Genomic DNA, 59,940 nt, shown 5'->3' on the forward strand with positions numbered 1-59,940 from the left:
AGGAACAGCCAGATGGAAGAGATGCATAGGGCAAGCTATGTGGGAAGGGGCTGGAAGCTTCCATGTTCTCTGGGTGCAGCACTCTCCCTGAATCTTCATGCTTTCACCAACCCAGAAACTCCAAACCCTGTCCTTCTGGAGTTTTATGAAGACTTCATTACACAGGCACAATTGATTAAATCATTGGCCATCAGTGACTGATTCAACCTCCACTCCTCTTCCCTCCCCAACGGCAGGCAAGTGGGACTGAAAGTTCCAACCATCTAATTACACGGTTAGTTCTCCTGGCAACCAGCCCCCATACTTATGTGCTTTCCAAAAGTCACCTCATTAACATACACTCAGATGTGGTTGAAAGGGGTTTATTATGAAAATCAAGACACCTTTATGGCTCTTATCACTTAGGAAATTCCAAGGGTTTTAGGAGCTCTGTGCTAGGAATGGGGACAAAAACCAAATATATATTTCTTATTATAAATCACAATGTCACAATACTGGAACTCAATGTTTTGTTAATGTTATACAAGAAAAGTCTAGAAAGAAACAAGAGTGATCCTGGTATGACTCAACCAGTATTATGGATGTCCACACTTTGGAAAATGTAGTATAGATGTTGGACTACAGTAAGATTGTCTTTGTAGGGTCACTGGACAACTCCATAACCCTATGAATTAGAATTTAATAAATTTGAAGTGTAACTTGATATATGCCTGTGTTGAAAATGATTTTTCTCTTAGATGACAGCATCATTAGTTTCTAGGCTTTCTTCCCAAAACTTAGGATAGCATTCTCTCTAGTTTATAAGAAGTTTCACTCCCTAGATGTCATCTGATGAGTGCTCATTTTGATGCAGAAAAGTTTGAATTTAAAAATTAAACCATGCTTCATCTGGAAATTAATCTGGGAATCTGGTACCCAAGAGAGCAGTCATTTTTAACTAAGGATCTATTGTGTCACGCTCAACTGAAGCAAACATTAAGCATCTTGTACAAGATCAATAGTGTAAAGAAATGTGCAAGAATTTTAGGTGAATAGAACACAGCACCACATTTTTATTCTGTGTGAAATGCTTGTAATTAATCTTGCATTTTTATTTTTGAACAATATTTATATCTTTCTCCTTAGGTTTCAACAAGAGACATAGGGTTCAGAAGGCCTCATCTTGGAGGTCTTGGAATTTTCACTTTAGAGAATGATTCTTCTTGTCCTTGGTCATGTTTTGCCTGATCTTAGAAGTTGCTCAGTACCAAATTCATAGGTGATTTAGGAAAAATGCCGACCAAGCTATTGTATCAAAGGGTTGAAGGGAAGCCCCAAGGATCTTTAAACCAAGTAACTCAAAGTTGCAAATTTCTTCTTCCAAAGCAAATTAACTCTTTTTTTAATTAGTTGGGAAAACCATCTGCTAAATAGCTTCTTTCTTTACTATGTACAATTTAAACTGCTGTTCACAGCTGTAATCAGGGTGCCTAGCTCAGTGTCAAGCACAGGGAAGATGCTACATAAATACCTGTAGAAATAACAAAAGTTTAGTTTAATGAATAGATGAATCAATGAATCAATGAATGACCATATTATAAGTCTTATTCTATCACTACCAACTTAGCTGAAATGTCCTGAGAAGTGTTACTGTTAACATTATTTTAACATTCATCATCATCACATTTTCCCTATTCATACTGTCAAAAATATGCAAATGTAGAATTGGACTCTAGATTGCTCTGCAGTTGTAAGAAGCCAGGGAACAGAGCAAATCAAGGTAGGGGAAATTTTCTAACCTCTTAACTTCTCTGGCAAATAAACTATCTTGCATGTTGTTCTGGATTTGAAAAGGTTTTAAAACAAATAACATTTTTCCTCTTAGCCCCTTTAAGAATCAATCTAAATCCCAGTTGTCAAATGTAAAATGTCCTTCAAACATAAAGGGACAAAAAAGGGAGGAGATGAACCGATACATTCAAGGACACAGTTTTAAAGAATTAGATTGCTACATTGCCTCAGAGCAGTCTGGAAATGAAAATTGCTAGGCTTTTTGGTGGTATTAGCAGAGTAGTAAATATAATGTATGTCATTTTTATTCCAGACAGGAAGACTGGAGGTAGTTACTAGTGAATGACAGTAAATTGTACCAGATGCCAAGTAAATTTTAACAGCCTTTTAGCTGCACTTCTCATATTCACATACTCATTAGTATTTTAAATTTTAGGTATATAACTCAAGGTTTCAATACAACCCCATGTAAAAACAAAAATTGCAAAGATGTCTATAGAACATCCTGCTCTTGAGACAAGAATCCACAGATTCTTGATCAAGAAATTATTCTGTATCTACCCAAGAGAAATGAAAACATATATCCACACAAAGACTTATACGTGAATGTTCTTATTATTATTCATAATAACAAAAACACCCATGAACTGGTAAATGGATAAACAAAGTGTGGTCCATCTAGACAACAAAATATTATTCAGCAATAAAAAGGAATGAACTACTGATAAATACTACAACATGGATGAACCTCAAAAAACATGATGTTAAATGAAATAATCCAGGTGCAAAAGACCACTTAACTATATCATTCAAGTTATATGAAATGCCCAGAAAAAAATCTATGGACATAGAGAGCAGATCAGTGATTGCTTGGAACCGGGGATGGGAGCAGTGATTAACTGCACAGGGGCCTGAGAGATCTATTTGGGGTGACAGAAAGATCCCAAAATTTGGATTTTGGTGATAGTTACACAGCTGTATAAATTACATCCTCACTGGTTTCTCATCAATCCTCAGATTACATGATCTCTCAGGAGTGTGCTTTTCCGCCTTAGAGTTGATGCTGTAAAGGACTGAGACTTTGATGAATGTTGGGATGGGTGAATGCATTTGGTACCTTCACCTTTCCAAAGATCCAGACAGTCACTCCCAAGTGCCTACTGCACATTTCTACTTGGATAACACATTGGCAGTGCAGATTCATATACTGTATTTCATCAAATCTAAATCACCATCAGTTACAAAATAAACCATTACTTTACATACTATTAAGAAAAAAAGTCACCAACTTGATTATGATATGCTATTCATTGTAAGAATCACAGCAAATTAAGACACATTAACACGGGGAGAGTTCCCTGGTGGTCCAGTGGTTAGGGTGTGGTGCTTTCACTGCCATGGCCTGCTTTCAATCCCTGGTCAGGGAACTGAGATCCCGAAAGCTGCGTGGCTTGGCCCGAATTTTTAAAAAAAAAAAAAAAAATGGGGAGGGGGACACTGTGCCTTGGGTTCAAAGAATTGTGGGAAGGAGGTGAAGAATTTCCTCAGCTGGGCTTCAGAAAGAAAGCTATTTCAAGCAGCTGGCAGAGCACAAGCAAACGCATGGGTGTCTGAAAATGCCAGGTGTGTTTGGGCAACTATGGCACATGGAAAGACCAAAACTAACTTGAAACAGCCTGTTATCAAAAAGATCTGAGCAACTAAGCAGGCTTTCAACGATCACCCATAATCCCCTACCTCTGAAATGTACTCAGCATCCACATTCAAACTCTCACTGAAGCACAATCTCACTTCAAAAGAAGATGCACCATTCACTTCAGTCTTGAAACCACCCTCTTTTAAATCACCTAGTGAGCAGCTACACATTTTTAAGAATTCTATAACTTAGAAATCAGCAAATTACACTGGTTCTTTAGAATTCTAAATAAACAGAATATACCTTTAAAACATATTCCTTAAAAAATGTGTGTTAAATGTAAAATTAAAAAACATAAATAAGGAAGGATGTCTGGTGCTTACACAGATTTTAACTAACAGCATTGCGTAGGCTGAAGTTCAGAATGTGCTATGGGGAAATGTCAAGGATAACAAACATCATTTAATTGGATCATGGAGACAAGAACTAACAAGAAATGGGCCCCTCTTCTTTACTTCATTTTGGGGAGGTAGTTTCATAACTAAAACAGAAATAAATTAGAAGTACTCAGCTCCTAGTTGCCCCTGCCCCAGCTTGTCTTCACCTGGAAAGGGTAGAAGGAACCAAGCCCAAGAAATATGGGGAATAGTGAGAAAGCATCAGTCTGTTTACTGCGGTCACAGGCTCTAGGCCCAGCTGGACTGTGCACGGAACTCAAGTTCCTCTGGGGAACTGGAAGTGCTTGCAGATGTTCGGAAGGAACAAATGCCAAGGAACTTTAAAGAATTCAAGTTACCTCTAGTCAAGAAAAGCCTCCCACTCTGTAACTGCCACCCTCTTTGTAGGCAACTGCTGCTGCTTTCCAACTTGTCACATCTGAGCTTCTACTCCTCAGGCCGTGTTTCAAGGTTTCTTTTGCCCTGGGTACAGTTGTTCCACTTCACCTCACAAAACCGCAGCTGCCTACAAGGCCACCAACCTCTCTGCACTGCTCAGTTTCAGAAAATAATCTATTGGAGCAAGCATCGTTTTCATGCTGGCATGTAAGTACCTCAGTGTCGCTGATGTTGTCTCGTGATGTAATGCTCTAATAGGTTCTTATGGATGATGATGGAGCCATAAAAGGCATGACTGATGTCTAATCTAAACATACTACACATATACCTTCTTCCTGATTTGCCTCTCCATCTGGGTCTACAGTCTTACTAAAGTTCAGAAGCCTTAGCCTGACTTGGAAGCAAGCTAATCCTACCAGTGGACCAGTGGTTCTCAACAGGAGAGGTTTAGCCCCAAGGGGACATTCAGCAAAGTCTGAAGACACTTTTAATCCTCACAACTCAGAGGGCGTAAGGGGGTTACTACTGGCATCTAATTGGTAGGGTCCAGGGTTACTACTGGCATCTAACTGGTAGGGTCTGCTAAACAGACTAAAATGCACAGGACAACCCCCAAACAAAGAATTACCAGACCAAAATGTCTATAATGTTAAGATTAAGAAACCCTGCAGTAGCCTAACAAAATATCATTAATTCCATGACTTTAAGCTCAGTTCTCATTTGTCATGTATTTTTGGAGTACAGAGTTACAGTACTTGCCTTCAAAGATTGAACTAGAATACGAAACTGTTCTGCATACCTACCATGCATACATTTAAACCATATTCAGAGATCACCAGCATCAGATAAAATAATGCATGCCAAAAACACTGTTGACTCTTTTTTTAATTTCCAAAATACATGAAGCTATTAATATGCATAAATTATTAACAATTCATTTAATAAGTGCATGAAAGAGCGAAGTCTTGACAGTTTCTATGCATAATTTTCACTTATGAACCTGTCTCTAGACTCTTTCTCATCCCCATTAAAGTCTTACCTGCCTTAAACATAATATCCCCTACCATAACCAGGAAGAATATATGGAGTTCATCTTTCATATCAGCAGATTTGAGCCACACACCTGACCCTGCAGGGCAGGAATGTACATTATATTCTGAATCTGCCTGATGCCATTATGATACTCTCACTGAGGTATTAATATATATAAACATTCCATTTGATGGACAAAATGCTAAGCAGAAATAAGCAAATGAATGAGTTTAAAAATGGGTATGAGTTAGAGAGTGAAAAAGAAAGAAGACTGGGAACAGAAAAAGAGAGTGAGAGAAAGAGCTTTTCCAAAAAAGAAATCATCAAGGCTTATGCCAGATATGCTGGGGATAATTACTTCAGCTATGTCCTTCTCTCAGCTTCTGAAGCCCTGCCATTGTCCACAATTTGTGACTTGGTCTTGTATTATTCTTGATCAACTTGTCAGTCTGTCGGTTAGAATTTGTCATCAAACTAAACTTTTACCAGCTGCTACCCTTATGCCCATTGGACTTAAACCAGCCACTCTTTCCCACATTTTATACTCTGAACTAAATTGTGTGTGAAAATTACCTTTTATTGACTTTAGTGAGAGCCTTATACAAACAACTGAGGGCAGATTTCAACTGCCCACTGCCAAAATAGCCCTCTGTCCCATCTGTTGGATGCACATATCATTAAGACTTTTATTAGCCTCGGAAATGGAGAACTCATTTTATGGTGTTAGTTAGCTAAAAATCTACAAAAGTCCTTGAAAAGCAGTTCTTACTGGTCCTGGTAACCACTGCATCTGAGCAAACGTTGTTAAAGAGCCAGACTGGGAACAGATATTGAAAGATAAGAATGCCTCTAAATGATAGCACCAAACTGTAATTTCATGTCTATAAATTCATACTTTACATTAAACTGCTCAGAGAAGATGTACCTATTGTCCTTCCAAAATGGAGACTTTTTAAAATTTAAGTTTTGAAAGAAAATAAGAAAAATTCCTCAGAAACATTTGGAAAAACATAATTTCTTAAAGAAACCACTGTGAAGGAAAGACACGGCATAAGAGTCACCAGCAGAAGAAATCAAGAACTTTCTTGGAAAAGTTATAAAAGGCTTAACCATTAGGGACCCAGGGAGAAGTAATGATCTTTTACCAGAAGAAGAGAATAAAATCATGGAAGCCTAATATGGCTTTTTACAGTTCTGCTTACAATTACACATTAAACAATTTACCCCTTGTGGATGAGTTCCTGAAGCCTGCTGAGATGTAGCACTCAGAGAAAAGAGTACATGCTGCTTTTCTTCTGTTGAGGTTTATTTTTATTAAAACAAGAAACTTAACAACAACTAAAAAAAATTCATTTTTGCTGAATTTTACTCTTTCTAAGAAGAGCGACAGCATGGATGAATATTTATCCAATGTTTGTAGTAAGTCCAACAATAAAAGACAATGGCTTATACATTCATGCCCAGTCAATGTCCTATGGGCTGGAATTCATAAAATAAAGGCAGCAGATGGCATTCCTAAATTTAATTTGCTATTTGACTCATCCTTGTGTTCCCACTCTGAAATGCAGACACTGAATGTTTATTTAACACTGTTAGAAAACACAAGACCATGCTTTGAGCAAGTTTATCATGTAATCTGATGCTGGACCATCAATCCTGAGAAGGAAAACAGTAGCCCATCCACAGAGGCACTCTCTTCAGATTAAGAGGGACCAATATTAAGAGTAATTAAGAGTATTATCAACAGCCAATACGCCATGTATCAGGGATGGCATTGCATACAGTTTGGAATCACTTCTCATGACAGTAAAGCAATACCAGAGACCATCAAAAAGAAGAATGTGCTTTGATTCTGCTGTTCTAATTTGAAATTAAAGAGGATATTTTTGTGTGTTTCGACCTTACCTCCCAATGTTCCATTAATGTGATCGCTTTTCCTTATGGGTTCTTCTCTTGAATTCTGTGCTACTGTCTTTGATTGTCCATTAGTATGTATACATCAGACCAATATTCTAGACCACCACACTCTAAAATGAATACTTTTTGAGACTTACGTTACTGCTTCTGGCAGCTGTCAAAATAATTCCTGCTGACATCATGTTTAACAGACTTGCCTCCCAGTCAGATCAATGTTGGGAAGCAGCATGCAGTGCTACAAAATTAGGTCATTAATTGTGAAGCAAGCTCACCCCTGCTTGCATTTGGAGACCAAAAAACTCTGAAGTTAAAAAAAAAAACTGAACAATCAAAGATTCTGGAATCTTCTTTTAAATCTCAATAAAGGTGTCAATTTAGCTATTTAATTCTCAGAGTTCTTCAGAGTTCTTCGGAAGAATTTTATTATTTAAAAGTATGGTGATATAATACCTAGTCCTCCAAAGGGATCTGAAAACATTCCAACATTAAAACATACACCACTCCTAAAGGGTGAAAATCCAAGTGCTAACACCCATTGTACTGACCATCTTTCTGAGCACTCAAATGTTAATTTTTTCAAATGACTACAGAAGAATCTGTTGTTAACCTGTTACTCTCAAGTGTCAACCTGAGTGGTCATCATAGTATTTGCCTATAAAATTACCTCATAATAATATAAAAGAAACACAAGAGTCTCAATGACTTAGAACCTGGGAAGAGAAAAAACCAATCTGGTAGTTAGAACCAGACTGCCAAATGACAGCATCAGCTGCATTATCTGTGTGCCTGGAGGCTTCCCTTCCAAACTAATTTTAAGAATAAATTGAAATTGAACTGGAGCCATGCAAAGTAGAACACAGACCTTTTTGAAGATTCGTATCAGGTAAAGAGTAAACACGTTGTCAGAGAATATTGACATTTTCTTTTTAGAATTGATTTTATGCTTTTATTTTTCTACCCATATGGCATTTTATATTATTAACATTTATTTATTAAAACCCTGCCCTTTCCTCAAAAGGTTTTAAGGAGTTTGAATGTTCTGTTACAGCATTTTAAGATAAAAATAGCTCCCCATTATCTTACAAACTAGAATAAAACAAATATTTCTATCTGAATTAAAGGTGGAAATGTACACCTTCTTACAAGTTTGTTTCCAAAGCTGTTCAGATGGAAATACAAAAAAGGTCATTTATTAATTTAAAAATTCAAAATACCTGGAATCTTTCCCTAAAATCTATCATCTAATACGCAAATCAAAGATCAAAATATTAAGATGGTCTATAAGAATTAACAAAGATAAATCTTTTGTAGATCCAAAAACAGGTTGATTTATTTGGCATCATTCCAATTTACCTCCCCACTCTTCTGTCCTGATTAATTGCCCTCAGCAAGGAGCTGTAACCTAGTTATTCTGTTTTCTTAATTCCTATTGATGGGGTGTTGATAGAAGGATAAAACAAGAACCAACTGCCTTTTAACTAACCCATTCTTCATGAGTTAATCAATCATAGCTTGTCCATTTTAATTATCTCCCAAATTCCTAATAGAGATACGCTTGCAGTTTCCAAATATTTGCATGATTAAAGATGTTTTCCTTGTTTCAATAAGGAACCTCAAATTGATGAGTCAGGTGGCAAGATTTATGGGGTGAAGTTGTCCTGTTTATCTCCCAGCTTTCAAAAATACTGGTCTGCAACTCAGTAACAAAACAACATTCCCACCAGAGATATGCAGACTATGCCGATTAATGATAATGTACATGTTTAAAAAAATATATGTACCAACAGCAGTAGATGCCAGAGAGAAAAGCCTCCAAGAAAATGTTTACTAGCCTCCCTCTTCAGATCCATAAAAAGGCAGTCTATTTGAATATTAAATATAATTACACAAAGCTAACAGGCCATTGGTACACCTGGATAACATTTTCAGGTCGTTTTTGCCCTCCTTGGAGCCATACCATAGATTGTGTCATCAATCAGTTATACCACTCAAATTACAGGGAAATTCTGGCTGCTTCACAAACTACTGGACAGTTCAGTTATGATAAAAACGTGAGCAGAATTTTCATTGCATTGACTGACAATCAGTTATTCTGATTGGATGCAAACAGAAACAAAAGCTAACTTTTTTCAAAAATAACTTCCCATTTAGGAACTACCCTCTTCTATCACCGAAAATCCTACCATGTTTTAAACATCAGAATTGAAGCAATAATGTTCCTCTTTCATAGTAAATGGTCTAGCAACTGATGATAGAATATGATGGTGATGACGACAACAATGATGATGATACCGGGTTTCTGAGAGAATAATTTTTATATAAAATTTTTCCTATTCAATATCCAATAGACACAAATATATGTACAACGTAACTGAACTCCTCCAAGTCATTAGAACTGTTTTCTCTGATTTAACAGAAATTGCACATTCCCTGATTTATCTCTCCTCCCTTGAATCATCTGGTCCTTTAACAGTAAAGAAGAGCCTTCTATTTACTTCTCACCCATCAGTTCTAGGTAGCACTCAAGTTGAGAGAATGGTTTGCCCAGAATCATCAATTGACCCAATTGTTAAACCTACATGCTACAAAAAAGAAGAAAGATGTCAAGAAAACTACTTCCTTAAAATTTGTGTCTAACCACTAATATGCCTGGCACAGCAGGGCTTGAAGAGCAGAAATCAAGCCCTTTTCATCTCTGAATACTCAGAGTCACTTTGAGTCACTCCTCGCAGGAGGGGTGATCATTACTTGCCCCTCCTGAGAGGAGTGACTTATCTGCCTGGTGAAACTTGGGAGAGCCTGACATCCATGACAACATCATCCTGGAGGCAGGGTACTGTTTAGAAACGTAGAGAGTGCAGGTCCATCTCTCCTTCTCTTGGACCTGTCTATCCTTCAGTGAAGCTTTTTTTATACAGCTCCAAAAGCAAGTTATACTTCAATATCATAAATCATATAATTAAATGTAATCAAATGTAACTATATATACATTTGTATATATTCACTGAACTTCCCTCTAAACAGTATAACTTATAATCCAAGGTGGGTGTTCAAAACATGCCTGTAAACATTCTTCTGAATATATTCTTAGTATTTTACAATCACACCGATAGCACTTAGCCCACTGACCTTAACACTGAAGTCACAATAAACTTTTTGGCCTTGAACAAAACAGACCAAGAATCCACAAGTTAATGTGATTCCCTTTGTTAACTCAGTCTAGAGTTTCCCAAAATGTGTTCCCAAAATCACTGGTCCTAAGTGATGCTTTTGAGAAAAACGTTCCACAGCCAAACACAATGGTCTAGCAATAGTCCTAAACCTTCTAATTTAGCTGGACTTAACCAACCTGGCACTCTACTGTGAGATAAGTTTGGGAAATGCTGTATCAGAATCCATTTTTGATAATTTACAATACATATTAACAACTCTAAAAAGCCCTACACTAAATGAGTTGGTTTATTTTAGTTTAAAGCAAACACATTTGACCTTAGAACCCTTTCCTATTTAACACCATGGAATATGCTTGGGGAAGTGCTCTTCCAGAAAGTGAGACATCACATAGGATGAATCATAACTCCATGGGGCAGTTTACAGCCTCTCCAAAATCTCATGCTGTTACATGAAACACAAACAGATACAAAGGTGCCTCTTGGCTTATTAATCACCAAAGCTGCACATAAAAAAGAAGAATTTAAATATATAAACATGAGATGGGAAGCAGCAATTTTAATATCTATGAAAAATTATTGCAACTAACAAAAACAAATGTTAATTACTGAAAATCCTAATTGCCTTCCACTTGGATTCACAAAGTACCAATTGAAATAAATTCTCTAGCATGTTTACCATCCCAAGTACAATACCACAAGTCATCCACAAACGATTATGTCATTCTTTTTTTTAGCCATCCAGATCCGAACCCCTACTCTAAGTTGTTACACATGACAGAGTTGCTCTAGACTCCCTTCTTTCAGGCGATGGTGCAGTTTATACAATAGCTAATATTTCCTGTTGTAACTGTACTGTTGTCTCAGTGGAACAGTCAATACTGAAATTTAAGAAGAAAGCTACCTGACTGTCTAAAGCAGACACTGATGTTTTATGGAATTTCTTCAGCCAGTTAGATCTGGTACCCTAGGGAGGCATGGCTGAGGTCAATACTACAGATTGGTTTCCTCATACTGTTGGGAGTCCTGTTGATATTAACCTTAATTAAATGCCATATTAGGCAAATTGAATGGATTTGGTCCCAGTCCCTGTCAGTCAGATTAGTAAGAGTGACCAACAGAGTAGCACACTCATGGAAAAATTCACTAGAAGTCAACAGTGTATAGAAAGAGGTAGGAACTGTTGAGAGACAAGTCTTCATGGATCCCTTTGTTTCTGCATGTCTTGGGACAGCTTTTATTTTGGACTATCTTTTCAAAGATGTTTGTACAGCAAACAACTTGAAAGACAGAAATGACATCCCCCTCTAGGGCAAAGGAAAGTTCTGTTTGCCATTCAGGATATTAAAGCTAATGTCTCCTCTGGGGTAAAAGTTGGGCAGATTTGCTAGCAGCTCCCTTATAAGACTGAGAGGTTCCTAAACTTGGTATACCTCAATTGTGACACAAACCTTTGCACCCAGCATCTACCTGGGCCCACCTCCACATGATCCCCATAGGACTGGGGAGTAAAAGGACTGAAACAAACATAAAGCTTACGCTGTCTGCTGTGCTTGCATAATAAAGTCCTTGAATTTTGATCCAGGAGTTTTGTCTTCTGCCAGCATCTATGAAACTGTGGCTGGATAACCTTTTATCTTGTACGTAGGATAGTATCTCAGACCCTTTACACTTTTTGACAAAGACCCAGATTAATGTACAGAGATAACATGCTTATAAGTTGGAAGACTCAAAAGTATAATTATATCAATTCTCCCCAAATTGATCTATAAATCAGTGCAACACCAATCAAAATTCCAGCAGGATTTTTCTATTTTCATAGAAATTGACAAGTTGACACTGAAATATATATGAAAATGTAAAGTACTTAGAGTAGCCAAAGCAATCTTGGAAAAGAACTAAGCTGGAGGATTTATATACTCTCTGACCTTAAGATTTACTATATAGTAATTAAGACATTGTGATAGTTGCATGAAATTAGAGAAATAGATCAATGGAACACAATATGAAATCCAGAAATTACCCCGCACATATACGGCCAAATGAATTTGACAGAGACACCAACTGTAATTCAATGGGGAGAGAAAAACCTTCTCAACAAATAGTACTGGATCTACTAGATACCCATGTTTTTTTAAACGTGTTGATCCATAACTTACATTGTGCAGAATGACCTAAACTACAAAGCTCGCATAAGAAAACATAGGCAAATATGTTTGAGGCCTTGGGATAGTCAAAGACTTCTTGGGAAAAAATGTAAAAGACCCAAATTATAAAAGAAAAACAATAATGAAAAGGCAAACAAGGGCTTCCCTGGTGGCGCAGTGGTTGAGAGTCTGCCTGCCAATGCAGGGGACACGGGTTCGAGCCCTGGTCTGGGAAGATCCTACATGCCGCGGAGCAGCTAGGCCCGTGAGCCACAATTACTGAGCCTGCGCGTCTGGAGCCTGTGCTCCGCAACAAGAGAGGCCGCGATAGTGAGAGGCCCGTGCACCACGATGAAGAGTGGCCCCCACTTGCCGCAACTAGAGAAAGCCCTCGCACAGAAACGAAGACCCAACACAGCCATAAATAAATAAATAAATTTAAAAAAAAAAAAGGCAAACAATTAATTTCTTTTAAAAGGCAAAAGAGGGCTTCCCTGGTGGCGCAGCGGTTGAGAATCTGCCTGCCAATGCAGGGGACACGGGTTCGAGCCCTGGTCTGGGAAGATCCCACATGCCGCGGAGCAACTAGGCCTGTAAGCCACAACTACTGAGCCTGCCCACCTGAAGCCTGTGCTCCGCAACAAGAGAGGCCGCGATAGTGAGAGGCCCACGCACCGCGATGAAGAGTGGCCCCCACTTGCCACAACTAGAGAAAGCCCTCGCACAGAAACAAAGACCCAACACAGCCAAAAATAAATAAATTTTTTAAAAAAAATGTTAAAAAAAAAAAAAAGGCAAAAGACTTCAGTCGATACTTCACAAAAGAGGACTTACAAATGGCCAAAAAATTCATGACAAGATGTTCAATGTCATTGGCATCAGGGAAATATGAATTAAAACTACAATTAGATACCACTGCACACTCACTAAAATTACCAAAATTAAAGACTATAACACCAAAATGTTAGAGAGAATGCAGAGCAACTGGATACTGGGGGAAGCTTAAAATGATACAACCACTGTGGAAAAATGTTTGGCAGAATCTTAATAGTGTGAAGCCCTCCCTACATTATTATTTAGCAATTCCATTCTTATATTTACCTCCCTCCAAAAAGAAAACATACATCTACAAAAGGTCTTGTATACAAGGTTTATTGCAGCTTTATTCATGATAACACAAAATTGGAAACAATACAAATATCCACCAACAGGAAAATAAACTGTGGTATACAATAAAATACCACTCATTAATAAAAAGGAACAAACCAATAATACAAACAAAACACTAATAAATCTCAAAAATGTTATCTCGAATGAAAGAAGCCAGACACAAAGAAATATATACCATATGACCTCATTTATATAAAGTTTTAGCACAGACAAAATTAACGCATGAAGCTAGAAATGGGAATAGTGGTTGCCTGAGGGGAGTACAGAAATAGACTGAAAAGATGCTCAAAGGAACTTCTTAGGCTGATGAAAATGTTCTACACCTTGACTGGGATGTCAAATTCTATAGAATTTGTTCTATATAATTCTCAAATCAAAAAAAATGTTGAAGGCTATAAAATAGATTTTATTTAAAACTCCTTTACCTCCAGACTATTCTAGGTCTGACATCCAAATCAGACAGGCTGAACTTCAGATTATTTGCTCTGTTTCCACAGGTGTTAAGAGAGATATACTCGCAGACCTTACACAGCTACCAGGGCAACAATGCCAGGAAAACCTTTAATCAAGATTTGATAGTGCCTATTTGCAATCAGGAGAAGAAAACAAAGAACACCCCGGATTATAAAAGCAGGTGAAACCCACCAAAAGACCTAATCAGGCACAATGCTGGCGTTCTTGATTCTCGTGACTGTGACCCTAGTATCTGCTCACCATTCTGGTGAGCACTTTGAAGGGTAAGTGACTGACACCTTAAATGAGCAAGCCCTTCCTTGTTAGCCAAAAAATTTGAACACATTACCCAATTTTAAATTTTCTCTCTTTCTTCTGTATCTCACCATTCAGTGAGAAGGTGTTCCGTGTCAGTGCTGAAGATGAAAATGACATCAACTTACTCCGTGAGTTGGCCAGCATCAGTCAGGTAAATAACAATTCTATGCTACAGGGTTTCCTTCACACTTATTTTAAAATCTTAGATTATACTATGATTCCATCAAAGGAAGAATGACATGAAATATTAACTATAGCACTTTTGTAGCAAGAAATAAAAACTTGAAAAACATTTAGTGCCCCCATGCCTTCTTTTTCTGCCTAAATTAGATTGCCATAAGCCCTATAGTATTATAAATCCAGGGTAACTTTTTAAAGAGCTGCCAGAGCATGACAACTGAATGAGCTGAAACTGCTGCAAAGGTCATAGAACATCTAATGTACAGTAACTTCCCTTCTAAGGCAAAAGAGAAAAATGATCAGCTTGGATATTACAGAAAAACTGGGCTTTTGTCCAACTTGATATTCATTTCCACATCCCATGTATCATCTGTTCTCTTTGATTTTCTTTCATTCCAAATCAAACAGCTTGAGTTTTCATGACCTTGATTCAGGCCCTCTTAATGATATGGCATGAAGGGGGTAAAGAAGGTAAAAAGCCAGGAGTGATTTTCATACTTTTACTTTCAAGAAACCAAAATCTCTAGGCTACTTTATTTTTAAAAATCCACTGTATATGGGATGAAAACTGACAGTTTTAATTATATATATATAGTGTGTCAGGAAGCTATTGCTGACCACAATAGTTTACTTGATCCAATGCTGTCTTTTCATGAATATAGAAACCAAAATATTCTACTAGCTCCTAAGTATCTATCTATCCATCCATCCATCTATCTTTCTATAGTTATCTTTTTAGCTTTTAAGGTGTGGAGGAAAAAAGAAGGTAAGGAGTGTCATAATCTGAAACAGATTCAGAAGGTTAGAATTGAAAGAGAAAATAAAGTCATCTATTGCAGCCTTCCACTCAAATTTGAACCTCCTCACTGGAAACAGCATCCCTGGTTACTAGCCCTGATAAAAACTGTTTATTTCCAAGGATAGTAGGAATACTGCTTTTTCAAGGTAGCAAATTTGCCTTACAAATCATTTTAATCGTCATACTGAGCTGAAAGCTACTTTCTCTATCTTTGACCCATTGGACCTAGCTAAGTCAAATACTGTCTCACTTCTAAGATTTATCTTTTCCAGGCCTTCCATCATTTCTCTTAGCACTGGTTTACAGACACTTGATCATTCTGGTCACCTCTGAATAGAGCGCAATCTTTCTGTCTATATTTCCTTTTTAAAATGTAGCTCTCAGAATTGACAATGGACTTCCAGGTGTGCTCTGATTAATACATACTGTAGAACCATTGCCTGCTTTCATTTGTAAAGCAGACACTTATTAATGGGGCCTAAGATTCTTTTTAGCATCTTGAACAGTTAGAATGCTCTTAGCTTATAGTAAACCTATTGCCAATCAAAACTATTAGGCTATTTTTTTCTCACGTGAATCACCCTCAAGCAAGGTATTCTTCCTTCTGTACTTGCGTAATTAATTTTTTAACCTAAATACAGGATTTTAGATTTACTCTGTTAAAAATTATCTTGATAGCATATTGAGACAGTTTTAAAAATTAATTCACTCATCCAAATAATTCTTCGCCCTAACTTTGTATCACCAGCAAGTTTGATAAACATGCCTTCTTGACTTTTATCTTTGTCACTGATAAAGAAAAAACATTAAGGAAGTCAGGGGTCAGCACAGAATTAGAGGCACCCTTCATGGTTCATTCATGTAATACCTGTTTATCATGAGGCTCCAATATGCCAGACACAGTGTTAAGTAAGCACTGAAAGTGGTTCATTAACCAACTCTCCTTGGATGAGTTTGCTCTACTTCCCAAGTTACTGTGGTGTTACCTACAGCTAACACTGTGCTTTCCAGCTTGTAAAGAAGAATATAAATGCAGAGACTTGGTCAAACGCTTTGCTAAGATCCAGATTCAGCATTCTATCAGGCTAGTGGTCTCTTTCAGTAATAACATGAAGTTAATTGGGCTTGACTTATTCTTTATTTTTTTGGCTTGACTTATTCTTGCTTTAAACCATGCTGGCTCCCAAGGATCACGGCTTCCTTTTCTGAATATTCATAGTCCATCTGCTTCCAGTTTACTTTGCCAGTATCCATGCCAGGCCCCTGGAGCTCCCACTTCTGGGATTCATGTGTCTTCCTGTTCACGAAATCCAAGACGTGCCCCCTCCACTCCTCAGTGATCCCTTCAAGCTCTGATTCCTCCAAGATTGCTGGGAAAGTTCTGCAATCACATCCTCAGTATTTTTTTAGTTACCTAAAATTCAGCATTTTCTGGTGGTCAAGAGCAGAGAATCTGGACTCAGACTTCCTGGGTTCAATTCCTGGCTCCACCATTTGCTAGCTGGACCTTGGATGCCTCTCTGGGTCTCAACTTTCCCATGTGTCAAATAAGGAGAATAAGAGCATTTACCTTACAGGATTGTTGTGAGATTTGAAAGAATTAATATAAGTAAAGCACTTAGAAAGAACTTACATAGTAAAAAACTATGTAAGCATTTGTTGTTATTACTGTCATTAGATCCAGGATTTTGAATGCAATTTGCATTACCAGACTAATCCCCTCTCTCCTTATCTATCCTGGGCCTCAATGTTCTCTTTCCAAAGAAGGTTTTTTCTGCTAAAATCATAATATTTGAAAATTTCTTTACTTATGGGAATCTCATCTCTCAGTAGAAGTAGAAAAAACAAGAGATGGTATAAACTCCTTAGAAAAGACAAAAGCCAAACAAGGGTTCAGTCTGGCTACTTCCCCTCTTCCAGCTGCCAACACTATACTTTAGCTCCAAGCAGTGAGACTGCGTGTTTCTTCTTTATTCATTTTATTTCCAACATGATTGAAAAAGAGCTTTTTAGTCAACAGATGAATCGATAAAGAAGGTGTGGCACATATATACAGTGGAATATTACTCAGCCATATAAAGAAACGAAATTGAGTTATCTGTAGTGAGGTGGATGGACCTAGAGTCTGTCATACAGAGTGAAGTAAGTCAGAAAGAAACAGGTACCATATGCTAACACATATACATGGAATCTAAAAAAAAAAATAATGGTTGTGAAGAACCTAGGGGCGGGACGGGAATAAAGATGCAGAGGTAGAGAATGGACTTGAGGACATGGGGAGGGGGAAGGGTAAGCTGGGACGAAGTGAGAGAGTGGCATGGACTAATATATACTACCAAATGTAAAATAGATAGTGGGAAGCAGCCGCATAGCACAGGGAGATCAGCTCGGTGCTTTGTGACCACCTAGAGGGCTGGGATAGGGAGGGTGGGAGGGAAATGCAAGAGGGAGGACATATGGGGATATATGTATATGTATAGCTGATTCCCTTTGTTATAAAGCAGAAACTAACACACCATTGTAAAGCAATTATACTCCAATAAAGATGTTAAAAAAAAGAGAGATTTTTACTCTCTTTAGCAATCTTGCAAGTGCAGCATATTCTGGACTGTAGCCTTCCTGATAAGATCACTACAAGGGCATCTAGTCTTTGTATTCATCCTTGGCCATGTGTCCTTCCTCCCTGCTTTTGAACATGTCCTTTTAAAAGTTGAATGTATTGGAGAGACCTGTGACCACAATGGACTCTAGCAGCCTCCCTCTTTCCATATGTAATTGTATAGTAAGGGTTTTATTTTATCTCCTTGCTCCTTTATTGGAGATATTCACCACAAAACCTATTCTCTTTTCTCAGTACTTTCTTGAACTCTGTTTCTGTAGTTTCAGGTGCATGCCCAAGATAACTTGGTTACAGTCTTCCAATGTTCCCATCACTTCCATTATGATTGTAAGCTTCTCCCTGCTGTCTGGAACTAGGCCTAGAGTAGAAGTCATTTCCTCTTCCAACAAGAAAGGAAAATTCCATCAAGATAAATGAAGAGTCTATATAATATGCTCAACTCATAGTCAAATGTAACGTGAAGAAACAAATTTGTGTAAATATGTGAAGAACCAAAATTCCCCAACACAAATATTTATTCTTTTATGAATCCTTCTTATTCCCAAAAGAATTTAAGGTGAATACACTACTTGCTTTTGTGCTGGTTTTGTAATATATTTTAGGAAGGACTCTTTAAGTATTAGCCAGCTGGCTGATTAAGTTGACATTCCCACAGTGGTATCACTTAAAGATATTCCTTTATCTTCCAACAAATGGTTCTTTGTCACTCAGGTTCCTGGATTTATAATTTTATAACCTCAGTTTTATAACTCCTTTACATATAATAATGCAATTCCCCATATCTCATATCACATATTTTACTCCACTTCCATATTTTAAACATAGATCTCATTCACAAAGTGTTGGTAATTACCGAAATTTATATTTATCTCCCTGTACCAATATTTTAAGTTTATTATTTGTAACCATACTTAATGCATTGTAAACATCCATAGGCCTATAATGTTGCTCCTGATTTTTGGCTCCGCTTCTCCTAAGAACTGGGGACTAACTCCAGGTTACTAAGTCTGCATCATATTTGCAGGACTCCATAGTGCTGGATGTTGGTATGTTTGCTGGCCACTTTTCTCCTTGTCAAACTGGAGTTTTTACAGGACCTCAGGTTAGGTCTGCAAGTCTTCTGTCAAACATGCTTATGAGATTTCTCTACCCCATTTAAAAATATATATATTTTCTTAAATGGGGTTCAGAAATTATATATATATATATATATATATGTCTCCCAATATTTGGCAGAGTTGGGACAAACGTTTGCACAAGAGGTTAGAAGATTAGGGAAGGCAACTTTCAACTTAATATCAGAAGGAAAACCATCCAAAAGGCAATTAGGCTGTTCTGAAGTAGTACTAGATATACTCTAGATTGTATTAGAACCATCACCAAGGATATTGTGCAGGTATTTGTTACTCTAAGTGGGAAGCTGGCATCTTAATGTAGGTTCTTCCAGAGCAGATTCTTAGACAAAGATTCAAGGGCAAAGATTTCATTTGGAAAGTATAGGGAGCCTGGGTAGACAAGTGAGGAGTGATACAGAGAAGGGAGGGCAGCAAACAAAAGGGGCACTATTAAGCCAGCTACCACAGAGGATGACTAGAGCTTAATCCTACAGAGAAATTCCAGGAAAGGGTGCAAACCACATGCATCAAAATTATCCCACCCGAGAAATGACAGAATTGGAATATTTAGACATCAACTTGCTAGGGTCATTGGTTAAGCACTTCTCTGGAAAGAGTTATTTCTTTGGCACCTCCTGCCTGCTGTGAGCTGTTAGGCTTTTTCCAGTTTGGGGGAGTTTTCAAGCACAGAGATGCAGATCTTGGCAGTGGGGAGTCTCCAGAGCACGCTAAAAGGCCCCAGTGTTAGGTATGAGTGGGGCGCTGTCAAGTTGCCTACAGATGCTTGGAGGACTTTATGTGCTTTACCAATTCTAAACCTCTGTGTCTATAATAAAGATACACCTCCCTCTCCCATCCCACCATGGAATGACAGGCATTTATTAAGAACACAAATTCAGAGTTAACTTTTTTTTTTAATTTTTTTTTTTTTAAAGATTTATTTATTGATTAGCTGATTGATTGTTATGTTGGGTCTTCGTTTCTGTGCTAGGGCTTTCTCCAGTTGTGGCAAGCGGGGTCCACTCTTCATCGCGGTGCGCGGGCCTCTCACTATCGCGGCCTCTCTTGTTGCGGAGCACAGGCTCCAGACGCGCAGGCTCAGTAATTGTGGCTCACGGGCCTAGTTGCTCCGCGGCATGTGGGATCTTCCCAGACCAGGGCTCGAACCCGTGTCCCCTGTATTAGCAGGCAGATTCTCAACCACTGCGCCACCAAGGAAGCCCCAGAGTTAACTTTTAAAAATATGCTTTCTCCTATAATGTGCTTGTCTTCATGGCCCTTCTCTTTACAATGCTGGCTAACTAGAATTCATCACCCGCCCTTGCTTTCTCTGTCTTTATCGTGATAAGCCTTTATACTTCCTCCACTACCTTTTTTATTTTTTTTAATATTTATCTATTTATTTATTTGGCTGTGTTGCGTCTTAGTTGCGGCACGCAGGATCTTCGTTGCACTCACGGGCTCTTTGCTGCAGCATGCGGGCTTCTCTCTAGCTGAGGCGTGCGGGCTTCTAGAGCACGCAGGCTTAGTTGCCCCTTGGCATGTGTGATCTTAGTTCCCCGACCAGGGATCGAATCCGCGTGCCCTGCATTGGCAGGCGGATTCTTAACCACCGGACCACCAGGGAAGTCCCCCACCACTATCTTTTAACCTCTCACCTTTATCCTCTCATCTTTGACTCAATAGATCACATTCTGCAGCCAATCCTTGTCAAATTATCAGTACTCTCTCTTTTCAATACCTTAGTGACAACCACGCTCACACTATTTCTTCTGGAATCCCGCCTCTGTGTAATCCTAATGTCCCTGCCTCCCATTCCCCTGACCTTCCCTATGACCCTGACTTATGATTCAGTACCCTCTAGACATCTACAGAGGTTTGAAGATTACCAGGACAGGATATAGGCACCTGGATTCTCCACAGGTATATCTAAAATTGAGTCATCTTATTATCTTACATCATCAGTTTCTATTTAACAACCTCTAAGTCTGCCCAAACTCCCTTCTAAGTTCCAAAGCAATGGTCCTAAATACCACCACCTGTCACATCTCCATCCTGAGACTAGCTCATAAATATCTAAACAGGTATTGAGTGAGACACAGGGCAGAGAAAGATCCAATGTCAGGGTCACCTCAGGTTTCTAGGCCTTTACTCAGCTCAAGCAAAGAACAGAAAAACAGAGACCTGTGAGAGGCAGAATGTCATTGGTTAATATTTTCCCAAGGAGAAAGGAGATCTGAAACCACACATCCACAAAGAAAAACATTAGAATTATCAAATATGTCATCCTACTTTTGTGCACAATTTCCTCTAAAATCTCCCCATGTTTGATTTGCTCACTAGTGTATTCCTGGTCTCAGGCACAGAGCCTAGCACATAGTAGGTCCTCAGTAATAGTTGATGAATAATTGAACAAATGAAAATGTCAGCACATTATTGGATCCTCAAGAATATTTTGTTTCTGGCCATGGTGCCAACATGACCACTGTGGAAAGATACATTTTTCCTCCCTGATGGATCCTCCACAGGTCAGGGATGTTCTTGGTTCCACACATTACTGTGACTTGTATAGCACCGAGTTCCAAGATAAACTCATAAAATGAGTCCATTAAAAAGTAAGAGAAAGCTCAATTTCTCACTTTTAAATTTTGTGGCTCCAGTTAATTCAGCATCATTCATTCAGCACATACATCCATTACCACAAACATTGCTATCACAATAAGCAACTGTTCTAGAAAACCAATAAATAGAAGAGAGCAGTTATAGAATACTGCAATTAACTAGCATTATGGGAGATAATTATATGCTCTTCATGCTTGTTCATAATCAATTAATGCTATGTATGTATGTGTAAACACTTTTAGTGACATCTAATTGCTTGGTCCCAACTCTTATTCATTCAAAGGAGAGATTTTTAAGAGATTTCATGGATAATTTGAGTCTGAAAATAACTCATTGGAGTACAGCAATAGTGTGCTTGCTGGTGATAATTCACCCACTGAATTATAGGTGTCCAGTACAATATGCATCTTATTCCTTATTCAGATTGACTTCTGGAAACCAGATTCTGTCACACAAATCAAACCTCACAGTACAGTTGACTTCCGTGTTAAAGCAGAAGATATTTTCACTGTGGAAGACTTTCTGAAGCAGAATGAACTACAATATGAGTAAGTTTATGTTTTATAGTTATGAAAATTCTCTCTCATGTATGCTCTCATCCTGGTCTCCAAAAAAACCTGGGAAGATAAAAATAAGACCAAGACAATGGCTTCCCCAGGGCCCCACAAATAGGTCATGGCAGAGCTGGCCCTGAATTCCAAGTCTTAAGATGTCAAGTCTGGTAGATTTTGTGTTTAGTTATTGCTCTAATAAAAACAAGTTTGACTCTTGAATCCCAACTCTTTAGCCAGATATTTGACCTGCTACTGGTTTACAAGTGATATATAGACTAAAGGCCAAACCAGTGGATATTCTATTATCAGCCCGACACAGTTTTAGTCCCAAATCATATCAAGTCTTCTTGCCAGATAATCACCAGACCTATTGTGAGCCATGAGGGTTCTTCATGCTCCTTTAGATTAAGGACCAGACTAGAGTCAGACTGAGTGGTCCTTCTGTCCTTTTTCCTCCCAAAGTCCCCAACTATCTCTAATGATAGGAGAAGGCATGGAGAGAAGGACTGAAAGAAAGGAAAGTGGTTCCCCAAAGGCTTAGAGTACAGTTGGCTAAGCTGATCACTCCATGAATCTTCCCCAAATACCACACTGATCCATCTAAGCCTTTTAAGATGAGAATGTCCTCTAAGTGGAGACAGCTGTCCATCTGTTGATCCAACAAATAGATAGTGAGCATCTACATATAACAAATGCTGAAAAAACAGATAGGGCCCATCCCCTTCAGAGGAAAATGAACAAAGAATTGCAATATGTGTAACAGATGTCAAGAAGAGTAAAGAGCTGGAATTGCAGGGGAATAGATCAAGTCTAGGGATCACAGAGGGCCACACTAGGAAAGGAGGCTTCAGCTGAGAACTAAAAGACGAGGAGTTAGCCAAACAAAGACAATGAAAAATCATACTCTAGGTAGAGAACAGACTATATGTTAAGGCTTAGAACTTCCCTCAATCTGCATTTGAGGGAAGGAGGAAATGAGGTCTTTAGTCTAAAGCAGAGTTTTTCCTCCAGAGAGTGGATCAGCAAGGAGCAAAGAGACAGTCTCACACTCCAGTCTTGAACATTCAAATGTTTATCCAACAGTCCTCTACCACAAGCTCAAGTCTCCATTATAGTTTGAGAAACTGTGACCTACATAATTTTAACAGAAATTTTCTCTTATTTTTCACATCCTAAAACTATAGAATAGTATTTATGCTAGTAAAGATATCAGAATTTTCACCTATAAAATCTGCATCTCCATTAGGAGAAGTGGTACAGCATAATGCAACAAGCAAATGCCTTGGGAAAAAACAGACAAGGCTTAAATCCTGACTCTGCAACTTCCTGGCTGTCTGACCTTGGATAATTTGCTTAACCTTTCTGAGCTTCAGTTCCCTTGTCTTTATAAGGAAAGGATCCTTCTAACCGTATCTTCATAAAGTGAAGATATATATAATGCCACTCTCAAAGGGCTGTTGTGAAGATGAAATAAAACAATATGTAAATAAATTGCAACTGATAGTTTTATTGCTGTGAACGCTGCTATAGTTGACTCTTGTACAAAGAGGTAGATTATACATCTTTTAAAGGTCAACAGAAACTTGTTTAACCCCATTATCATGCTTCACACAGCTTAGCTATCTGCTTCTGCCTGAGGGAAGTGTCAAAATGTGACCTTAAGAATTGACTGTCTTTTTAAAACAAAGATATAATACAGTAAGTTTCAAAATGTGATTAAGATTCACGTCTGTGATATTTTGCTCTTTTTATTACACTAGGAAGGACTTCTAAAATCCTAGCCTATAGGAGCCCTTAATAATATTCAAAAAGATGAGTTTCCTTATAATTCTTTATAATTCTTTAAGAAAAACAGGAGGAAGATCAGTGACCATAAGCTAACCCTAGCCACCTGAATTGACATCCTAATTCTACTCAGATCACAAAGTAGTAAAATGGCTTCTAATCAGGTAACAATCTCCTTTTACCAGGAGGAAAATTCATGTCTTTTTTTAATGGGTAAACTTTTAGGGAACTGTGTATGAATGCTGTCTCACGTAGAATATAGGATGCTCCCTGAAGGCTAAGATCTTGTTAATTTTTGCTTAGCACATTTGTGGCATATAATTTTCTAAATATTAAGTAATAATAACTCCCTAGAAATCCTGGAGCAGCACACCAGCAATATCCTTGCAAGCAGTCCCTGTGCATCCCATTATTACCTCATGTGGTAACTAATATGTATTTAGATGGTTTCCTGCTGGCAAGAATTTGCAGTTGTTTTTCTATGTAACAGGAACCATCTACTGTACCAGTTCTACCAAAATAGCTTTTCAGATTTTTCAGTGGTTCCAACCCTCTTCACTAAGACTTTCATCATTCGGTAGTTTTAATCAGATTCTGAATTACCATGGGAAAAAATTAAAAATGTGTGCACCAAGAAAAATAACTATTTTTTAATAGATCTTTATTGGAGTGTAACTGCTTCACAATACTTTGTTAGTTTCTGTTGTACAACAAAGTGAATCAGCCAGATGCATAAATATATCCCCATGTCCCCTCCCTCTTGAGCCTCCCTCCCACCCTCCCACCCTCCCTATCCCACCCCTCTAGGTGGTCACAAAGCACCGAGCTGATCTCCCTGTGCTATGCGGCTGCTTCCCACTAGCTATCCATTTTACATTTGGTAGTGTATGTATGTCCATGCCACTCAAACTTTGCCCCAGCTTCCCCCGCCACCCCGTGTCCACAAGTCCATTATCTAAGTCTATGTCTTTATTCTGCCCTGCCACTAGGTTCATCAGTACCATTTTTTTTTTTTTTTTTTAGATTCCATATACATGTGTTAGCATACGGTATTTGTTTTTCTCTTTCTGACTTACTTCACTCTGTATGACAGACTCTAGGTCTATCCACCTCACTACAAATAACTCAGTTTCGTTTCTTTTTATGGCTGAGTAATATTCCATTGTATATATGTGCCACATCTTCTTTAACCATTCATCTGTCGATGGATACTTAGGTTGCTTCCATGCCCTGGCTATTGTAAAGAGTGCTGCAATGAACATTAGGGTCCATGTGTCTTTTTGAATTATGGTTTTCTCTGGGTATATGCCCAGTAGTGGGATTGCTGGGTCATATGGTAATTCTATTTTTAGTTTTTTAAGGAACCTCCATACTGTTCTCCATAGTGGCTGTATCAATTTACATTCCCACCAACAGTGCAAGAGGGTTCCCTTTTCACCACACCCTTTCCACCATTTATTGTTTCTAGATTTTTTTATAATGGCCATTCTGACTGGTGTGAGGTGATACCTCACTGTAGTTTTGATTTGCATTTCTCTAGTAATTAGTGATGTTGAGCATCTTTTCATGTGCTTCTTGGCCATCTGTATGTCTTCTTCGGTGAAATGTCTATTTAGGTCTTCCACCCATTTTTTAATTGGATTGTTTGTTTTTTTGATATTGAGCTCCATGAGCTGTTTATATATTTTGGAGATTAATCCCTTGTCTGTTGTTTCATTTGCAAGTATTTTCTCCCGTTCTGAGAGTTGTCTTTTCATCTTGTTTATGGTTTCCTTTGCTGTGCAAAAGCTTTGAAGTTTCATTAGGTCCCATTTGTTTATTTTTGTTTTTATTTCCATTACTCTAGGAGGTGAGTCAAAAAAGATCTTGCTGTGGTTTATGTCAAAGAGTGTTCTACCTATGTTTTCCTCTAAGAGTTTTATAGTGTCTGGTCTTATATTTATGTCTTTAATCTGTTTTGAGTTTACTTTTGTGTATGGTGTTAGGGAGTGTTCTAATTTCATTCTTTTACATGTAGCTGTCCAGTTTTCTCAGCACCACTTATTAAAGAGGCTGTATTTTCTCCATTGTATATTCTTGCCTCCTTTGTCATAAATTAGGTGACCATATGTGCGTGGGTTTATCTCTGGGCTTTCTATCCTGTTCCACTACTCTATATTTCTGTTTTTGTGCCAGTACCATACTGTCTTGATTACTGTAGCTTTGTAGTATAGTTTGAAGTCAGGGAGCCTGATTCCTCCAGCTCTGTTTTTATCCCTCAACACTGCTTTGGTTATTCGGGGTCATTTGTGTTTCCATACAAATTGTAAAATTTTTTGTTCTAATTCTGTGAAGAATGCCTTTGGTAGTTTGATAGGGAATGCATTGAATCTGTTGATTTCTTTGGGTACTATAGTCATTTTTCACAATGTTGATTCTTCCTATCCAAGAACATGGTATATTTCTCCATCTGTTTATGTCATCTTTAATTTCTTTCATCAGTGTTTTATAGTTTTCTGAGTAAAAGTCTTTCGCCTCCTTAGGTAGGTTTATTCCTAGGTATTTTATTCTTTTTGTTGCAATGGTAAATGGGATTGTTTCCCTAATTTCTCTTTCTGATTTTTCGTTGTTAGTGTATAGGAAGGCCAGAGATTTCTGTGCATTAATTTTGTATCTTGCAACCTTACCAAATTCACTGATTAGTTCTAGTAGTTTTCTGGTGGCATCTTTAGGATTTTCTATGTATAGTATCGTGTCGTCTGCAAACAGTGACAGTTTTACTTCTTCCTTTCCAATTTGTATCCCTTTTATTTCTTCTTTCTTCTATGATTGCCATGACTAGGACTTCCAAAACTATGTTGAATAAGAGCAAGAGTGAACAACCTTGTCTTCTTCCTGATCTTAGTGGAAATGCTTTCAGTTTTTCACCACTGAGTATGATATTTGCTGTGGGTTTGTCATATATGGCCTTTATTATATTGAGGTAGGTTCCCTCTATGACCATTTTCTGAAGAGTTTTTAAGATAAATGGATGTTGAATTTTGTCAAAAGCTTTTTCTGCATCTATTGAGATGATCATATGGTTTTTATCCTTCAATTTGTTAATATGGTGTATCACATTGATTGATTTGCATATATTGAAGAATCCCTGCATCCCTGGGATAAATCCCACTTGATCATGGTGTATGATCCTTTTAATATGTTGTTGGATTCTGTTTGCTAGTATTTTGTTGAGGATTTTTGCATCTATGTTTATCAGTGATATTGTTCTATAGTTTTCTTTTTTTGTGATACCTTTCTGGTTTTGGTATCAGGGTGATGGTGGCTTCATAGAATGAATTTGAGAGTGTTCCTCCTTCTGCAATTTTTTGAAAGAGTTTGAGAAGGATGGGTGTTAGCTCTTCTCTAAATGTTTGATAGAATTTGCTTGTGAAGCCATCTGGCCCTGGACTTTTGTTTGTTGGAAGACTTTTAATTACACTTTCAATTTCATTACTTGTGATAGGTGTGTTTATATTTTCTAATTCTTCCTGGTTCAGTCTTGGAAAATTGTACCTTTCCAAGAATTTGTCCATTTCTTCGTGGTTGTCCATTTTATTGGCATATAGTTGTTTGTAGTAGTCTCTTATAATCCTCTGTATTTCTGTGGTGTCAGTTGTGATTTGTCCTTTATCATTTCTAATTTTATTGATTTGCATCCTCTCCCTTTTTTTCTTGATGAGTCTGGCTAAGGGTTTATCAATTTAGTTTTTCTTCTCAAAGAACCAACTTTTAGTTTTATTGATCTTTGCTATTGTTTCCTTCATTTCTATTTCATTTATTTCTGCTCTGATCTTTATGATTTCTTTCCTTCTACTGACATTGGTTTTCTTTGTTCTTCTTTCTCTAGCTGCTTTAGGTGTAGGGTTAGATTGTTTATTTGAGATTTTTCTTGTTTCTTGAGGTGAGATTGAATTGCTATAAACTTCCCTCTTAGAACTGCTTTTGCTGCATCCCACAGGTTTTGGGTCATTGTGTTTTTGTTGTCATTTGTTTCTATGTATTTTTTTTCTTCTTTGATTTCTTCAGTGATCTTTTGGTTATTTAGTAGTGCACTGTTCAGCCTCCATGTACTTGTGGTTTTTACAGGTTTTTTCCTGTAATTGATTTCCAGTCTCATAGCATTGTGGTCAGAAAAGATGCTTGATATGATTTCAATTTTCTTAAATTTACCAAGTCTTGATTTGTGACCTAAGATGTGATCTATCCTGGAGAATGTTCCGTGCGCACTTGAGAAGAAACTGGATTCTGCCACTTTCAGGTGGAATGTTCTATAAATATCCATTAAATCTATCTGGTCTACTGTGTCATTTAAAGCTTGTGTTTCCTTATTTATTTTCTATTTGGATGATCTGTCAATTGGTGTAAGTGGGGTGTTAAAGTCCCCTACTTTTATTGTGTTACTGTCGATTTCCCATTTCATGGTTGTTAGCATTTGCCTTATGTATTGAGATGCTCCTATGTTGGATGCATAAACATTTATAATTGTTATATCTTCTTCTTGGAGTGATCCCTTGATCATTATGTAGTGTCCTTCCTTATTTCTTGTAACAGCCTTTATTTTAAAGTCCATTTCATCTGATATGAGTATTGCTACTCCAGCTTTCTTTTGATTTCCATTTGCATGGAATATCTTTTTCCATCCCTTCACTTTCAGTCTGTATGTGTCCCTAGGTCTGAAGTGGGTCTCTTGTAGACAGCATATATATGGGTCTTGTTTCTGTATCATTCAGCCAGTCTGTGTCTTTTGGTTGGGGCATTTAATCCGTTTACATTCAAGGTTATTATTATTACTTTGTTCTTTTCACACACACACACACTGTATTTTATTTTTACAAGAGATAAACTGACACCAAGCATTGTAAATGGATGACCACAACAAAAGCAACAATGATTGCAATTACCAAACACGAAACACACTCATACTATGTCATAATATTGACATTCAGTCCAGTAATCCTCCACTGTAACAGCTCCTTTAGTTTGCAGTGAAAACTGATTTGTATATTTTTTTGCCTCTGAGTCCTTGTGGGATTTTTTTTTTTTGTATTCAAACAGAAAGTCACAAAAATTATAATCATCCTCATCAGTTCACTCAGTCCCATGTAATTAATTCTTTTCTTATCTTGATCTTTTGTTAGCACTTTTATGAATTCATCAGTTTTCCATTAGAGTTCTGAAAATGCTTATTCATTCAGTTCAGCAGTATAGTCAGTTACCAGAGACCTGTACTTGTCAGAGTCTTTTCCTTGAATTCCTTGAAGATGAAACCCTTTTACAGGAACATTTTTGCAAAAGCATCAGAGTACACCCAGAACTGTCTGTAAATGACAAAAGACTTAAAAATGACCACGGTTAAAGATTTGTTGAAAGTTCATAATAATGCAATTGACAAGGAAATTTAGTTATTTCTGAGATATACATTTTAAAGTAATAACTAGAATTATGGCTTATAACATTATACCAGAACATATAAGATTTTTAGAAATTTCATGTAATGTCTGAAACATTTATATTAACATATTTCCATACAAATACCCCAAAGAAAGTTTAGTATTAGTTGTTTTTTTGTTTGTTTGCTTATACTGCAGGTTCTTATTAGTCATCAATTTTATACACATCAGTGTATACACATGTCAATCCCAATTGCCCAATTCAGCACACCATCCCCCCACCCCCGCGGCTTTCCCCCCTTGGTGTCCATATGTTTGTTCTCTACATCTGTGTCTCAACTTCTGCCCTGCAAACTGGTTCATCTGTATCGAGGTTATTATTGATATGTATGTTCCTATTACCATTTTCTTAATTGTTTTGGGTTTGTTTTTGTGGGTCTTTCCTTCTCTTGTGTTTCCCGCCTAGAGAAGTTTCTTTAGCATTTGTTGTAAAGCTGGTTCGGTGGTGCTGAATTCTCTTAGCTTTTGCTTGTATGAAAAGCTTTTGATTTCTCTGGTGAATCTGAATGAGATCCTTGCTGAGTAGAGCAATCTTGGTTGTAGGTTCTTCTCTTTCATCACTTTAAGTATATCCTGCTACTCCCTTCTGGTCTGCAGAGTTTCTGCTGAAAAATCAGCTGATAACCTTATGGGGAGTCCTTTGTATGTTATTTTTTGTTTTCCCTTGCTTCTTTTAATATTTTTTCTTTGAATTTAATTTTTGTTAGTTGGATTAATATGTGTCTTGGTGTGTTTCTCCTAGGGTTTATCCTGTATGGGATGCTCTGTGCTTCCTGGACTTGAGTGACTATTTCCTTTCCCATGTTAGGGAAGTTTTCCACTATAATCTCTTCTAATGTTCTCTCAGACCCTTTCTTTTTCTCTTCTTCTGGGACCTCTATAATTTGAATGTTGGTGCGTTTAGTGTTGTCCCAGAGGTCTCTGAGATTGTCTTCAACTCTTTTCATTCTTTTTTCTTTGTTCTGTTCCTCAGCAGTTATTTCCAACATTTTGTCTTCCCACTCACTTATTCGTTCTTCTGCCTCAGTTATTCTGTTATTGATTCCTTCTAGTGTATTTTCCATTTCAGTTATTGTGTTTTCATCTCTGTTTGTTTGTTCTTTAGTACTTCTAGATCTTTGTTAAACATTTCTTGTATTTTCTCAATCCATGCCTCTATTCTATTTCAGAGATTCTGGATCATCTTTACTATCATTACTCTGAATTCTTTTTCAGGTAGATTGCCTACTTCCTCTTCATTTATTTGGTCTTGTAGATTTTTACCTTGCTCCTTCATCTGTGACATTTTTATTTTGCCGTCTCATTTTTTTTTTCCTTTTTTTTTTATAAGTGGGATTGTGTTCCTGTCTTACTGGTTGTTTGACCTGAGGCTTCCAACACTGGAGTTTGTAAGCTGTTGGGTAGAGCTGGGTCTTGGTGCTGAGATGAGGACCTCCAGGAGACCTCACTCCAATGAATATTCCCTGGGGTCTGAGGCTCTGTTATTCCAGTGGTTCGGACTCAGAGCTCCCACCACAGGAGCTTTGGTCCAACCCCTGGCTCATGAACCAAGATCCCGCAAGTCGTGCGGGGTGGCCAAAAAAAAAAAAAAAAGGAGAACAATAACAAAGTAAAAAATAAAATTAGACTTAGAAAGTAACAGCTATGTTAAAAAACATATAAAATTAAAATTTTGATGAAACAACAACTGGAAGGTAAAACAGAACCACAATAGTAAAAAAAGAGGTGGAAAAAAAAATAGGTGGAAAAGGCCTTGGCTGTGGAGGGCGGGGCCTAAGCAGGGGTGAGGTTTGGGCGGTGGGCAGGGCCTATGCTTAGGACCCACAGGGCTGGAAAAGGCCGGGGGTGGGGGGCCTTAGGCTCAACAGAAGGGACCCAGGCGTGACTCCCGCCTCTGGTCTCAGAGGGCAGGGGACCCCACCTGGGAGCCCAGCAGGCTTCCTCCACTCCTCTCCTGCTCCTCCTGGAGGTCCCCTCCCACCTGCCTCTCCTGATCTCCCTCTTATGCCACCCGGGCCCATGTGGCCTGGAGGGGACTTTGGAGTGCAGGGGACTGGCCTGGGAGCTCAGCAGGCTCCCCCAGCCTGAGTGGGTGGGGCAAACGCCCTCTGCTCCTTTCCACTCCTCTGGTCCTGGAGGGCCCCTCCCACCTGCCTCTCCTATTCTCTCCTGGGCTCCCTCCTATGCCCCCAGGACCAACCCAGCCAGGAGGGGACCTCTGAGGGTGTAGGACCTGGCCCAGAGAGCCGGGCAGACTTCCCTGGCCGATTGGGCAGGGGAAACACCGGGCCCACTCCCCCCTGATCTGAGTCTCCAAGGGTCCCTCCAGGGTGGGAACCCCTCCCCCATCTCAGCCACCCCTCAGAGGCGCCGGTCCTGTCCAGCCTCTGTACTCCCACGTCCTACCAGTTCGTTTGGGGGTTCTTCCCGTCTCCTTGGGCATCGGTGTCCCCCACCAGCATCCGGCAGGCACCCTAGTTGTGGGGAGACACGAACTCTGCGTCTTCCCACACTGCCATCTTGACTTCACCCCCCAGTAACTGTATTTTTAAATGCTTATGTCACACCCTAGATACAGAAAGACTAGGAATTGGATGGTGTAAATCTCCCACTTATGGTTCTGAAGCCAAGTTGACAGAATCTTTCAGTGGGTGGGCCTTCACAGAATTCCTTCTTACAAATTTCAGGAAGGTGGTCTATGCCCTATCCAATGCAGGAAGAGAGTGATTGTTGCTATCTGCCTATAACATTTTTCTGCATATTTCAGATTCGATCAGTAAAGTGTCCTTGGATAACAATGTGTACATAGTAATGTTCTTCAGTAGCAATGGGTGTGTAGTCTGGGGACTGACCTAATACTCCTTTTTCAGGAATCTGAAAGGGGGAGAAAACTAAGTCATGTCTCTCCTCCTCAGACATTGTGGTTCTTGCTTTGTTGGGAGTCCCGTTATCTAATTTGCCTGCATGCTAAAAAAAAAAAAAAAAAAGAAGAAGTGGGATAGCACTATAAAAGGAACATATAAAAGTATAAAACAGTGTACATGCCTCTGTATTTTGGAGCTGTAATGCAGTCCCTATTACCTTATGAGTCATTATTTTAATCTCCTAGAATAGAAGCTCATTATTTAGTAATAATATTTTGTAATGTAGCTAAAGTAGTACTTTGGCCTAAATCTAATAAAATCAAATTATCATAGGGCTGGAAAGGATCATTTAAGGTCAATTTCCCACCTTCAGGCAAAAGCACCACATTTCAACCTCATTCTGATACTCTTTTGCAAGTTACTAGAGGACACTTTTACTCTTGGGTGTCATCTTAAATCTAACTGGTTTTATTATGCTTCTTTGTCCTGATTATTGATGAAAATGTTTAAATATTAACATAATAATAACTCTAACAGAATGTCTCTTCTTAGTACCAAACAAAACACTAACCTCCACATAGTCACTTATTCTCCCAAATAATCTGAATTTGAGGATTGTATGCAAAAGAAGGATACTGCAATATGCTGTGGAGGCCCTATTTCCCCCCTCTACTCAGAGCTGGTTCCTGGTAGGTCAGAGATCACTATGGTTATGGTCTTAGGGACAAATGTCTACTGAATGTCCTGAGGCTGTAGAATGCCTGGGAGCAATTAAGTGATGATTTCTTTTCTCTGGGCAGCCACTAAGAAGCCACGTGACCTAGATGATTATTTTACTTGCTGTCAATGGGAAATCTTGTTAAAGGGAAAGTAGATGTCATTTACCATTTCCTCTTGGATTTTTAGTTTTGCCATTCTGTCAGAGAAGTTCATCCTTGTTAGGCAGGATTTGTTCTTTCAAACTGATAATCTTGGAATACAGTTGTTTTCTTAAAGGTTTCTGCCTGTTGATTTTTAGCTTTCAAGGTTTTTGTTTTATTTGTTTGGTTTGGTTTTTAGTTTTTAGTTATATTTGAAAATCATTTACCTAAACTATCTCTATTCTAGATGTTTCCCTAGAGTTTATGAAGGTGGCAACTGGCAACTTTACTGTAGTTTAATTTTTTTTCTTCATAAACCTTGGAAGACATCTATGTAAACGACCAAGGCCTAGGGATTTGAGTCAAGTCATTGCATTTTAGAACTGAAAAGGACATTGAATACCAGCTAATAAATATCCCATTATACAAATTATGAAATTAAGGCCCAGAGATTAAATGACTTTGCTGAAACCAATTTACATGTTAGGCGAAACTATGACCCTGATCTTTTGATTTCTAATTCTAGATTCTTTCTAATTCCACCCTATTCCGTAACAATCCAATTTGGGTGTTGAATATAATTAATTATAGCACTTACTATAATCATTGTTCTTAACTATAGCAGGCAGAATGACTGTCCCTCCAAAATGTCTACATCTCAACCCCTAGAATATCTGAATATATGCTAATGGCAAAGAGAAGTTAGGATTGCAGATGGAATTAAGGTTGCTAAGCAGCTGAACTTAAAATAGGTAGGTTATCCTAAATTGTCCAGAGAAGTCCAAAGTAACCACAGGGTCCTTACAAGTGGAAGAGGGAGGCAGAAGAGGAAGTCAGAGTGATGAAACATGAGAAGGACTTGAGCTGCTATTGCTGGCTTTGAAGATGGAGAAGGGCAAAGAGCCAAGGAATGTGGGCAGCCTTTAAAGGGCAAGGAATCAGACTCTCCCCTAGAGCTTCCAGAAAGCACTTCACTGTTAACACGTTGATCTTAGCCCAGTGAGACCTGTGTTGGACTTCTAAGCTGTAAAATAATAAATTCATGTTGTTTTAAGTCACTTAGTTTGTGGTAACTTATAGCAGACTTAGTTTGTGGTAACTTATAGCAGCCATAGAAATGAAAGCACTAACAAAGTACTGATGGCTGCTTAATGGGAAATTTTCTTTCCACAGAATAAATATTAAACTCTTCTCCTTTTCCTTTTTTTTTTTTTTAAATACTACCTTAAGATAGTTAAGCCCTTAAGACAGTATTTGCCTCTTGCTAGGAAACAAATATCATTTAGTATTAATTAATTGCATTTTCCATAAACAGACACAAGTTCATGCACAGTTAACCAAAAGGAGAGACCAGGAGGGAGGTTCAGAGGATGTCCCTGACATACTTCATCAGAATGCCCTTGGGGCAGCCGGAGGAGAAGTAGACTTTTGATATGCGGCTACAATTCTCTGTGTGTCAGATAAAAACATTTCAAGGCTTGACTGTGGATAATAGAAGTTTCTGTAAACTAACTACTGCCCATGATATTTACAGTCTATGATCAAGGACATTAGTGCTCACAAAATTTTGTCCCTTCAGAACACACTTTCCACTCAAAAGTAGCAAAGAGAAACAAAGTCATATATACCCATACCTTCACACCTGCCTCTTATAATAAGACCTTTCACCTGAATAATCATTTTTAGAAATAAGCAAGCCTCAAAGTTTCTGTCACCAATTTTCATATTACCTTGCTACAGAACCATTTTACATTACTTTAAACCAGCCAAAAGAAAGGCAAGCAGAAACGAGTACTTTAAACTCAGTATTCTTTGGTCTAAAAAAATCTTTAGCTTGTCAATATTTCTGAATTTCCACCCATCAAGATATTTTTCTCAAAACCTAGAGAAAGGCCTCAGGTGACCGGCTGTCCCAATCTACCTGGGATTGAGTAGGTTCCTGGGACATGGGACTTTCAGTGCTAAAACGAGGAAAATCTTGAGGAAGAAAGACCATAGATAGGGCTGGAGGGCATGCTTCTGTGTTGCAGCCCAAGGCCCTGATGCAGAATGCCCCAGGTACCAGGGAAATCATTTTCCAAGTTTAAGGTCCAAGGACCCCCAAACAGGTGAAGTTTGGGCCAAAGAAGAGCCTGCCCTGCTCACAGTCTCCAGTATCCTTCTCAATGATTTACTTACTTTGTGTGATGAGCAGCTCAAGTTGAAAAGCATAATCAGAGGACAGATCTGATTTCATGGAGAATGTACTGTACCATTGGCTAAAGCATAAACTCCAGGTTTTTGCTGACTGGGAAACATGCTTATGTTCACAGGAGTACCCCCTTTGATTTATTACAGGGTATTAATAAGCAACCTCAGATCTGTGCTGGAGGCTCAGTTTGATAGCAGGGTCCGTGCAACTGGACACAGTTACGAGAAGTACAACAACTGGGAAACGGTATGACGTGCACCATGTGATTTAGACAGACATTGCTTTGGGAATTGAACCAAGAATGTCACACATTAATCCACAAATGGTTCCATTTGGTAGATAGAGGCTTGGACTCAACAAGTCGCCAGTGAAAATCCAGACCTCATCTCTCGCAGTGCCATCGGAACGACATTTTTAGGAAACACTATATACCTCCTCAAGGTAATCCTTTTTAACCATAACCTTCCCATGTCTGAGGGCTTTAAATCAATGAATTCTAACACATTAACATCTGTTTTACAGACATATTCATCCCAAACATTGTTATAACTCTTTCCCTGACTCAAACAGATTCCCCAGATTGTTTTATCATATGTGAATTTTTAAATCATTATTTTGATTTACTCAAAAGGAAAAATGCAATAAAATAAGAGCAGTCCTATAAATTTAACCACATCCCTGTAAGCAATGTAAATGATCACCTACCTTGATGCAATTGTCCTCTCCCAGATGTTGTTTGCAAATCCATTTGCTAAAGAGGTTCATAAACTTCATATCTATCAGACAACGGTACACAACGTATCAACAATTTGTTTCTGTCGTCCTCTAATGCCATTTTTGTCATGCAATTCTAATGAAGAAAATAAAAAGACGAGGAATAAATGGGAGAGAAGGAAAACTTCTTACAAGATTAGCAACAATCAGGATTACTTCTAATTACTCATCCAGTTGTCTTGGTCACGTCCCCTAACAGTAGCAGCAGAAAATAACCTCCATGTGAGTACAATTAAGCAGGGTAATCAAGCATCTTCTGAAAAATATGAGCTTGTCAAGCTTAATAAAAAGAATAAACAGCCATGTAAGCCTTCAGCTCAAATATTGTGAGTGTCTAGAGGCAAGAACATACCGTGCTAGTATTATGTTTTAATTTAATCGTGGAATGTACCTCTTGCTGCTGTCAGCTTTCACCTTTCGAGTCCAAAGCCCAGATGGGTAGTGAATGTTAACCCCTGAATATGATGAATCACAGTTTCCCTTTTCCTTTTGTTTGCAATAGGTTGGCAGACCTGGACCAAATAAGCCTGCCATTTTCATGGACTGCGGTTTCCATGCCAGAGAATGGATTTCCCCTGCATTTTGCCAGTGGTTTGTGAGAGAGGTCAGTATGTAGAATGATTACTGGCAGAGGAAAGTAGAAAGTATTTTTTTTTTATTTCAATCAATCCCTTGTAAACTAGCTATAATAAAAAAGAATAATAGCATAGAAAAAATTCATAATTCCAAGATCCAAGCTACAAAGATCACTAAGAGAACTTGATAAGGCAAAATTTTTAAACAGTTAAAAAATGGTATTTATTTGTATTTCACTCATCTTAACTTTCTTACCCACCTTTGGTAGAAAGGCTAACAGGTAGTAAATATCATGGATAGGGCATTTAAAAGTTAATGATTGTGGAAAAACCACTAACTTGATCATTAGCTCCTAGATAATAATCAATGTATACTTCAGAATAAAAGAAAACAATGCATAGTAGTCCCTATTCTAAATGATACTGTTTTCCACTCCTTTATAATTCTAATGGTAAGATATATGTAAAAACCCTTTTAAATAGCCATGAGTCCATAATGATATAGATGATTCAATAAATTAAAAAAAGGGAGAGAAGGAACAACTCTTTCTTATAGAAGAATTACAACTAATAGATGTACAAATGAGCAAAATAGAAAGTTACCATCAGAACACCACAGTAATAACTACTTCATGAAAATCTACAGATGGATACAAAAATTAGTGGGTAAAAGTTTAAAGAGAAATAGGTTATTTGCAGCAGCAAAGTATCTCTTAAAAAATATGTATTATATTACAAAGGCAAAATTTACAGAGGAGAAGCCTAGCAGAAACTACCTTAACCAAGTGATCAAGGTTAACAACACCTGTGTCAAAGTCATAAAGGAAAGTCTGAGGAACTGTCACAGATAAGAGGAGACATGATGACCAAATACAATGCGGGGAAGCTGGGTAAAAGGTATATGAGAACTCCTTGTATCTGCAACTCTTCTATAAGTCTAAAATTATTTCAACAGTAAAAGTTTAAAATATTGAAATACTTTAAAAATATAAGACTATTATTATATACAACATAATTTCTTTTGGGTAAAGCACTTCTGTATCTATTCATTAGGCTCTTGGTTTCTAGACATGTTATGTGTCCAATTGGCACCATTTAATTTCAGTGAGTATCTCACTATCTGCCCTCTAGAAAGAAAGACTTTCATCATTACTTCGGTTACCTCTAATCACAGACCACTAACAGAACATGGTTCTATAGCTCTTCCAACATAAAAAGCACATGCTTTACCATGTGTTATTGTAATAAACTTACATGTATAGAGCCATGAAGACTATATAAAAACTGTTACTACACAGAAGCCTTAAATATCTTAAAAATCTCTTCAAGCAAGCCTAGGGAAGAGTTGAATGTAAATTTAATATAATCCTGGGGCTGAAGAACTGGGACTAAGAGAACATAATAAATGGGTATGAGGTCCTTCATTCATAGATAGGTATCCACATCACTTAGCAGGGAGAGCTAGAGCCTTAACAGAGTTCCCTTCTCAAGAAAGAGGAATACGAAGAAGACTTCCATCATTATGCAACTTGAGACTTGCTGAGAGCCTCTCCAAAATCCATCAGTGTGATCTCACTTCATAGTGGGAGGCTTTTTCATTCTTCTTTCTCTACTGAGACCATCTACAGGAGGTCTCACCAAAATTAAACAAATTTCTAGATGACAGTATTTGGAACATGCATAGCCATCCATAGACATTCCTTACTTACTTACTAGGAATACCCTCACAGCCTACTAACTTTGAAAAAAAGTTCTTACCCTCATATCCTACTAACTTTGAAAAAAAGTTATTACAATTACTATTTCAAAGGAAATGAGTATTCATGTTCTTTAAAAGTCTTTAATTTTATTGAATTTTTGTTCATCTTTAAAGTAAATAGTTAAAATAAAAAGTAATAATTATATGAGTTATATATGGATGAAATAGAGCAGGGGTCCCCAACGCCCGGGCTGTGGACCGGTACCTGTCCGCGGCCTGTCAGGAACCTGGCCGCACAGCAGGAGGTGAGCGGCGGGTGAGTGAGTGAAGCTTCATCTGCGGCTCCCCATCGCTCGCATTACCGCCTGAACCATCACTCGCGTTACCGCCTGAAACACCCCCGCTCCCCTATCCGTGGAAAACTTGTCTTCCACGAAACCGGTCCCTGGTGCCAAAAAGGTTGGGGACCACTGAAACAGAGTATCCTAGAAAAAGAGAAGAACTAGAAACTATTTTAAACAAAACTGGCAGTAATATTTTGCTATTTGCTTTTTAAATATTAATAATACCTACTTCAAAAGGGGATGCCACTTTTGTTACCAAAGTCAACATTCACCTAGTCTATGTAAATTTTAGCAGCATAATGCATTCCATTTTTCCATGAAATTCCGCTTTGTAATTTATACACAGGCTGTTCGCACCTATGGACGTGAGATCCACATGACAGAATTTCTCGACAAGCTAGACTTTTATGTGTTGCCTGTGGTCAATATCGATGGCTACATCTATGCCTGGACCAAGGTACATGAACCAATACTGAGAGGGGCTAATGCAATTAAAACCAACCACTTTCTACTATACTTGTCCTAACCACAAACTGCACTTTTCAGTACCGAATGTGGAGAAAGACCCGCTCCACCAACGCTGGATCCACCTGCATTGGCACAGACCCCAACAGAAATTTTGATGCTGGTTGGTGCAGTAAGTATCTGGCTGACCATTTTGCACGCGTCTTTTGAAAAGTATAGGAAGAAAGTAACAGGAAAACACAATAGTGTCTAAAATAAGAATAAAATATAAATTTTTATATTTTAGAGTTCTAACTTTCTGAAAGCACAAACAATAAACAGTTTGTTTATTCAGTCAATAAAAATGTATTGCTTATTCTATTATGTTCCCAGCTGTGCTAGACGCTGGAAACATCGGACTGAACAAACCAGACATAATCCTACTACTTATGGAATGTAAAATCTAGAGGAGACCATCATTAAATAATTATTTAAACAATTATTTAAATAAAATTGTGATATAATTATAATTTTGTGATTTAACTCTCAGTAAATGATTATACTAATATAGAAATTTCTCATGGATATTAGTTTGTCCCTACTTATTAATCTTCTTACACTATATTGATCTCATTGTTTAGCACTACACAGGGACATATTGGTGATTTCACATGCAACTTTTTAGCCTGTCAGCTTAAAAACACCCTACTCTTGTGACTAAATGTATGCCTACTTTATAATGTACACATACATGAGGATGATTATAAAAACTCCTGTGAAAACAACTTATTTTTTAACTCTCTAACTCTCTAATTTGAAATTTTGAAACATGACCTGTGGGAACGTCAGTAGATGACCATTTGCCATTAACAACAATATGTTTTTCCAGGTGCCGGAGCCTCTAAAAACCCCTGTCATGAAACTTACTGTGGATCTGCTGCAGAGTCTGAAAAAGAGACCAAGGCCCTGGCTAATTTCATCCGCAACAACCTCTCTTCCATCAAAGCATATCTGACAATCCACTCATACTCCCAGATGATGCTCTACCCTTACTCCTATGATTACAAACTCCCAAAGAACAATGCTGAGTTGGTAAGTAGTCATGGTAGTAGATATAGTATTTCACTGTTGAGATTTTTGAATTCTATTCCTAGAAAAAAAAAAATTATACAAACAATTTCTGGAAGTTCCATTCTTGATTTTCAGTAATAGAAGCAAAAAACTTACCACCACAGATTTACAAGGAATCTGAAATTGGCTAGATAAATTGGCTAGAAGAAATGTGATTTTGATGCAGGGAATGATCCCCAAAATGCGGTTAATTCACTAATCTTCAAAATGACAACAGTTCCACTTCCTCCTGCTTCACCACAATACTGACACACATGATGATTTCAGACGCATCTGGGGTAATCAACAAAGTTCCTTCACCTCATACATAATCTTAATCAGAAAGTCAATTTTATCAAGTTGCCTTGAGCTGGATTTGACATGCACAGGCAGACTATGGCAGATGTCATTAGGAATTTGGCACATTTGGTTGATATCAGGTTAAGTGACAAGATCCTAATATTGCTTATTTCTAAATTGTTGGATTAGGTGAGACACAGATGTAAATCAATCAATGAACAAATGATGTGAATGGGTCCTTACTATATATGAGAAATAATGCAAAGAAAATGAACTATCCCTGACTCAAAAAATTAGCTATCTTGTTGGAGAATCAAGATACAACCACATGAAAAGTTAAATAATATAAGAGTTTTATACTATTCAAATTAACAAATATCGTACATCAATGTATAATTTTCTTAAATAAGCAGGTTTGAATCCTTCAAACAACTTTTTTTAAAATTTATGAACATCTGGCTGCCAGAAGTTGGGACCAATGATCTGAAAGAACAAGTGTAAGATTTAAAGCATTTGAGTTATGCCAAAAAAAAAAAAACAGTATTCCACCTAGACAACGACATAGATATTTGGCTTACCTAAATGCATAAACTCAAAGACCCAATAACTTTATCAACTGGAAATTGTTTTGTACTTTCAGATTCAGTCTTTCAGAGACCAAATAAAACATGTAATGCTGTAAATATTTTGTGAACAGCAAAATGGAAAAATAACTCAGCTTCTTAGAAAACTGATAGCTAATAGTTAGCCAGGTCCTGTTCTTTAAAAAAAAAAAAAAAAAATGCTATTTTTCATTTCATTTCATTTCAGGAAAATCTTCCCATCTTCCCTATCTGTAGCCAAAACACAAAAGAGGACATCATTAGCTGGAACCATTAAATAGTCCAGTTTTCCAATTAGGCTCAGTCTGTAAGTGTTCCCAGCAGTGGGTGCTCACAGGCCTGCTGTCCCAGAGGTGGGTGTGGCCAGCTCCTCATTTCAGTCCTAGATTTCCAGGGCCACCAGAGCAGAGGAGGTGGGGGTATGTTGTTTGCTTAATTCATGTGAATATGTCTAAGCTGTACCACATCAAGAGAAAAAGACAAAGCCATAAAAACTAAGCACGAATGAGTTAGTAAGTAAAATATTAAAACTAAAATTATAAACCATATTAAATGTAACAATAACCAATATATCCAATTTGCTTAATAACTAGTTTTAAACATAAACACTAAAAGACTAATGCTAACAGAAAAGCTTGAAGTGTGCTTTGGGATTGAGCTGCCTCACAAAGTTTCAATACTTTTTCTTACTTGGGGAATAAGTTGAAGCCCTTTTAGCGATGAAAACTTTGTTGCCCCACTGGCTCCATACAGTAACGTAGTATCTGACTGCTCTAAAAGTCTACAGACTTTCTTCTGAAAAAAAGAATCAAGTAAGTTCTACCTGTAGGATCTCATGAATAATTCTTGCTACTTCCCGTGGTTTCTCCAGGAAAAGACCCAAGACTCAAAGTGAGTTTAGTGGGCCAATTCAATATGTGCCCCAAATGGTGTGAAACCATTCCAGAGAATGTGATCCACTGATACTTTCCTCTAAGAACCACTCCTTCACTTAAAATCAAGGAAAGCAAGGTAACAGTAAAATATATATACATATATATATATATATATATGTATATATATTAGAAATTCCATCCTCCAAAATTGTTTTTAAATTCTAATTAACAAAGAAGTGAAACAGAACTATATCAAAGTAACATATTCATAATCAATTCTCAAACAAGCATAAACCACAAAATAATCTTACCTTGTTTATATTTATACCCACAAATCTAATAAATTCAAGGAAGAGGACATGTTACGTCTTATGTTTTCTAGAGCATGATAAGATAGGTGAATAAAATACAAAAATTCTTTGCACTTATATCACACACATTGATTTAAAAGTTACTTTAATTTCCAATAATTTTTTCTGTGATTAAGATTTTGCCTAGTATCTTAAAAGAGATATTTAAATGCCATCAGTAAAATCTAAGATGCATATTATTTGATTATTTGATTCATTTGAGATCTGAATTTAGTTTGGCACCCCAAAACAATTTAAATCATTTGAATAGTTAACTAGAAATCCTTTCAGTCTTTTTCTTATTTTGTATAAATCCAATTCACTTCCTTCCTAAGAACATTTTGCTAGAACAACTCATAACTATAGTGTTATCACAAATACATGTATAGCCAAAAGAGAATTTGAGTCTCCCAAGAAGAAAGATATTGGCTTTTCCATGGTTTTTATTTGTAATGAGGATATCACTTTAAAAAAGTAAAAGTCTTGACCTAGAAAGATGAATGTTCCACCCAAATCTAGTGCCTCCATATTAATTCTCAATTAGAAAAAAATGTGACCCCACTGTAGAAAACAAAAGAGAGTAAAAGACTAATAAGATGAATTATTGGCACCATACCACATTATAGATAACTCAGAATTTTCTTAAAGGACTACAAAGCAGACTTTGTCTTATACAGATTTTAGTATATATACGTGTGTGTGTGTGTGTATATATATATATATATATATATATATATATATATATACATATATATGATTCTTATTTTTCTTTATACATATAAAACTTATAAGATCATATTTGTAGCTAAAAAAATGCTTCAGTGAAATAATCGGAAGGAAATTATTCTGTACAGAAACATTAGCACTCGACAGTTCAAATTTAGAACATACCGTAAGTAGCAATCCTTTGACATTTGAGTCGTGATGAAAACGTATACGGCTTCATTTCTGAAAGATCTTACATGTAGATTACCTGACAATTACTTATATCATGAGACAACCTTCAGAGGGAAGAAAGGCAGAGATGGGAATGCAAAAGACCAATGAAGTAAAAGTACAGAAGTAATAGCATGGATTAAAAAGGCTACCAAAAAATACATCTTCAGCAGATGAGTAAGAAGTTTGAGGAAACATAAGAGTGTCTTACATGCATAATGCTTTCCTGACTGCAAACTGCTTTTACACACATATATTATTTAAAGAAAGAATACAAAATGCACTGTGAGTTTCCAATGACTTCATAAACGTCCAGTCCCTCAGTGTTGACTTCTTCAGTATAAAGCTATCACTACCTTCAGAGGAAGTTTTAAGATCCAGAAAAAGAATATCTTTACATCTCCAAAATTCTAAAGGGTAATGAAATATTGAGTTATATGACCTCTTTATCATCAGAGGAAATAAAAACTAGGAGACATAATTGAAAAGGCTCCCAAACCTATCCATATCTTTGCATTTATTGAGCATGGAAAAGCTCCCAATCTTTGGTCTACCTTCCCCCCAAAGAGGCGCACACGGCACTGTTAATAGTAATTATTACTATAATACTACTTTTAAATTCAAAAGCAGAAACCCAGAATAATAACCAATCAACTAGGTACCTTCACCCATTTCCCAGACTGACCAAATGGAAAGCTGACGTATACTACACAAAGATGCCAATCCAGGGCATGCATCTATCATTACATTTCTACATTAGAAGCACAGAATTTCACAGGTGGAAATCTTGGAATTTCTCTGCTTCTGCTTTCTCATTTTCCAGCTCAGACAATGAAGGCTTGGCTAAGCCAACACCAGTAGTAGAGGCAGCCTTGGGCATGGAGCTATTGGATGCTGAAGAAGTTCCTAAGCTGCCCCAACTTCCAAAGATGCACACACACATATGTGTGGCCGTGTTCTATGTTGGTGCTCCATGCAGCCGGTCTGCAAAAGACCATTCATTAAATAAAGTCTTTTATCCCACAAATATATCATTACTACCTCCGACCCCGGACCTTGCTAAGGATTGACACTGGTCAAGTAAGATCCCTGACTTCTCAGGGCCCAGTCTTCATGATTCTGGCCGGTACTTTCATGGGTATAGGTACATTAACCAGGAGAAATATGACAGTCTAAAAATTTCTGAAAAATTATTAAACTTGGCCGAAAGATAGAACTCCACTTCTAAAATCTAATGCCTTCTAGTCCAGAGACACCTCGCTACCTCGTAATTAAAGCTTTAGTTAATGAGCCACCAAGATAGAAACCCACTGCTCCCCCCAAGCACGTGAGCATAAGCCAAGACTATGATTAGAGATAAACATGAAAATCAGGGGGAAGAAATATTGTGAGTAGGAGGTGGACAACTGCAGGGCCATGCGCACACTCAGTCGCAGCTGTCACCACGTCCTTGCCTAATAACAAGAGCAACAGGGCACAGTCCCTGTGTCAGGCAGGCTGCCGGCAGCTAAGGCAGACAGGACTGAGGCACAGAACATCTGCTTCAGGAATTTTCTCAGGATTTCTAATCTCACTTATAAGACAAAAAAATTTTAAATGACGACTGCAGAATTTCTTTGATTAGAGAAACCGGTTGCTGATTTACCATTATACATTTAAGTGGCTTCTTGGCCTGTTAAAATTCTCCTGCAGGGCCTGGTCAGTACATGACTCATCAGGCAATTACCAGAAATGCCACTGAGCACCTATTAAGTGCTCGGCATAAACCATGGTTCCTGCCATGAGGAAGGGAGCAGAGGGGGTCAGCCTGTTGTGAGTGTTCTCTCGTAGGAAGAGTGGGAGTGAGGTAACCAGGTTACGGAGGGACTTGAATGTCAGGATGACTCCTGTGTCACTGTGGGCCCTGGAGCCAGTGACCTGGTAAACAGAATGGCCACGTCAAATACAGAACTCCCAGTTAGATCTGATTTCAGATAAACAACAAATAATTTTTAGTGTTTAAGTATGCTCCAAATATCGCATGGGACAGACTTATACTGGAAAAGCATTCGTTGTTTATCTGAAATTTAAATTTAACTGGGTATCCTGTATTTTTGGCTAAATCTGGCAACCCTTCAGGTAAAGTGTGATTTTAGCCGGTGTGACCTAGCAGCGGCGCTTCGGAGACACTTGTACTACCGTCAGCAGAGGAAAACAAGGCATTCAGAGCACCTTTAAAACCAGCTGTCTTCTTTTTCAGTTTTTCTCTCTAAAATACTTTCTTCTTTAACATAATTACGTCTTTTATCTGACTTTCCTTTAAGCTAATTTTGCCTCCTTCCCTTCCCCCAGAGGACATCTTTGGGGGGCGGGGGGGGGGCGGGCGGGACCTTTTTGATTGTTATCACTGTGGGAGTGCTCCCACATGATGTGGGTGGAGGCCAGGGGAGGCTGATAAACACCCTACAAAGCTCAGGACAAGCCTCCACAGCAAAGGATTATCCAGCCCACGTGTCACAAGTGCCAAGGCGGAGAAACCCTGCTTTAAGCAAAGGTAAGAAAAGTCTCATTCCTGGCTAAAGGTCCCTGGCTTTCACAGGATCCTACACCTCCTCACAAAGAGCTTACAATTTTCTGCAAATCTCAAGTGTGGCAGAGTACATTCCCATCATACGGCATTTATTTTTTAACATTTATTTGGAAGAAGCACTACCGCCACCGGGGAAAAAAAAAAAAAAAAAATTCTGGACTTTGCAACTTCAGCTGACTCATGCTTCACATTTACCTGAATCTTAAAGAGCTTAAAAATATGTATTCAGATCAGCCAAAGAAAGAATTTGGTTTCCATCAGTGAAAGCACTGCCACGCTCCCCATGGAGTCTGCCAGGATAGACAGGCTCTGCTCTCTAAAGCAGGCCTTCCCACACGCCTTGCCTTTTCTTCGTCTCAAGGCTTTGCAGCCAGAGCCTGCACTTGTTTACCCTCCTCCTTTTTCTCAGAAACATATTTGTTTCAAAGGCTTTCTCCTCAGTCCCTGCCTCAGTAGGCCTTGGAGGCTTCTCCTTTTGCACCAAAATTATAAAAGTTCAATTCCTCATTGGTCCCTTGGTGTAAGCTACCCATTATCACAGGACAGAAGGAAGGAAACTGCCCCTAAAGATCATTTTGATGCTTCCATTATCACATGTATTCACCCAGAGGGATGGTTAAACTCAGAACTTCAAGTTAGAAACAAAGTTCTGAAGAAAATTTCCTTTGAATTGGTATATACCCCACCATCAGTTTGGGGCTTTGTTTTTCTTGTACGGTAATAATGGGCCAGTGGAAGATTAGAAGAGGCAAGACCCCACTGTCGTGACACTTGGCTGTGTACGTAGAGGTTGCAATGAGGACCATGAGCACAGTCACGAGACGGGGCTTCCTGATCACATGTTACCTAGGAATGCAGGTCAATGGAAAAGGACACCCTCGCCTTATTCATCTCACCAGCCCCCTGGAGCTCAGAGCCTGGGGAAATGTTACACTAGTTGGTCCTTTGTCTCTTGGGCTTTGAGTTAGATGTGACATTTTAGACTCTCTCTGTCTTTTGCTCTATGACCAAGGCCTCTTTTTAAGAAAACAGGTGACAAAAGAGAACATGCATAAGACGTGGTAGGAAACTCATATCTAAGGATTAATAAAGGCTGGCCATGTTTGGCCTTGACTGAAAGCAAAGTTTTCTCTGAGGCTGATTTATATTTAGCTTCCTTCTGTTCTTTACAACTGGTAAAACCAGCTCTAGCAACACTTCTTTTGAAGTATTCCAAGGCCACAAGGAGAAGTGAAAAAGAGCACAGGATTTAAAGCAAGAAGAACCTAGCTCAAGTCAGCCACTTATGGGGCTGCATGCCCTTGGGCAAGTTCTTTTATCCTCTCTGAGTTTCAGTTCTTTTATCTGTAAAATGGGGATAAAAATACCTAGCTCTTATCAAGAGCTCTTTGTCAAAGTCTAAGGTTTTATGTAAATGTTAGTTCTTATTTTGAACCCACTGAGCAAGGATGTAAGATCTCCCTCAAATGACAGGTTATATAGAAAGTGTCATTAATTAGAGTTTCAAGACATGGATCATGCTCTCTGATGTACTATTGTTTCTGCCAGTCTTTTGTCAGCTGTCTTAGTCCCTTTTTACAGAAACATACAAGGAAAAGGAGTTACCTCTCTAATATTTTAGCAAATTCAGGAATCACCCCTCTCTCTACCATTTCTGGCAGGGGTCAGTCACCCAGCTTGGCTGGAACATTCCCACCAAGCGTGCTGCCCCCATGGCATCCCATTCTGCTAGAAAATTCTGTGTTGATGAAATGTGGACAGATAATGTTAGGAAGATAAATGAGTAACATTTGTAAAAGTATTTGAACTCTTAAAAAAAACGAAAAGACCCACACTGATTCCAGGGATTTTTGTTACAACACTTGGAACTTAAAATATGATATTTTGGTTGATTAAAGTCTGCTCTGACTTTTTTGTCTCTTGGCCTCGGAGGGGCTGAGAGAAAGGGTCCACAGACTTCACTTATTTTTTATCAAAGGAAATAAGTTAAGTGCCCAGTAGAGGTCAGTGTGTAAATGCGGTAACCCATCAACCATCACTACATGGCACCACCACTCTCCCCACAATCATCCTCAGTCTCCACTCAGGGGGGTCACACTCCAGCCTTTGTAGAGCTCAGCACTCTGCACCCCCATCCAAATCAGGCTCACCTGAAGCCCTAGGAAGAGACTAAATCAACCAACCAACAGTGTGCTAGGCGTTAATGCAATCTGCTGAGGATACTAAATGAATAGCCAAGAATCCTCCCCCTACAAAAAGCTCACCTAGGGGACAAACAGTTGCAAAAACAAATGATTACAGCACAGAGTGATGGGAACTCTGATAGAGACACGTGAGCCCTCACAAAGAAGGGGTGCTCATTGCTCCCTAAGAGAGTTGGGGGCAGCTTTGCAAAGAAGATGACATTTAGACTGAATTTGGAAGAACAATAGCAAGCCTCCTTGTGAACATAGAGGGAAAGAGAATTCCTACAAAGGGAGAAGGACACCCTACGTCATGGAGGTAAGGAGAGGCGGGGAAGGGTATAGAAAGTAGTTCAGGGAAACCTGGCTCGGAAGGAACACGGGGATGCAGGGCAAGTGATGCAGCCTGAGAGCGAAGAGAGGGACAAACTCACAAAGACTCTTCATGTCAAGAGAGGAGGCCAGACTTCAACAGAAGGTGAGAGAGCCACTGAAGGATGTGATGATGAGGTGACGGTCAGAGGACGACTGGTGAGACATCAAGATGAGAGAGCAACTTAGGACAAGGAGAACCAAGGCTGAGACACAGACTAGATGTTCCTTCAGTGGGCACCCATGACAGGAACAAAATAACAGCCATTTTAAGTTCACATCAATCTTGGATATTGCTTCAGCATCACAGGCAGAGCAACTGTTTCCAAAAGATGCCTCTGAAGGCTTAGAAAGCACTTGGTTATTGCTCTGAGGAAAGGCAAGCTAAACATTTTTGTGTGGCCCTAAGGGTAGTTATGACTAAATGGATAAGCTGATAAATCAGAAGCAATAACAGATCACAAGTAAGCCCCTTCAGTTTTGCCAGATAACTCAAATCTTATGTTACACCAATAAAAATACTGAGAGACTTGAAGGCCATCTGACACACAGGAGGTCAAGAGATAAAGACAATGATCTTGTCCTAAATTGTCTATAGTCGTCATAACTTCTCACATTTGGAACTAACCCTGAAGAATTTCCTTTTTTTCCAGCTCTACTGGGATGTAGTTGACATATAACACTGTGTAAATTTAAGGTGCACAATGTGATGACTTGATACACGTATATACTGTAAAATGTTTACCACATTAGTTTACACACCCTCTACCTCACATAATTGTCATTTTGTTGTTACGGTGAGAACATTAAAGCTCTATTCTCATAGCCATCCTTAAGTATACGACACAGTATTGTTAACTACAGTCATGCTGCTGTACATCAGCAGTCCCCAACCTTTTTGGCACCAGGGACCGGTTTCATGGAAGACAATTTTTCCAAAGACGGGGCTGGGGGGTGGTGGTGCGGTGGTTCAGGGGGTAACGCGAGCGATGGGGAGTGGCAGAGGAAGCTTTGCTCACTCACCCACCCTCACCTCCTGCTGTGCGGCCCGGGTCCTAACAGGCCGCCGACTAGTACTGGTCCAGGGGTTGGGGACCCCTGCTGTACATCACATGCCTGGAATTTATGAGAATCTTATTTCTACTAACTACAAGTAAGAATTCAAGGTTTAAGGGGAAAAAAAGCAGAACAGAAGAAAAGCCTGAGGAAGGTAGCTAGGGAAGGAATAAGAGTTCTTTAGGGTTCGAGGTTCTGCCTTACAGAAAAATAAGTAACTAGAAATTTCCTTGGATGAATCGCAAGTTAAAGAAATTGTAGAACAGTAGGAAACATGTTGTTTGCCTACCAAAAGAACAAGTACCTCACCGTGTTTCACATCTCTAAAAGATGGTTTTAAATGTATTCTGAGCATTGTGCAATGTTTACAGATTATTTCTCATTTCAACTGGCAACAGGCCCTATACTAAAGCATGGAGAGAAGACCTAACTCTAGTATGTTGGTTAGAATAAGATTAAACAACAGAAACAATACCTTTAGATCACAACAGTAAAGATTCCATACAGTATAAGAAAGCACATATTTATCAGTTTGGGAAAAAGGGAAATGAAACCCTAAAATGTTCAAATTACTGTCCCAAAACTCTAAGAATAATAAGTTAGTTCCAAGAAACTGACTGCATCATTTCAAACCAGAAAGTCATGATTTAAGTTTTATAATTCCTTTTAAATTTCCAAATTTACCACTTGTTTCAATGAAGCATTGATACTTTGGGAGCTGAAATTCTTGACGTCTTACAGCCATGCCCTCATCAATTTGACTTAAGACTTTACTAAACTGGTTTTAATATTAGAACAAGGATTAAGGGAAGCTGCTATTTTGTAAAAACAGAATTATTCTGATGTCATCACCAACTTCAACAGTTTTCCAAGCATACGTACAAGACAATTATGATGCCAAAGTAAGAAATATAGCTAGTTTCATAGCCAGAATGAGTTACGGCTAATTCTCCTGTAGTAACAATCAGATTCACAAATGTGTGTTCTCCAGACAGAAGAGTAAAGCTTGCTTTCAAAGTGATTCAGTTAAATAGACAATCTGTCAGCGGACACTGGAGAGTTTACTGCGCAGGGAGGAGCTGAGTGCACAGCCCTTCTCCCTGGGGGGCTGGGTGTAGGGGCGGGAGGGCAGTGGGTCTGATGAGAAGGTGATGCTACTTCTAATAAAACGAAAAAAAACCATAAGGTAATACTTGCTACTTTTTTAAATTCTGGAATTCAAATGTTCTGCCTTTTGAAATAAAATAAATGTTCTCTAATTTTTCAGTCTAAAAAATCTTCCATGCTGGAACTACCACTCCTCCTTGGAACTGTCCATTCTTAAGCATTTTTACACTATCACTGAAGGTTGCACCACTATCCAATCATTCTTCTGAGTGGTTTTTAACACTCCTACCCCAACTCACATAATCCTGTCATGACTTAATCTTCGCTTTATAACCTGCCCTATTTCCAGGTGGTTTTTGCATTGTTTTGTTTGGAATTATTTCGTACGTTTTTGATTTTTGTTTGTTTACCTCTAATAGGTAGACAATCTCTTTGCACAACCGTAAAGACCTCCTTGCCTCCTGCTTTTCTCTCACAAGCTCCAGAGACAAGATAGATTTGCCAAACTCATCCTTAGATATAACCTAATTCTTCATACATAGTGACATTTTACTATGTCAATAAATGTGATATCTGGGACAGTTACAAATCACTATAGCCTCATTTCTCCAGCCTGAACTAAGGTTAAAAAAAAAAATGTTTAACAAGCCTAAATAAGAATTCCAGGGAAAAAAAGAGCAACTAAATTCTATGTAAATAAAAAAGAAAACAAAGTAAAAGAATAAACTCTGAATACAACAGAATTTACAGCTAGGACCCAGATTTTACTGCAACGGTCATTTAAAATAAATGTAAGGACCTAATTCTCAAATAATAGGGTAAGAAGAGTGCTAACCATCTCAGAGTTTCAACAAACAGTTACTGAGTAAGCACTAAGTAACAAACCCTGGGCTAGGCCCTGGGGACACGGAGATAAAGGACAGAAAAAGTCACTGAGAACTCAGAGGGCAGCTAATGGTATTGACACAATATGACACAACTCTGTGTGTGACAAAGGGAAGCTCAGAGTGAGTGCTTGAGGAGGGCATTAGGGAAGACATCCTTCCACAAGAATCACTTGGATCATATGACAAAGTTCGCTGGAAAATGGGGATGCGCACTGAATAAGTTTAAAACACTAACCCGAACTGTGACTTACATGTCTTCAACGTCTTAAAAATAATGTACAGATGTTTGGTTTTTTTGTCAGTGTGTGCTTTTATTTCTTCACTCACTTACTGCTGGCTCTTTTGCAGAACAGCATGGCTAAAGCTGCCGTGAAAGAACTTGCCACACTGCACGGCACCAAGTACACATATGGCCCAGGAGCTTCAACAATCTGTAAGTCTTGGCGTCAGAACTCTGCAAAGAATCCACGTGCTTATAAGGCAATAAATGGTTCCCAGCGTCTTTCCTTTCTATCATTTAAAGCATGTGACTTTTGCCTGACAGTGAATTGTTTTATAAAATATGTAATCAGTTTCCTGTTCAGAAAAAAGGGGGAGAAATATCCCTTTCAGCCCACGGAAACATTTGCTCTCCGTAAACATCTATTGAGCATCTACCACTTGCCAGGCCCTCAACAGATGCTAGGGGAGAAAGGAAAGAAGGATGGAGAGAAGGCAAGAGGGAAGGAGAAAGGAAGGAGGAGGATGGAGCAATCTTCAAAGAACCCACAGCAGGGAAGTGGGAAGAGTAAACATTAATTGTCATACAGGAGCTAAGTGCTTCGACAGAAGGATGTCTAAGAAAAGAGCACACCCAAAGACTAACCACCCCACCCTATAGTATCAGGAATGAGTTCCCAGGATGATGACACAGAAGCTTTATCTGGAAGGACAATTGCTGGAGGAAAGCAATAGAGGGAAGGTTTTCCTGGCTAAACAGATGGCAGTTTCGAAAGGCTACTTCAGGCTCAAGCTGTTTTCAAGGGATGCAAGCAAGTGGCAAAAGAGTTAGATAGGGGCTAGACCCCAGAGCCTTGGGGCTGCAGTTCGGATTTCACTGGGAAGGCACATTCTGCAGGCCCCATTTTCAATTTCTACATATATTTGCCTTTGCATGATTTCTTTCCGCCCCAGGTCTTAAAGGACCAGAAATACAAGGGAAAAAGGCCAGTCCCATCATCAAGGGGGTTTCAATGCAGTTGGAGAGGCTCCAATCCTGAGGGGTTTCTAAAAGCTTCATGTAGAATACAGTTTCCTGTATTCTTGTCCTTTATTAAACTTCTCTGTATCAGATGGGGTATACTATTTTCTTAAGGAGGTTCTATCAGAAATAACCCACAGTGACATTGCACCTATTCACAAATTGTGAACTTCTTGTAGGTTTTCTTCAGGCAAGTTCAATGAGGTTTCTCTTTCCATCACCGTGTAAGCCCCTGGAGGGCAGGGGCCATGTCTCTGCTTTGTCCTAGCATCTCCAGAGTGGAGCACATGGCCTGCTGCTCAGTGAGAGCTGTATGATTGTTGACTGAATGAATGAATGAATGAACAAATGAGTGATTGAATAAATGAATGACATCATAACTGTCACCGAATGAATAACTGAAGGAATGCCTAATCTGTGCCAGGCCATATGCTAGACCCTGAAGAAACAAAAATGAAGGCACAGCCCTGCCCTCAAGCTGCTCCAGTTTCATCATTCAGCACAGTTTCAGCAGGGTTTGGAGTCCTCTCCTCTCACCAGTCATCATGCAGTTTTCCTTATTTTTCCAGGAGATACACATCCTTTTCCCAGAAACTGTATATATTTTGTAAACAGATTACACACTACATAGCACAGTTTACCTCAGCATACAAGCACTCTGAGAAGTTTATATATTACAAATTACATACTTCCTGGGGTATTAAACACATCACTCCCACTAAGTAGACTTAGAGGTAAGATTGGACAAATTTTTAAAACAGCCCCATAGCTTTTGTGATCCAGTTTACTAGAAAATTCGCCTACCTATACTGTTTAGTGCAGTAAAACATTTGTAATTATAAAAGAAAGCTGGCAGGGTTTTTAAATCTCCTTCCTAGATTTAAAACTTTTCTTTCTTCTGTTTGCTCATTTCAGATCCCGCTGCTGGGGGCTCTGATGACTGGGCTTATGACCAAGGAATCAAATATTCCTTCACCTTTGAACTCCGGGATAAAGGCAGATATGGCTTTGCCCTCCCTGAATCCCAGATCCGGCCAACCTGTGAGGAGACAATGCTGGCGATCAAATACATTACCGGCTATGTCCTGGAGCATCTGTACTAGCCCAGAGCGCTAACAGCCTTATTTCTAAATGTTCACTCTTTGTTTCTTTTCTATCCTGAATGCTGACTTTTGTTTGCCTAGATGTTTTCCAGGTCCTCCTCTTTCTTTTAAGATTCTGGGTCTATTAAACTACCTGGGTCTTTAATATTGATCATAATAAAAATGAACCATTACAATTGAAAAACCTGACAGACTGTCTACTTCTTTGGGGGAAAAAAGATGTGAACGAATGACTAAGGCAAGCCGTGCACAACCAATGATGTAGGTCAGCCATACGGGAGTTGAAGCCCTTGGAGTGTTGCCAACCCTGGCAGACTGCAGACGTGCACAGGTTATAGTGGGGTGCTGGTGAGGAAGAAGACATACAAGGGGAAACCCAGGACTGTAAAATGTGGTATAGGTGAAACGATCCAATTGTGGTTTAGCTTTCATCTCAGCTCACTCAAGTTATTTTCTGAGCTGTTTACTACATGCCGAGCACTTTGCTAAGCAATTGAGGACAGAGCAATGAAAAAGAAAGAAAACATTTCTGCCCTCAATGGTTCTATAAGCCACTTGAGAAGATGGACATGAAACAAATAATTATTTAACTAACTATGTAATAATTAGTGATTTAATTATATTAATTTATATTACCTATCTGATGTGGAGGAGAAAGCTCTCTCAGGAAGTGCTAAAGCCTGAAGAATGATTCACAGTTAGCTGGAAGAAGGGAGCACCCCTTCCAGGCCCTGTAACTATGCAGAAGCTGTAAGAAGAAAGCAAGAGAGGGTGGAACTCAGAGAACTGAGGGAAGAGGGGCATGTGAAAGGGCTGAGGAGGGAGTTGGGGATCATATCAGGCAGGGTTAGAGGTCATGTTAAGGATTTGGAACAACTGCTCTAAGAACAATGAGAAGCCTTAGGAGACGGATCCAAAAAAATATTGCTGCGATTTGTGTCAAAGAGTGTCCTGCCTATGGTTTCCTCTAGGAGTTTTATAGTATCCGGTCTTACATTTAGGTCTTTAATCCACTTCGAGTTTATTTTTGTATATGGTATTAGAGAGTGTTCTAATTTCATTCTTTTACAAATGGCTGCCCAGTTTTCCCAGCACCACTTATTGAAGAGACTGTCTTTTCTCCATTGTATATTCTTGCCTCCTTTGTCATAGATTAATAAGTAAAGGAAACCAAAGCAAAAATAAACAAATGGGACCTAATTAAATTTAAAAGCTTTTGCACAGCAAAAAAAACCATTGACAAAACAAAAAGGCAACCTACTGAATGGGAGAAGATATTTGCAAATGATTTGACTGATGAGGGGTTAATACCCGACTTATATAAACAGCTCATACAACTCAACATCAAAAAAATAAACAACCGGATTAAAAAATGGGCAGAAGAACTGAATAGACATTTTCCCAAAGGGAAAATGCAGATGGCCAACAGGCAAATGAAAAGATGCTCTACATCACTAATCATCAGGGAAATGCAAGTCAAAACAACAACGAGATATCACCTCACACCTGTCAGAATGGCTATCATCAAAAAGAACACAAATAACAAATGTTGGTGAGCATGTGGAGAAAAGGGAACCCTCCTACACTATTGGTGGGAATGTAAATTGATGCAGCCACTGTGGAAAACAGTATGGAAGTTTCTCAAAAAACTAAAAGTGGAACTACCATATGACCCAGCAATTCCACTCCTGGGTATATATCCAAAAAAATATAAACACTAATTTGAAATGATACATGCACCCCAATGTTCACAGCAGCATTATTTACAATTGCCAATATATGGAAGCAACATAAGTGTCCATCAACAGATGAATGGATGAAGAAGATGTGGTACATATATACAATGGAATACTACTCATTCATAAAAAAGAATGAAATTTTGCCATTTGCAGCAACATGGATGGACTAGGAGGGCATTATGTTAAGTGAAATAAGTCAGAGGGAGAAAGACAAATACTGTATGATATCACTATATATGGAATCTAAAAAAATACAACAAACTAGTGAATAAAAAAAAAAATAGGCAGATTCACAGATATAGAGAACAAACTGGTGGTTACCAGTGGGGAGAGGGAATGTGGAAGGGGCAATATAGGAGTAGGGGGAAAAAGGGGTTATTATGTGATTATATGAAATCATGTGTGTGAAACTTTTGAAAACTGTAAAGTACTATAGAATTTAAAGAATCTTTCATTCAATAAAAAAAAGAGCAATGAGAAGCCACTGGAGATGTTAAATTGTAAATGACATGATAAGAGTTTTTTGGTTTTTGTATTTTTAAACACCAGCCAGGCTACGGTGTGGAAAGCAGACTGGAAGTGAAACAAGAAGGTGCCAGGGACCATGGCTGGACCAGCTGGGCCTAAAATGAAAGAGGCAAAAATAACGCTATGACTTGCAGGTCAAACATGACTTGAAGTTTTCCAGAATTAAAACTGAACGTGCTAGTAATGTTGGAGAGTAATGTGCAAAGTTCAAATTTTAAAATATAATAATATGTATTTAGATTATAATTTGGGGGCATTGCTTACTTTAAAATCATAAAACAAAACATTACCTCATTGTTTCCCATGTAGATTCAAGGAAGAGAAGATTCCATATCTAGCATAATATGTTGAAATATCTATAACAGTGTTCCATTCAAAAACAGAATCCATTAACGTCGCAATGATTTGTTTGGAAGCTGTCAAGCCAAAGAATGATTAATTGCATTAATTGTCCACTAGATGGTAGCAGTGCAGCTGCTACAATTTGTCAGGCAACCATCTTCAAAATAATTCAGTAATAGATCATTTAAATAGGCACAGAAAAAGAGAGACCCTTAAGTGCCAAAAAAGAAATTCCCGTAAATTCTTAAGCAGTATTGATGCTAATTTTAAAAATAGATGTAATTTAGCAAAATTATTGTTTCTTTCTCCCATTCTGTTTAAGTTATATCCATGTGAATTGCAAAGCTAACTCAACCATACTTACCTGAGTGAAGTTATCTTGCTGGAGGTGTATCATTCAACTCAGTTCCACAGGACACTCCCTTACCCTACCTCTAGCAGGTGCCATCGACTTCTAACTAAGGGATGCTGCGGCCCAAAGTTCACTGCTTTAGAATAGAAATTAGGAATATACATGGGCTTTTCTAAAATTTCAAGGAATTTTTAAGAAGAATTAGAAATAGGAAAGCAAATAAAATCCATGTACCTGAGATTTCCTGCACTAGAGACATTTTTGCTATATCTCTTGCCAACTGAAAGTTAACAGCTAGCAGGCCAGCAGTGCCACTTGCCTGAGCTTCACCAAGAAAAAAGAGAAAAGAAGTTTCTGCTTTAGGCCTTCCCAGTGCAATATAGTACTTTATGCCTTCCTGCCCGGCTGACCAGAGACTCTGCTGCTTTGCCAGACCAGATATTGCCCAGCCTTGCCCACACAGGAGCCCCTGGCTGTGAGGGCACCTCTCTTCTCCCTTTCTTTGGCTAATTCCCACCCTGAGAAGAACCTAGGACAGGCTCTGAGCTCCTTCAGTCCCTAACTCTCACCTCCCCAAAGCAGCAATTAACAAACAGCAGGGGCTCGGCCCCCTGGATCTTTCCTACCTCAAACAGTGTTGCTACAAAATAGCAAGACTGGTTTCCCAGTCTGGAATATGGGAGGTCTACATATCTAGAATTGCATCTCATGTGTTCACCTGCTTTGCCAGATAACCTATATGCATTGGTCAAAGAGAGAATTTCAGGAGTAGAAGGAAGATGGTGGAACCATGATAGTTAATGATTTGGGGGCCAAATGGGGTCTTGATGAGCCTCTTAGGTCATCTCATTTGAGCAGGTAGTCACTCCCCCTCTAGCCAGGTCTGACACTGCCTGAATCACTCACCCACGTCTCTGTGCAGAAATGCCACCTTTCCTGCAACTAATAAAGACAAGTTTCTCTGCAGCATTTTCCAGGGCAGTTTCATTTCAATGTTAAAAATCCAATATCCGCAACTAAAGGCAACAAATTTTTCTTTCAACATATCGTTTATGAGATATCGAAAGGTATTCCAGAAGTTTACTATATTTTATTTGAAGATAGAGAATTATTTGAAAGATTGTAGTAAATCACAGGAGAACTTTCACTTCCATTTTCTAGGACATTACTTTTATAGTGATAATGTTTGAAAAATATGCAGAAAAGCATAGTTTAAAAAATACAGTGGTATTTTTAACTGTGTCTAGACATACAAAAATCCTAGGAGTGCAAAGATCCAGAAAGATGGAAAATTATTGTCGTGTGAAGCATTCAACTTTAAATATTTTTAAAGAGATTAAATTAACCTATGAAACATCACACCATCTTACATAGTCAATCCTAAAATGATACGGTGTCTAACAATTATTCATCCTACTCCATACATACGCCACGACGTTTCATAAGTCTTGATTCAGGAATACAAGGTTTTACTGAACTACGCCTGCTAAGAAACCATACTTGTTCTGAGAAAGAGCTCCAAAATATTCTTGAAATCCATCTACTGTACTGTTTTTCAGAGGCTAAATAGATTGGGAGGAGTGGGAGGTCTTAAAGCAGCATATGTCTATGTCCTATTCCAGAAACAAGGAATTGTCAATATGCAACAGATATTACGAAGTCAAAGATTATTTATTATCAAAGTCTTATCTTGAGAAATACCAGGATCCTTCAAACATTTACTTAGATCCCCAAATAAAAGTGTCCTTCCTAGCTGACCTGAAAAACAGACACACAAGCCTTTTCTATACAGTTTTAAACGTAGTCACACAGAAAAAGGCTTTAACATAGAAAATTTAGCATAGAATTCTAGCATAGAATTCTAGCATAGAACGCTAGAATTAAGAGTGACTTCTATTTTCTTCCTTCAACTTTTCCATATTTTGCTAACTTATTTTCAATGGGCATTTATTACTTTTAGAATCCAAACAAAATTCCTAAAAGCAAAACTATAACATAAAATTTTTTTTTCTTTAAGCAGCCCACATTAAAACAAATACAGAGAGATATTCTGGCCTTACAGGACACAGCTACCACTTTAACCTACCACATGATATACGTGCTGATACTCATCAGTTCTGCAGCCTGAGAGTGGCCAGCAAGTGTGTCTATAGAACCTGACAACTGTATTAACTGCTTAGAGGACACAGGCATGTTTCTGTACCTACCATCCGCCAAGTCCCTTACGTACGCATCTCATTTAGCCCTCACAGCCACTTGTTAGAGTCCCATGTGCATCCCTATTTTACAGATGAGGAAACCAAGGCCTGGAATGACTAGGCAGCCTGCTCAAGGTAAAGCAGCTAGTGTCTGGGAGCCCCCCTGAGGTTACGTTTGTCTAACTCCAAAGTCAAGCTCTTCCTTTTCCTCTGTACTCCTGCCAAGCGCCCCCTTAGAATCAACAGAGCAAGAATTTGCCTTGGGATTTTCCAGTGCTGATAAGCTTGTCCAATGTCAATAACATGAAGGCATTTGTAAACCCCTCCACTTCCTTACCTGCAGGGTTGCAGCAAGGGAACCCTCTTGGGGGACCCGTCACATTGCACATCTATCAGGTGGAGAGGAATGAAGCTATCGCTGCTATACATATAACAGGGGCATCTCCCCAACAGTATTATTTTGATAATAAAAATATACAACTATGACTCTGAGAAGTTTCATGTATGACCATCTATACGTGAAGAGGTAGTATTAAAGGAAATTCTAGTAAGTTATCTGATTAAATTCACTCAGTATATTAGGTTACCTATAATTCTGGGTAAAAGTGTTGCCTTCTCCCAAATAATCCATAATTAACTGAGTTTTGTTCAAGATTAAAGACCTCCCACCAAGAAACTATTTAAAATGGTTTATAAATAACTTTCAGTAATTCAACTTTCAAAAAGCATTTATTGGGCACCTACA

At 38.4% G+C, this 59,940-nt stretch overlaps 1 protein-coding gene across 1 annotated transcript; it reads left to right on the forward strand.

Moving 5' to 3' along the window:
* The first annotated feature begins 4,344 nt into the window (after positions 1–4,344).
* CPB1 (carboxypeptidase B1) lies at positions 4,345–54,220 on the forward strand. Its single transcript, XM_036850808.1, has 12 exons — positions 4,345–4,449; positions 14,176–14,415; positions 14,525–14,600; positions 22,209–22,333; positions 35,657–35,756; positions 35,850–35,951; positions 36,787–36,888; positions 39,249–39,359; positions 39,449–39,539; positions 40,236–40,438; positions 52,042–52,126; positions 53,849–54,220. Exons 2-12 carry the CDS (start codon positions 14,345–14,347, stop codon positions 54,034–54,036), a joined length of 1,254 nt encoding a protein of 417 aa, XP_036706703.1. The 5' UTR covers positions 4,345–4,449; positions 14,176–14,344; the 3' UTR covers positions 54,037–54,220.
* Positions 54,221–59,940: the final 5,720 nt, after the last annotated feature.

This window comes from Balaenoptera musculus, chromosome 4, assembly GCF_009873245.2.
Source record: "Balaenoptera musculus isolate JJ_BM4_2016_0621 chromosome 4, mBalMus1.pri.v3, whole genome shotgun sequence".
Lineage (NCBI taxonomy): Eukaryota > Metazoa > Chordata > Mammalia > Artiodactyla > Balaenopteridae > Balaenoptera > Balaenoptera musculus.

What these genes read in the sequence shown, in the direction of transcription:
- CPB1 (XM_036850808.1), top strand. Translation starts at nt 14,345, where the DNA reads ATGCTGGCGTTCTTGATTCTCGTGACTGTGACCCTAGTATCTGCTCAC. An exon ending in GCCAGTGGTTTGTGAGAGAG is followed by an intron (nt 36,889 to 39,248) that starts GTCAGTATGTAG and finishes ATTTATACACAG; the next exon opens with GCTGTTCGCACCTATGGACG. An exon ending in CAAAGAACAATGCTGAGTTG is followed by an intron (nt 40,439 to 52,041) that starts GTAAGTAGTCAT and finishes GCTCTTTTGCAG; the next exon opens with AACAGCATGGCTAAAGCTGC.